Source organism: Ochotona princeps, chromosome X (genome assembly GCF_030435755.1).
Source record: "Ochotona princeps isolate mOchPri1 chromosome X, mOchPri1.hap1, whole genome shotgun sequence".
Classification (NCBI taxonomy): Eukaryota; Metazoa; Chordata; class Mammalia; order Lagomorpha; family Ochotonidae; genus Ochotona; species Ochotona princeps.
In genome coordinates, this window is record NC_080865.1 from 33,999,494 (window position 1) to 34,070,731 (window position 71,238).

The window sequence follows — 71,238 nt, forward strand, 5'->3', positions numbered from 1 at the left end:
GGGAACTTAAACTTAACAGGGCCAAAGAAGAGCTCTTGATCTCCAACATCTCTCCTCCAGCATTCCCTAGCTCAGTAAATGACATCACCACACACTCAGTTGTTCCGGCCCCAAACCTAGAAGTTACCCTTTAAATCTACCTTTCTCTTACCTCATGTGTCCAATACATCAACAAGTCCAGCTGCTCTGTCCCTGAATATCTTTTAATACATCTGCCTATTCTCTCACCACCCTGGTCCAAGCCACCATCTTCATCAGCATTATCAAAGAGATTTCCCAGCAGGCCTCTTCTCACTGCCCCTCCCCCCACCTTTGCCAAGTCTATTCTCAACACAAAGACCAGAGTGATTTTTTTTTTCTTCACAAAAAAATGCAAATCAGGTCCAATCACTCTCTTGTTTAAAATCTCCCCACTGGCTTATTGTCTCGTGTAGGATAAAGCCCGAGTCCTGCCTGTGGCCCTGGCCCTGCCTGCCTGCCTGCCTGCTTCTTGGCCCCTCCGCCCTAATAGATGTGAGGTGAACCTGAGTTCACCTGACTTCCTCAGCACCGGTGACATCCACCTGCTGCTTGCTGGGCTCTCAGGCACGCTGGTGCGCTTAGCCCCATGGTAAGACTTGGCTGTTGTTGGGTGCTAGGGAAACCCCCAGGAGCGTGGAGGCAGGCAGGGAGGGAACGGATGAGAGAAGAGGAGAAGGACTAAGAGGGGAGACTTCCGGGAACTCAGTCCCAGAAGCTGACTGTAAACCGCTGCTTCTGCCCTGGAGATCAGGGCAGCATCTGTGGACACAAAAAAAAGCTGCCTCTCCTTCATACTCCAGCCCTGCAAGCCCACCCGTGCTGTACACAGAGAGGGCCGAAGGGCGTGGGGATGGAAAGGCCAGCAGGGGAGAAGTTGGAACGGGAAGAGAAGGAATCAGAAGGGCAGTGTGGAGAGGTGGGAGCAGAAAGAGCAGAGAGGCGGGAACACAGCTCCGAAACAGCCCAGGAAGGCACAGCGTGCACGCAGAGGTTGGGCAAACACGTCCTAGGGCCAGGTGGGGGCTGTCAAGGCCTGGGGTGTCGGGGGAGTAGAGGGGAGGTGACCTTCAGTCACGCAGACATAGATGGTTTCCGCAGTGACAGCAGGGAGTGGGAGGCAGGCCAGCCAGGAGACAGCCAGCATAGAGAACTGTTTCAAGACGCTTGGCTGTGAGAGGGTAGGCAAGCAGGAGGCGGGAGCTCAAGGGGCCAACGGGGTGGAGGGGAGGATTTTTTTGAGATGGGAAAAACCGGAATGTATTTGCAGGCTGAGGGCAGGGAGCCAGCCGAGGGGAGATAATTGCTGGAGTGTGGGCCCCTGGGGGATGGGCTGCTTGGACTCCCGGAGAGAGGGAGGGAGGCAGAGGCCCACACTTTCCTCTGAAGAGGGTGTGGATTGTGAGGGAAGTAAAGGGAGGGGGCTCACGGCTGTGGCTAGTGGCCCTTACTGTGTGCCTGCATCCCCTGGCTCACCATGCTGTAGCCACGAGAGACTGGACGGGGTTGGGGGGAGGGGCAGCTGGGCTGCAGCTCTGCCCTGCGCATGGAAGGGATGACTCCAAGGAAGGCTGCAACCACCCCTTCCCCCTGCTGGGGCTTGGGTAACCTTTTTCACGTAAGCCTCCCGTGGCCGCAGACTCAGAGCTCATCCCTGATGTGGTCAGTCTTGCTCTCTCTCTCGCTCTTGCTCACTCCCTCACTCGAATTCCTTGAGACTCAAAGTGGCACCCGCAACAAGCACTCCCTTTGCCTAGCAGCTCAATTCCTACCCCACCCCCAGGGGCCTGGCATAGTCTGGGAGGTCATTGCTAACCCGAGATGAATAAGCTTTTTTTCTGGCTTGCATGTATTCCCCAAAGTGCACGTGCTGGAAACATACTGTTCAATGCAACAGTGTTGAGAGATAGGGTCTTGAAAAAATGATTGGGCTGTGAGGGTCCTAGTTATCATGGGAGAGGATTACTGATAAAACGATGACTTCAGCCCCCTCCCTCACTCCTTCTCACATGTTCTTTTGCTCTTTTGCCTTGTGCAGCAAGAGGGTCCTTTCCAAGATTCAGGGACCTAGAGCTGTGATCCAGAATGAATGCACTTGTGTCTTGGACAGACAGACAAAGAGGGAAACAGACACACACACACACACACACATCTTCCGTCTGCTGGTTCACTCCCTATATTGTTGCAACAACTTGGTTGGGCTGAGTCAGGCCAAAGCCAAGGAACCATTAACTCCATCCAGATCTTCCATGTGGGTGTTGGGAGGGAGCCGGATGGGAATCAAACTCGCAGTTATGCAGAGTAACAGGGACTCAAATCGGCATGCCAACATGGACAGAGGCATCACAAACACAAGCCATAATGCTGGCCCTAATATCCGTTCTTTATAGATTACCCAGTATTTGGTATTCTGTTATAGCAACGCAAACAAAGACAAGCCCCAGGCTGCCTGGGGCTCTGCTAGGACTTGTGCACACATGGGCACCCACAATTAATGTCCCCAAAGATCTTATGAGCAAGACTGAGTGGGGCAGGCCAAAACCAGGAGCCAGGGACTCTATCCTGGTCTCACATGTGGGTGCAAAAGTCCAAACCCGTGGACCACCTAACACTGCTTTCTCAAGTGCATTAATAGTGAACTGGATTGGAGGTGGAGCAGCCAGGACTCAAACCAGTGCTCATTTGTAATATCTGTGTTCCAGGCAGCAGCTTAACCTACTGCAACAAGCAGTTTTCTACACTTGATCTTAGCCAAAAGGCCGAGAAGCGATAACAAGCAGTTTTCTTACACCCTTTTTACAGCTGAGGAAACTGAACTTAGAGATGTTCTCAATTGCCCAGGGACAATGAAGGCCATTGGCCAAGCAAAAATTTCCCCCAGAGACTTTTAGTCCTGGATCATCTAGGGTGTCCAATGGTCACTGAAAAAGAAAAGCCTCTCCCCCAGCCTGAGCCCATCTTGTTGTAACCCCTCCCACTATACATGGCACAGCAGATAGGGCCTGACAAAGAGGGTAAATTGTGGACAGTTCCAGGTGAATGAAAGTTACGTTCTGAGTCTCCTCATTCCCTGGTCTATAGAACTACTATGTACCTTAGAGGAGAAGAAGAGCCAAGAATTCACTAAGCTCTGTGAGTTTGCAGAACATGGCTACATCCACCTGTTCCATGTGCTGATCATATTTTTCACACAAGAAGCAAGACTCATTAAAAGCATGTTGGATGGATGCACTGATGCATGGCTAAGGTGGATGTAGATTATTAGCAAAACTCAGAGGAAGGTTCATCCCTCACCAGATCTCTAGTCCTTTTCCAAAACCAGGAACTCCACCTCCCACCCCAGGTACCTGGAGGCTGGACCCTGGGAGACTAAGTCCCGCTACACACAGGGAGGGGTCAGGAGGAAAACTGGCAAAATTGGCCTGGGGCTTTGATGGATAACTGAACTCCCAAACTGGAAGAGGCACCATCACAGAGCTGTTTCACCTCCTCCTTAAGGATCCACTCCAGGAATATCTGCCCCCGCAACTCCACCCAAGTTCCCGTTGTTCCTGCTCATAGAGCAATCTCCATACAAACACATATATACTCTACTGCCCTTCTCCATCATGGGGGTTCATGGACCAAATTCCTCCTTAGCTTTGTGGTCATAGCTGGCATATCCAGCCATGTTTTCCGGGACCTAAGGCCAACTCAATTCTCAAGGGTCTTCCCTCCTTTTCACCCTCCCATTCACCTTGTCAATCCACCTAAGCCATCCCATGCTCACTTTGCATAGGGAAGGGCTGTCCAAAAACTGGGAGCAGGGTGAGCGTGGGATCACATACATGGGCAACAGCCCATATCCTGCCATCCTGCCACACTTAGTTACACACTTAGTTACAAACACACATGTATATGCCACTATACACACAAACACACATATACACACTGGCACATGTACACACCCATGCCCACAGATGTATCTGTGACAGATTTGAAAATCCACTTATCAGACCTCGAACTGGTCTCTGGGGTCTCTTTCAGGAGTGGATCTGCTTTGACTGGCGGAGGAAAGATAAAGCAGGGTAGAGACTGGGGAGGAGAATGAACATGCTTGTGTCCAAAGAACAGGAGCCACGGTTTGCACTTCGTTCCCCTTGGCTCCCTCAGGCCTCAGCCTCTCTGTTGGACATCTCCCCAAAGCTCAGCCCTCTGATCCACTGCCCAGCCTGGGGCTCTAGCCAGGGCTAGTCCCGAGTCTTCTGAGCGCCTAGCATGTGGCCAGATCTCAAGTGACAGAGCTGAGACGCTGCTCTGATACACAGGACAGTGTATCAGACCCCAGGACACGGGTCAGTCTAGTGCTTCCCTCTGCATCCCTAAGGGAATGCAACCAAGATTCTGTGAGGCCTTCCCTAGAAAGAAAAAATGAGGCTCCCTGCTAGACATCCATATTCCCCCACCTTACCAAGAAGGCCCAGCCTGCCTGGTCCCCTCTGGGATCACCAGAGCTGCATGTAAATATAAAACCCCCAAGCCCCCAGCCAGGAATTTCCCAGGACTCTTTCTCCCTGCTTTTCTCCCCCACCCTGCCTCTCCTCTCTTCACCATCTCTCTCCTGATCCTCTCATGAAAAATGGATGGAGCTTTTATTAAACTGTTTTCTCTTCAAAGGAGGTTTCAATTTTTAATGCCTTGCTAGGGTAGGGGGAGACAGAACTGCCCAGACAGATGCAAGGAGGGGGCACAGAAGAGGTCTGCCCTGAACTGGAGGAGTGGGCAGCCAGGGGGAAGAATGGGGGGATGCCTGATCTCGCTGGGGCTGGAAAATAGGAGAACAGATACCTGCCAAGAGAGGTCTGTAGATTTTACAGTAGAAATTATTTCCTGAGCTGGACACAGTTCCCTGCTCCCCCCCCCCCCATCTTCCTCTGCTCTTCCTCTTCGAGATCTTCAACGGGAGTACACCAGCTTGTGTTGAACAGCCACTGTGTGCAGAGCCCAGAAGCAGCCAGGTACATGCTGGACAGGTGCACCCATGGCTCAACCCCAATGAAAGGCCATACAGCGCATGATCAAGAGAAAAGTCTGCAGTCAAATTCTGACTTCTTGGGTTGCTTACCAGAGCACATTGGAAAATCATTTAATCCTTCCAAGCCACGGCTTTCCCATTCATCACACGGGTATGGTAGACCCACCTTGTGGGGTTGCTATGTAGGTACAACCCATCACAGTCTCAGTTACATTGCATGGTTTGGTTTCACATTGAGTATGTCAAGTGAATATACTCCTATGCTCCTGCCATGCAGTAAATCCTCAGCTGATACAGTGATGATGTGATAATCAATATCCACCACATCTAGATGATGATGCTGCCTCCAGGAAGTTAAAAGTTGAAGTTCAAAGACACACGGCCGCTGAACATTAGAGCTAGAATTTGGACTCATTCTTTTTGGCTTCAGGGCCTACACTTATGCCCCAAAAGCCCATTGCATCTCCCTACAGCTAGCACATTCTTGGCACTCAGACAACAAGTGCTGAAGAATTGCTCCTGCTGTCTTCATTTTTATTGTCCTATCCCAGCCTGCTCTCAACTGACTGTGTCCCCTTTAGACTCATCACTTCACTGTTTTGGTGATCCAGACTGGAGTGCCCCACTGCTGTGACTGGCTTTGTTGGCAGATGCAGCCAGTAGAGGAATAGTCCCTCAGTAGGATGAGACAGACCTCCACCGAACCAACCCCAAGCTGCCTGTCACAGTGTCAGCTACAGTATGTAGCTTGGTTCTGCATTTTTAGCATGTCCTCTCATAGTGTTTACTGTAGCATTTATGCTTGCTAATTACAAAAGTAATACAATCATGCCTCAGTATCCACGGGGCATTGTTTTCACAACCCCCTGTGGATAACAAAATCCTTGGATATTCAAATCCTTTGTATAAAATGGTGTAGTGTTGGCATGGAATTCACACACACATTCTGTCGTATATTTTAAATCATGTTTTAATGACTTAGAATAACTAATAAAATATAAGTGCAGTGTAAGTAGTTGTTACATTGTATTGTTTAGGGAATAACAACAAAACTATCTGTATATGTTCAGCACAGATCTAACTTTAAAAATATAATTGACTCATAGCTGCTTGAATCCAAAGTATGGAATCCACGAACATGGAGGGTCAATTGTACAAAGTAGTCATAGAAAACATGAAAAAAATATATATATATATGAAAAAGAGCAAGAAATCTGCTTTGGATCCATAACAGCAACAGTGTTGACTTGACCTTGAGTGGTCCAGTCCATATGCATCTCTTCTCTGAATTCTGAAGCCAAAGGCTCAAATTCAAGATGGGTGTTATGGTGCAGGCAGCATGAGGCCCAGCTAAATTAAATTCTAATACAGAGTGAGCAGTGGCCTAGGCACCTCTGGGGAGAATGAGATAAGGACCTTTGTTCCAATTGAACTGGTCTGGCTCCAAGTGAAATGATGAAAGAAGCGTTGCGTCTAAGTGGTACACTAGAGAAAAATTAATTCTCCGAGTCACTGGTGTTTTAGGGATTAGTGATTGTGATGTACCATGAGATGTTTTAGCCAATTTTTCATCAACTTTAAGCTTTCTTAGAGCGTTACGCATGTTGAGAGGAGGAGAATTTTTTTTAATTATTTCATTGGTTGGGGGAGGTACGTGTAATTGATTTAAACACCTTTTCTTCCTGTTGAGCTGGGTTTGAGGTGCTTATTTTGTGTTGGTGGAAAGATCCATGCATCCAACTCCAACTACTCCAGGTCCAGAATACAGATCACTGCCACACAGGAGAGAGACCCCAACCCTTTTTGGAGCTAGCAGGACCCTGGTCTTCCAGTCTTCTCTCTATTCTATGTTTGCTGGGAGGCTCTAAGCAAGCTCCTGACCCTCTCGGGGCCTTCTCCAGTTAAAACACAAAGGGTTGAACAAACTCGACACTCTTCAGGCTGGGGGACAGCACACACACTTTCCTTTCTAGGGCCACAATTCCAGCGGAACCACCCTCTGAGAGGTTCTCTGTGGTCAATTACAAGTCCCACCTCCAGAGCTGCATGTCCTCCCACTTGGGAAACATTTTTGGAGCTGAACACAGGCTATGAAAATGACTTTCAATTGTGAATTATAGCTGTCTTTGTAAGTGCAGGAAAAATTGTGTTTAGATTACCACTGAAACAACATGAAAAGTTAAGTTCTCAAAGAACTTGTGGCCCCTGAGAATACATCAACAGACGCACCCCCACCCCTACTGCACAAACCCCAGGTTGAGAATCATTGTACCAGATGTTTGCCAACATGCTTTGGACCACAGCCTACTTTCATGGGCCATTGATTGTGTGTATACCTTACATCCAGAGGGATTCAGATATCCCCCCCTTTCCTTGTCCCATCCTGTCACCCTCCAGCAATCCCTTCAGTTCCCTGCCAGGAACCCTAGGCAGGACTTGGCATGAGGCCCTGTCTTTCACTTCCACATGGGCTGGGGAACCTGTCCATTTCTCAGGTCTGGGAATTTCTCAGAAAATGACCATTGGCTCTCTAGAGCCCCGCCTCCTCCCTTGGGCATCTACTCTACTGCCTTGCCAGGTAAACTCACCTGGGGAAGAGAGAACTTGTTCTACAGGTGCCGTTGACAGCAGGGAGAGGCTATGGAGGGAGGGTGGGGGCAGGAGGCAGCCAAGGATGGGCGTCTCTGGAGAGACTGTTGTGTTGGGGTGGGAGAAAGGTGGCTCAGGTTTGCACAGGGATGGGGCAGAGATGGGGGAGTGGTAGAGAGGCTCTGCGTGCTGGCAAAAGACTGCCAGCCACCCTTGGCAGCTCTCAGGGTCTGACTGCTGCGTGACCTCACCTCTCAGGACAGTAGAGTGTAGTCACCGAGAAGTGGGCAGGGAGAAGCTTGCAAGAGGTGAAGGATGAGAAGGCCCTTTGGTGAATGAACACACAGATGAAAAATCTTTCTTTCTCCTTCTCTCTGTAAATCTGCCTTTCCAATAAAAACAAAAGTTAAAAGAAAGAAGGAAAGAAAGAAAGAAAGAAAGAAAGAAAGAAAGAAAGAAAGCAAGCTAAGCCCTGGAGCCAGCACTGTGGCCCAGCAGGTTAAGCTGGCACCAGCGATGTTGGCATCCCATAGGAACACAGATTTGAGTCCTGAATGTATCACTTTTGATCCAGTTTCCCTGCTAATGCACCTGGGAAGGCAGCATAGGATGGCCCAGGTGCTTGGGCCGCCGTACCCATGTGGGAAACCATGATGAAATTCCCAGATCCTGGCTACGACCCAGCGATTGTGGTCATCTGGAGAACGAACCAGCAGATAGAAGCATTCTCTCTCTCTCTCTCTCTCTCTCTCTCTCTCTCTCTCTCTCTCTCTCTCCTTTCAAGTAAACAATGAAAGCTAAGCCCTGTCCCTCAAGTAGCTCCTGTGCAAAGCAAGCGAGAGCAGTTGGGAGTTAGCCAGGACCCCCTACCACACATACACACACACACACACCTTCAGCCTGCCTTATTCACATAAGCACTCACACCTGTATAACTTAGTGGCTACATACAAAGACTCATGAGCAAGACTGCCAAGCTTCCCCTGTTTCCCAACATGGGGCCTTGGATGAATCCTGTAACCTCTCTGTGCTATAGTATCACTGTTGACGTAGACAGAGCTATTGTGGGCTGCACTTCCCCAGGTCTTGGAGAGTCTCAGTGAGACACCCAAAGGGAAAGCCTGTGGAGGAACACTGAGCAGGAGCCATTCTTGCAAGCTTACATGGCGGGCTCCAGACTCCCAAAGGAAGCTTCAGGAGGAAGAAGGGCTGCACCAGGGCATTGCGATGAATAAGCTTGCTTGACTCCAAACAGCTCTCCTGGCTCAACCAGCACCTACTTGGGAGGGTGATGATGCAGATCCCCCTACCAGATGTGTTTCCAACTCATTTGATGCATACCTTTGGGCCCAGTCTTTCTCTTTTTTGGGCCTCAGCAGCTGCATACCTGCTGGAGGGAATGAGCCGATGTGTTCAACAGAGTTTCCTGCCAGTTCTGCACCACTATGGTGAGTTCATGCCTGGTGGCACATGGCAGCAGCAACAACCACAAAGCCACAGGCCCAGCCTGGGGCCCAGTTTCATCCTTGCTGGAGCCGAGAAACCACAGCTCACCTTCCACAGAATCAGACACTCCCTACAACTCTTGCTACTTCTCTTCTGGCTCCTCAACCGTGAGCAGTCACAGGGCTGTCGCAGGGCCAGGGCACATGCACTACTACTCCCCCTGCCACTTCCAGGAACCACTTTGGATCAGGCTGTCTTTGGGGGCCTCACAACCCCAAATAGTGAGAGAGCATAGGAGAAGATGGGGGCTCCGAGAGGAAGTTTGACCACAGCACCTGGACTCAAACCCAGCACTGTAAGATCCTGAGTCTGCACCCTGGGCTAGGAAAATGTCCAGGAGTCACACTTGAGGAGAGCCCCGACCTTGTCTCTGCTTTCTATCTTCAAGTCCATCCTCAATAGCCCTTTCTTAATAAGGCCTCAACTCAGCTTTCCTTTCCCACCACCATCCCAATTTTCCTTGATATGCTCCATCCTGTCTTTTTCTGTCATTGGCATTGCATTGCAACTTGATTCACAGGTTATTTATGATATTGACTGTTTTTTTGTCATGCATTTCCTTACACTGGAATGTCAGCTCTCTGTGGGTAGAGAACTTTGCCATGATATTGATTGTGCTATCTGCAGGGCCCGGCACAGGGCCTAACAGCTGCTTGCTCTGGTGTGGTCCTTGTATAGAAAGAAAGAAAGAAAGAAAGAAAGAAAGAAAGAAAGAAAGAAAGAAAGAAAGAAAGAAAGAAAGAAAGAAAGAAAGAAAGAAAGAAAGAAAGAAAGAAAGAAAGAAAGAAAGAAAGAGAAAGAAAGAAAAAGAAAGAAAAGTAGAAAGAAGGAAAGAAAAGTAGAAAGAAAGAAAGAAAGTAGAAAGAAAGAAAAGAAGAAAGAAAAAGAAAGAAAAGAAGAAAGAAAGAAAGAAAGAAAGAAAGAAAGAAAGAAAGAAAGAAAGAAAGAATGAATTGAAATCCTAACTCCTAAGGTGGTGATATTAGGTGGCCAAAGAAGAAGCCTGAGACCTCTCACCCCTGCACCACCACAGCAGAACACAATGAGAAGCTGCCTGTGAACCAGGAAGGCAGCCCTCGGCTGACACTGAGCCTGCTGTGTTGCCTTGATGTTGAACTTCGCGGCCTCCAGGACTATGAGAAATAAACTCCTGTTGTTTAGAAGCCATCTGGTTTATGATCTTATATTGCAGCAGCCTGGACAGCCCCAAGACAACACACAATAGGTCCTTAAAGGAGTAACCCATATAGTAGTGGTGCAGATAGGGTGGTGACCTGATGGCAGATGCCTTTTAGCTGGCTGGTCTTCTCTCCGCCTTCCACACTGCTTCAGGGATATGGGTGACTTTGCAAAGTGTGAAGCTGACCAAGTTCCGTTCCCAGCCTCAAATCCTTCCAAGGCTTCTCTTTAGCCATGTGATGATAAGCTCCCAATCCCTCAATTTTTAATTTTTTGGAAGATCTATTTATTTCACTTGAAAGTCCAAGTTGCAGAGAGAGCGAGGCAAAGAAAACGAGATATTCCATTTGCTGGTTTACTTCTCAAATAGCTGCAACAGCCAGAGCTGAGGTAATCACCTTGCATGAGCCAGGATCCCATATGGGCTCCAGTTTGTATCCTGGCTACTCCCCTTCCCATCCAGCTCCCTCCCTGTGGCTTGGGAAAGCAGCAGAGGATGTCCCAAAGCTTTGGGACTCTGAATCTGCATGCCGATCCAGAAGAAGCTCCTGGGATCGACTCAGCTCCAGCTGTTGTGGCCACTTGGGAAGTGAACCAGCAGACAGAATACCTTTCTCTCTGCCCCTCCTTCTCTCCATATAAATCTGCCTTCCCAATAAAAATAAATGAATGGTAAGGGGGGAAAAAAGTAGAACAGCCAGGACGTGAACCGGCGCCCATATAGAATGCCAGCACCGACAGGTGGAGGATCAGTATCTACACTACCATGTCAGCCCCTAGACTTTTGATTGCCTTCCCAGCCTCACCTCCTAGGCCAGCAACAAGTCCTTTGTCTTTCAACCACAGAGGTTGCTTGAAGCTTCTCCAATGTTCCTGACTTTGTGCCTTTGCCCTGGCCAGGATTGGGGTGAGGTGTTGGGGGTGGTTTTTGTCTGCAGATCAGCAGACTGTTAATCATCATCTTCCCTTTTTGGAAGCTGCTACCAACAAGATGATGACTGGAAGCCCTTTCTGACTCTCTGACTTGCTCCCCGCCCCCTGACGGCCCTCTGCACTTCCCTCACTTCTAACACATGTGCATCATAACCTGGAGTCTTCAGGTGTCTCACTCTGTGAGTCAGGAGCCCCTTGAGGGCAGGCACCTACCTACCATGCCTGAGTCACGCCTGCGTCTCCAGGACCCAGCCACCTGGCAGATGCCTAGTGGACACACACGCACAGGAATGGGGGTCTACAGAGGCACCCCTGAGCAGCCATGGGGATCTCTGCTTTCTAAAGCCCCTATGAGAGAAGGAACATTGCCTTGTGGTAGGGACTGTGTGTGTGCTACGGCATCAAGTTTTTCTGCCTTTGGCTACAATTATGTCACCTTAATGAAACAAGCCTGGCTATCGTATGGGAAATCCAGTTGTATCTCTCATCTCAATGCCTATCAAGCTGGCCTCAATCTGTTTTTCTCATCTGTCATCCATGCACATGCACCCCTCTAGGTGCCTGCCTGTATACCCAGCTCCCATCGGAGGTCACAGGCAGCACAGGCGAAGGAGGCTATGGCTCAGGACTCCATGGGCAGATTCATTCTCACACAAGTTCCTCAGTCGTGGCAAGCCCAGGGGACAGTAAACATTCACTAAATGATGGTGGCTCTTCTCACAGTCATTTATATCGCATGTTATTCATCAAAGGATTTGGAACAACTGAACAAATACCATAAAATATGTACGATGATAAACTACATACTTGAGAGAGATCAAGATAAAGGAAAAGAAGGTTAGGAAAAAGAATAAATCTGGAGGTAAGATTGATATGCACCAACCGCCTTCTCTAAAGTTCTGTCCAGTCTCAAGAGCCAGCATTTGGCTCTCAGCTCCCCTGGTAGCCACATATAAGAAGAAGCATCATCAATTACTAGCTCCACAACATCAGAAACATAAAAATAAACCCAGCCTTCCAAGAAAGTGTGGCTTTCATGTGGCAGAAAAGGAGTACCATCTTTCCCTTCGCCCTCCCCCAAGATGACCTAGGGAGAAGTGACTACACAGGATCCTCACCAGCACACCCGTAGGGAGTGTGGGGTGAGGCTCACCAGCTGGATTTTCTCTAGCAACTCTACAAGACTAGCAATAATTAATCATCACCATTTACCATGTGCCAACCATTTGAGCCCCTCAAAGATGAGAACAACTGGTATTAGCCCACTTTACAGATGAGGAAACTGAGAGTCAGAAAAAATCGCATGCCCCAGGACACACAGACAGGAAGTGCCAGGGCTGGAGGCAGCATCAAGCCTGTCTATTACCACAGCCCAAATTCCTAACTGCTATGTTCTCCAGCCTCCTGAAAGGCAGTGGTGGCAGCAGTCCCAACACCCAGGCACCAAAGGAGCTGCCTTCTGCCAAGGCTAACTTGCAGGATTAGCCTGGCCAGCCTACCTATCAGCTAGTCCCTGCTCTGTCCCGCCCCATGCCGCCCAACCATGAGTGCTGTTTCTCCCAACGGAGTTATCAGCAAGGCTGGAGTTTCAAGGCTAAATTCTCTGGAGTCAGAAGGTCCTGGTTTGCCTCAGTGGTGGGTCATTGTTGCAGGCCAAAGCCCCAGACTCACAGAGAGTCCTGTGGAAGTGGATAATTAGCTGGACCCAGAAGGGATGGTCTCAGAGGACTCTGTGAGGTGGCCGGATCTGCAGGCAGTCTCATTCCCTGCAAATAGTTCTGCCGCCCTTGCAATGCACAAAGATCTTTGCCATGGAGCCAGGCCTATAGCCATTTCTGTCTGGAACACTTTCAAAGCAGGCGTTACCAATTGCCACTGTGGCCATTTAAAAACTCTCAATAAAACACCCCTAGAACATCTAATTTAGGCAATATAGCTTCCTGGTGAACCCTCCAAGATGAATTAGTTGCAAATTGCACCCGCAGGTAACTGAATGATTTGACCCGCTGTATTAAATTGTTGGAGAGAAACCCATTGAATGCTGGGGGCTGCCTGCCAACGCTGACAATCTGGGTTTTTGGGTAGCTGATCTTAAATCCCGCTTTCTGACAATGATTGGGCAGTAGGACCAATTGTCTGCAGCAGTCTGTCCTACAGCATGACAATGAAACCATATCAGCAGCCAAGAGAAAAATACTGATCTTTCTATTCCCACTCGAAGGTGGCCTAGTCCAGGTGTACAGTTTGCCCAGAAGTCACAGGCAGTGATTAAAATTCAAGTTCAAGAGAAACAAGGTCTAAGGAGGAGGCAAAATCCATAGACCTCTCAAATGTAGAAATTGATTGTCTAGAAGAGGACCCCTTCCTGCTCACCTTGCTTTTGGGGCTTCACTTTTTTTTTAAGAAGCAGTGTGGTAGATGAGTCCTTATAGAGCTTTTCTGGCAGGGCAGGCAGAGGAGAGCAGTGGGGAGAAACAACTTAGGAGGACAATGCCAGGCCTTCAAATGGTTAAGGACCCGTGCATAGCAAGGTGCTCACACAGAAAGTGATCCTCCTCACGTTGCCTTGCCAAGTTCCCATCCCTGTACTCACAGAGCACCTCTCTGGCGCCTGCATTCAGCTTTGGAGATGGATTCCAAATAAACTCCAGGAGAGGCAAGATCTATCTGTGTGTGAATTGGTTTTCTTTGGGGGAGGAGGTTATTGTTTCAAGAGGAGGGAACTGCCTAAGTAACAGCTGGGAAACAGACAAGTTTGGGTGTTCTAGAAACATTCCACTTCCAAGAACGATCAATAGGAGAGCCTTGAATGGCACCTTTAAGGAATGTTGACCTGATCCTATGGGTCTGAGACTGTTTCTAGGGGTGTGCAAAGTCACAGGAGTGGGGGAGGGACTAATTGGCCAAGTCTGGAGTCAGAGGACGTGGGTTCAAGTGCCAATGGCATCACATCACCGTGCCTCAGTGTAGCCAACAGTGGAATGGGAATAGAAGCACTAGAAACTTCTGACATGTAGAATTGTTGCAGAGCTTAGGACAAGTGCTGGCACGCAGGAACCACTCACTTGGAGTGAGTCTGTTCCACTAACCACCAGGGGACACGGTGACATCAGGCACTTACTCTCCTTTAGGCATACATCTAAAGCACAAGCACGGTGAGGGTGTGTTCTCAGTGAACCCTCTCCTCCCTGAGCTGAGTATGACGTTCAGCTTCATTTACAGGTGAGGTGGCTGAGACCCAAAGAGGGTGAGTCGCTGACCAGGACCTGGAGTTGCAGAGAGTCGATCTAGCGCCTACATTCAGCAAATGGAAGCTAGGATGGGACTGTGGCATGTGGGAGAGGTGGAGGCAGGGGTTGGAAGGCCTGGACAACAAAAGCAATGGTAAAGAGGAAGCTAGGTGGGCAGGGGGGTGGGGTGAGGATTCAAGGAGGGGAAGCGGCCTGGGCCTCTGTGCTCCCAGGTGGGGCCTGGCTAGGGGTCTCCATTAATCTGATAACTGTGTGGTTCCCCAGAAGCTACATGGTTCCCCTACGTGATGCAGAGGCTCTTAGGCCTTCTCAAGGAGCCAGATGTGAGCAAATCCAGGTTTGAACTCTTGGCGAGGACAATCCCAAGCAGCAGCAGCCACCACCCCTGTCCTTGCTGGTCCCACCAAAACCCAAGGCAGCAAGCACTTGGGAAAGCTGGAGCAAACACATGCAGCTGGGTCCTGTCATTGTTGTCGTCAGGGATGTCATGAATTAGGCTGGAGACAAGAGTGACTGGCTGTTGGTTGCAGGTGTGATGGCAAACCTCCCTCCAAGCTGTCTGCATGATGACAAATGGAAGGAACTGTTGTCTTCATATCAGAATATCTGGGGCTGAGTCCCATCTTTGCCAGCATTGCACTGACATGGGGAAAGTCTTTTTGCCTGTCTGGGTTTTGGGATCCTCTGAAAGGACTTCCACTCATGCTTGCCTAAAAACTCCTCTGTAAACCAACCCAGGCCTGCAAGTCTAGATCTGCATCCTATCAGTGGGTCTTTATACAAGCATCTGGGAACTGAGGCCATCCTGGGCAGATCCTTGTAGGGTGGCAGGGGAAAAGAGAAGCCCCAGAAGCAGAAAGTCCCGAGTGTGAAACTCCAGGTGAGCCACTGAAAGCCCGTGCGAAGCTGGGCCAGTCCCATGCACAGTGCCCCATCAATACACAGGGCAAACACTGTGCTGCTCTCTCGTAGGAGGATTGCAGAAAGTGCCACACAGCTGGCTCCAGTGGCACTCAAGACCTGCCGTCACTGCTCAGCTTCCAAGACCCTCAATTGTGTCCCATCCTAGATGCTCCCACATCTAGGAACCCAAGTGATCAAGAAGGGGTCACTAAACATGAGCGATCAGACGAAAGCTGGAGAAGTGGCTTCCATGCCAACCGCGGGCAGGGTGTGAGGCAGGGAGCTTAGACAGGGGATGGGGTGGGGAGCCAGAAGGAGGGCTAGGGAGGGGGCACTGGGAGAAAAGTGGACCTCAGGATGGAAAGGAAGGGAAAGGAGGGGCAGGAGAAAGGAAGTTTATTATTCTTCCTACAGACCAATCACGGGGCTCCTGAAGTGTCGAATTCCAGCTCCTGCAGCCAGATGTGACCTGTTCCTGTTATCATGGAATATTAATCAGAGGGGCCCTTGGGTAATTGGGGAGTTTTGATTAGAGAAATAGCCCTTACAATAATAAGCAGGCAGGGGCCTAGGGAAACCCACCCCCACCCTGGCCGCCCACCTCCTCGGTTTCACACTCCTGCAGCTTAGACTCCCGGACTGAGGAGCTTGGAGAGCATGGTGAGGGGGCATGATTCCATTGGACCCGGTGGGGACCCAGGGCTGGCCTTGGGGACAGCAGGGATAGGTAGATGGCTAAGATGTGGGGCAGAAGAGCAGGGATTCTGAGGGTCTGAACTGGCCTGGCTTCACTCACTTCCCCATCAATCATCACATTAGCTGTTCCCAGGCTTCCACCCTCTCCAGGCCTCCCTCCCAGGCAACCCTTTGCTGGCCCTGCTGCCTCAGGCTCTGGCCCTGCTGGGACCCTAGCCCTGTTGCAGGCTGCACATGGCCCCTGGGTTCTGTATATTTAGACGGTTAATGAATCTTCCTGTTTGACTGGAGCCCATGAAGGAGGGAATGAAGGCAAGAATTGGGGGCCGGGGGTGGGCGTGAGTAGCGGTGGTCAGCACAACTTCCTCAGCCCCAGGGACTTTCTGATCTTGGAGAGCTAACACCCAAAGCCAGAAAAGAGCCCCAGGGGTTCCACAGTTCAAGGACCCATAACCCAAGTTCTAGTCCTGATTCCTGACTTGTCTTTTCTTGGACCTCAGTTCCCTCTTTTCTGTAATGAGGGCACTGGACTGAATTCATTCTTTCCCCGAACTCACTCGGTACGCCAAGCTCTGTACAGGGCACTGGAGAGAGAGAGAGAAAGAGAGAGACTGTGTCCCTCATCTTGGAGAGGATATGGCCTAATATCAGAAACAGACATAGAGCTGCCTCACATTGAAATAGCAACAGTAATCATCATAGGGGCAGACGCCAGGGCTCAACTAACTAATCCTCCACTTGCGGTGCTGACATTCCACACGAGCACTAGTTTGGGTCCTGGTTGTTCCACCGTCAGTCCAACTCCCTGCCTGTGGCCTGGGAAAGCAGTAGAAGATGGCTCAAGTCCTTGGGCCACTGTACCCATGTGGGAGACCTGGAAGAAGCACCTAGTTCCTGGCTTTGGATTGGCTCAGCTCCTGCCACTATAGCCATTTCCTGGATAGTGAACCAGCAGAAGATTCATCTTGCAATGCCAACATCCCATATGGGTGCTGGTTGTAGTCCCAGCTGCTCCAGTTCCTAGCCAGCTCCCTGCTTATGGATTTGGAACAGTACAGGATGGTTCAAGTCCTTGGGCTCCTGCACCCACATGAGAGACCCAGAGGAAGCTCTGGCTCCTGCTTCTGATCAGCTTAACTTTGACCATTGGGGCCATGTGCCGAATGAACCAGTTGGGTCGGTCTCTCTCTCTCTCTCTCCTCTCTCTCTCTCAATTTCTCCTTCTATCTGTAACTGACTTTCCAATAGAAATAAAGTCCTAAAAAATAGTAATCATAATAAAATTGATTGCATCATTGTGACATACCTGGCAATCTACTAACATTTCCCATATATTACCCACCAGCATCTTCGCAACAACCCAATCCACAGGTGCTACCAGCATCCCCATGGTGGATGAGGAGGTTGCACTGCTAAGGAAGCCTGAGTTACAGTGCAATGCTCTGGAGTCAATGTGGTCTACATCAACAAACTCTTATTGTCACCGATTTGTTTGCATATGGGAGAACTGCAAAATGCTTGTGGGAAAATCCAAGTAAAGATAAGTTTATGTCCTGCAAAAAACGAAATCATACATCGTTTTTTTAGACTATGTCTGATTTTTCCATGTACTTTTTAAAGACTTCGTGTGTGTGTGTATGTGTGTATTTCAAACTTCATATGCCAAAATAAATTTATCCTTTAATTCTGTTCTCCATGGACTTCTTTGAAGTACCAATTTGTGTGTGTGCTGTGAAAACTGCTCAGTTCTTATTTTTTGATATCAGAAAACCAACTGTGAATGTATAAGCTTTGTGATGAAAATTCCTTACACAGGGCGTTTGTCGGCATTCAAATTACTAGGGCAGAGGAAGTGTGCTTTTGAGGTTTTCATTGTGCATTCCTATCTGAGTGGCTTCCAGAAAGACTGTAGCACTTTAGACTTCCCCCCATCATAATAGCGTGTAGGAAGGAGCCAGTTAATGTAGCAGCCTGCATTGCAATAGGACCTGGAGCTCAGGCTACCCTACTGAAGCCTGGAACAAACTAGGCCCTGCATCTCCCGCTGTGGTCTAAGGGCTTTTCCTGAACACAGCAAAAGATCATTCTTGCTTTTGTTGATTGTTGTTTTGTTGTTGTTGTTCAGGTTTTTTGTTTGTTTTATGTTTTTTTTTTTAAGATTTATTTATTGGGCCCAGCACGATAGTTCAGTGGCTAAATTCTCACCTTGCATCCCTTGGGATTCGATATGAGTGCTGGTTCGTATCCCAGATGTTCCACCTCCCATCCAGTTCCCTGCTTGTGGCCTGGGAACGCAGTTGAGGACAGCCCAAGGCCTTGGGACTTGGTATCCATGTGGGAGACCTGAAAGAGGCTCCTGGCTTCTGGCTTTGGAGGTGTGACCAAGATGGTTGGGGCTAGGCAGGGATTAACCCATGTAACTCAAACTCCATCCAAGTCTTCCATGTACACGTAGGCACCTAAATATTGGTGCCACTGTTTGCTGTCTTCCCAGGCACATTACCAGGGAACAGGATCAAAAGCGAAACAGCCAGGACTCAAATCAACACTCCTATTTGGGAATCCAGTGTAGCAGGTGGCAGCTTTGCACACTATGACACAATGTTTATGCCCCGCAGAACCTTTTTTTTTTTTCTTTTTTAACTTTTCAGAAGCATTCCAAGACCCTGTTTGTCCCTGCTTTGGAATTGGATCTCTGGCTGCTGCAGAAGTCTGACTATGGAGGAACACAGATTCTGGGTGGGAGAATCATTATTTATGGGCTCTTTCCTGAGACACAAGTTCGCAGCCCACAAAGAGAGAACATTCTTATGGGAAATGCTGGCTACATGGGAGTACACTTGCTGCTCTTTACAAAGTGGTTCCGCTGACATCCTCCCATTTACACGCCACCAGTGGAGACTAACGTAGGGCTCCGAGAAAAGACATCTTCATGTACTTGTGGCATAGTCGGGCCCCAGACACCAGCCTCCAGACCCTGACTCTCAATTCCTTGGAGGGCGCACAGCTGCCAGGGAGTTTCCACATTTGCGCCAGCTGAGATCCAAGGCTGGGGCCCGGGGGGTATTTTGTAACATTCAAGCTGAAGCTGAGGCCGAGGCCAAGGCCAAGTTCGGGGAATGTGGTTGTGGAACCTCCCCCCTTCGAGTGGCCAAGGAGAGACTGTAGTCAGGAGAGGCCTTGGGCTGCCTGAAGCTGACTGACAGGAGCTGAAGGCTGCCCGGGATCTCCAAGGGCAATGAATGACATTTACTGAGCAAATTAGCAGGGTGGGCTCCGGTTCTAAAAGCTTGATGTGTGTTCATTCACTTAGTCCTCCGTGGAGTCTCGTGAGATGGTTGCTACTCTCTACTACCATCTTTGGTACGGAAACCCAGCAGCACAAAGCAGCTAAGGGACCTGCTTGAGGTTTCCTAAGGAAGCCAAGATGTGAACTCTGGCAGGCTGACCCCAGATTCTGGGTCTTAGCTACCATGCCAAGGCATCTTGCAAGCTTTACATCCAGCATCAGGTGTGGGTCCTAGAGCCTTCCTGTGTTGCCTCCGCAAGTGGACACTACAGCTTGGCCTCACTGGTATGATCAAGTATTACCAGCATTTTTACTCTGCATTCTGCCTTGTTGGGTTCAAATCCCTGCTGTACTGCTTCCTCACCATGTGTCTTCCCTCTCTGAGCCTGCCCTTCCTCACATGTTACAAGTGAAGAGAATCAAAGTCCTCACCCAGACAGGGAGCTGGCAAGACACGTCCCTGGGACAGCAGGTGTCAATGATGTAATGCCCACAAAGTGTTGATCAGGGTGGCAGACCCATAATGAGTCCTCAGTAAATGTCAGCATTTATTGTAGGATAATATAACAAGACGGCTCTCGTGACTGGCTGAAGAGCCAAGGCGTGCGGCAGAGGGCATGGCTAGAGCCCTGGCAGGACTGTCCCAACCCGGCCAAGCCCAATACATTTGAGTTAACATTTCAAAGGTTTATTGACATTTCTTTGGTGCTAAGCTCCATGCTGCACATTCCTATAGGAAAGACACTGAGACCCAGTCCCTGCCCACTAGAAGCTTGTAGTTGGGACAGTACAGGTTTAAAAAAAAAAAAAATAGGTTAGAAGAACCAGCGCCTTAAAAGCAGGGCTAAGGAGCAATGGGCAAATTTCAAAAGCAAAGGTGACGTGATCAAGACCGAATTTTGGAAGGATGACCCTGCACACCAAGCTCCATGAGTGGGAGCCCTGATGGGAGCAGGGACACAGATTAGGACGACATTGTCATCCTCCAGGCAAGAGGTGACCGTGGCTTGCACCAGGGTGGTTGGTGTCCAAGGGAGTAATCAGAAATGGGCCAAACCAAGTGCTTTCTTCTTTCTCAAGGTAGAACTGCAGGCAGACTTGAGGTTAAAAGCTGGTCGTTTCTGGCCTGTGCCCATCTGAAGCGAGTCCTTGGCTGAGCTGGGAAGCAGAGACCTGTGCCCTGTGATTTTGTGTCTTTCCCCCCACCTTGCTGTTTATTTTCATTTCCTTTAATTTTCTCATGAAGTTCTTGTCAGAACCAGCCCCCAACCCTTTTCTTTTGGCTCCAGGGATGGTAGGCTTTCCATACTCTACTGGGACTAGGCTTCCAGGGCTACCTGAGGGCTATGGCTCTACTGTTGGCCACCACAGCCAAGTAACGCCTGTGCAACCTGCAGAGGCCAGGGCCCAGGAGGTGGTTTTGGCAGGGTTTGGCGGGCCTGCTGGGGGTGGTGGCAGAGTAGCTGGGACAGGAGCAGGGAAGGACAGGGGAGAGGAAGGGACTGGAGGAGGATGGGGGGGCGGTGACAGGGAAAGGGAAGAAGCAAGCAAAATGATCATGTCTGTCGACTGTTTCAGAGGAGAATGGCTCCCTTGCCTGGACAGTGGCTCTAAGTCATAGACACTTCTGGCCTTTTCTTCTCTGGATTTCACACTCCCAGGCCCCTCAGAGGGGTGCTTGCTATGAGCATCTGTGCCAGAGGGAGGGGACGCTCTGTGGGGGTGTAAAGAGGCAAATGGGCTGGAAGTCAGAAGACCTGGGTGAGGGCCAGTGCCAGTGAACTCTCCGCCCGATGTGGGCAGTTCCAGCTTCCCCTCCCTGCACCTCAGTTTTCCCATCCATCCAACAAGGGGGCTGGACTGGAAGGTCTCTAAACACCCTAACAGCTTGAAAGATTCCATTCTCTTCTCTGAATCTGCCCAGGGGGAGGCCTGGGGGGCTGGGGCACCGGCAGGGGCTGAGAATTCCATAGCAATTTGCATGTGAAAGCATGTTACTGCCATGGCTATTAGGGTGTGCTGGGCGGCTAAAGACAGGGCAAGGACAGCGAAAGTGTCAGGCTGGCCAGAAAGGCCCAGGCAGCCTCAGGGTGGGAGTTGGGGGGAGGGAAGGGGGTGTCCTGAGGTGTGCATGGGAGGTAGACAGTGAGCTCCACATCTGGAAGGTTCCATCCAACCTTGACGAGTCTCCTTCTGGTCTGGGCCACCAATCGGGGGTCTGGTCCTTAGGGATGCCTCCAATCTGTTGTGTCCATGAGTGACTTCAGGAGCCATGTGAGGGGCCATGGAAGAGGTGGGCTCCCCTGGGAGTAGGGGCAGGCAGCTTGTGCATTTTCAAGGTCTGTCCCAAATCAGAACTAAACTTCCCAAGGACCATATTTTCCTCCGGGTTATAATGTGTCTGTTTGGTAAGTCAATTCATGTAAACTTGTACCATTTGTCAATATAAATATTGTACATATATAGGTTTGTTTGGTTCATTTATACACACACCCCCCCCCCACATACATATTCTCTCTCTCCCCCTCAGTCCCCAAAGTTAGTGTGCAAAAAGGGCAGCAGCTCTGGCCTGTAAGGCAACAAACATGGTTCCTAGGCCTGACTCTGCCAAGCCTTCTCTGTGTGCTCTTGGGCCTCAGTTTCCTCATAGGGGTTGCAGAGGTGGGGTCTGGTCTAAGAAAGAGCTCACATTTGAAAGAGGCCTGGCTTGGCTACTTCCTGTCCTCCAACTGCACAGATTCAACCCCAGCTGGAGCTGTCAGTCAACCAGTAACCCCCACCCACCCCTGACCCAGAGCAAGGACCCAGTCCAGTGGGATCCAGGCTGTGTGAAGACTCTGCTACAAGGTTGCTTTCTGGAATCTCCCTGGCTTTCGCCTGATGACCTGGAACTGGAAGAACCACACAGAGCCTACCCCTAAGAATCTGGCCAAGGAAAGAAGGGTGGGTAGAAGAATTCTTGCTGAAGCCAGATCTACCCACTCCCACTCCCACCAGCCTTTAGGGTGGCTGTGAGAGATCAGCCATGAGGCCACAGGGCCAGGCAAGGGCCAAGGATCTGTCATGAGGTGTAGGCAGCTCCCTCCTGTGAGTCTGTCTTGCCCAGGTATCCAGAGCTGGAAGTTGGAGGAGGCAGGTATTAGAAAAGTAGGGTGACTTCTTATGAGGATATTTAGGAATGAGCCAAAGGCCAGCTGTGAGCAGTCCACTCTCAAAGCAGACAGAGTACCCAGGAAGCTCTGCTCTAGAGCCAAACTTATTCACTTAATATTTCAAGGGAAAAACAACACCTTACTTAAAAACAATTAAAGTACTTACTGTGGGCCAGTTAACATTTGTTGAAAAAAACAATGAATGAAACTCATGTTAGAACCCAAGATTCACAATCTGCATGTCCTCCATCCTGCCTCTAACACCCCCAACTCCCAGTTTGCTATGCAAGCAGCGGCAAGAGTCAATCAAGCATGTGAAGACTTTTCTAGAATGTGACGACTCTGGGAGCAGGGACCTTATCCATTCCTGTGCTATCACTGTACTCTGATGCCCAAACTAGCACAGAAGTTGGGAATTATTTCCCAAATGAGTTGATTTCGTGCAATATTACCCTGCCTGCCCCCATCCATAACATAACAGTGTCATAGTAGAGCAGCCACAGGCCCTTCTGGATGAAAAGGTCCCTGGTGGCCAACTCCTCCCACCTCCCTATACCCCTTCACAAGTTCCCTGTGCTCCCAACCCCCAGCTTTGTTTCTTGCCTTTCTCTTCACCAGCTGCATAATTGATAATTAACCATTGGAAACAGAACTTAGAATTACTATTTCCCACATGCCTTTAAATTGCTTTCATTTTGGGCTCTGGGGCCCCTGTCCTGGGTGGGGGTTGGTGTTCTCAGCCGACTCCCAAAGCGTGTATGTGGGGAAAAGGGAGGGAGGTCAATGGGAGGGGGTGGGGCGAACAGCCACCTACCAAGCACCAGCTGGGGCCTCAGCCCCCCCAGATCCGACAGCCAGCTGTACAGGAGGCCGCAGCAGATGGGCGAGGAGGGTCCCTAGGCAGTCTGGGGCTGACTCAGCTGGGATGACAGTGAGGCTGTGACGTGCCCAGGCAGGACAGGAGGCCAGGCAGGCAGGCGGGCCGGATTTCCAAGAATGATTGATGCCAGGTGGCCAGAGGGCCACTTGCTCAGCAGGGCCCAGCCTAGGATGGCCCCCATTGGGCCTGGGTCTCCCCTTGGGTTCTGTGGCTCACTTTCTGGCCTGTGCCCTGAGCGTGCTAGGTCATTCACATCCCTGTTGGTTCTTTGAGCTGCGGGGGAGAGGGGGCGGGCCCTCACGGGAATAAAACATGGAGCAGTGCAAATAAATCACGAGAGCCTTGGCCTTCTAGCTCTGTTAAGGCCTAACTTTTTAGAGAAACTGAGACCTGGTGAGTACCTGCCTAGTTTGTCTTTATTTGGGGGAACTGGGCTCAGCCTGCAGAGGAAATCAGGCAGCCCCACCTTCACCTGGGAAGCAGCCTCTCACTGACTCACCAGGAGCTTGGGCCCAGCTGCGACAGGAAGGAGAGGCAAGGGTGGGGCAGGTCTGAGGCCCTACCACTGAGGCGCACGGCTGCCTCTGGCCAGCTAGATCCCTCCCTGACCCAAACCGAAGGGAAGGGACGGGAGCAGTTGGGAAGGAGGACTCCTGTCCTTCAACATCCCCCAGGGAAGAAGCAGGCTTGCTTAGTCTCATCTGAGAGGCGACAGTGGGGAGGGAGGACAGGTACGATGGGGTGGGAAGAGGGGAGGCACACCCTTCCCTTGCTCTCAAGGAACTTCCCCTGACTGGCTGCTGGGCTAAGAAAGGCCTAGGTGTACACCCTGGGGCTCCCAATGGCCTGATGCGTATTCTTGGGCAAGTCATTTTGGAGGTGAATCATTGCCCACCTGGCCACCCTCAGTCGAGCAGATTCAGTGAGTTTAATCTGTAAAGGTGTCTTGAGGGAATAAAATGTAGCAGGTGCTGGTTAGGTGAAGGACGCTGGGCCAGGAAGAGCTACTAAACTTTGATGTGCGGATGAGCAGGGTGTGGACGACAAGCTCCAAGCAGCAGCCGCCATGGCACTCATGCCAGGGCAAGCTACGATAGGAGGCAGGAACGTGGGCTGCCTGACAAGCTGCCCCATCATTTTCCTGGCTTTGGCCCTCTGATTTTACTTTACACTCACAGCTCATTCCCATCACTCCCCCTTCCCCCTCCAGGAACTCCAGCCCCCCATCTGCAGGTATCCTGGGCTTGGTGTGGGGCAGGGGGTCCCTTTCTCCATCCCATCCCCAGAAAGACCCCTCCCCATCAGAGAACTGCTGGAACGGCTCAGGCCATACCCTAGGGAAACACACCAATGTGGCCTGAGCCAGCCCTGATTGGAGACCCCCTAGTCTGGATGGGGTGTAGGGGGGCACTCTGGGCAGGCATTCAAGCAGCGGAGGCCCCATCTGATGCAGGCACTTCCTTTGGTTAATGAGAAACCAAATAAACAGCCTCTGCCCCAGCTGGCTCCGGGAGCACCCCAGGCCAGCCCAACCCTGCTCTCGCCCAACCTCCCTTTCCTCCGCCCCACTGGGGCCACGGCTCTCCTTCCCCTTCCTTCTCCACGAACTCTCCACTTTCCTCTGAGATACAGAGAGAGAGAGAGAGCGCGAGCCATGCCTGCTCCTTGGCTGGTTAACTGGGGCTTCCTGCTCTAGATCACTGGCTTGCCCTTCCCTTCCTTCCTCCTCTATTGCCTTCTTACCCATTTTTAGCTGCTGGGATCTCACTTGTCCTCCTCCTCTGACATCTGTCTTTGACATCTCTGCAGGGAGTTCCCCCTGCCTCTCCCGCCCGCGCCCCCCCCCCCCACCAAGACCCACAGGAGCAGAGTCCCCAGGGGCTGCTGGTATGTATCTCTGCCCAAGGAATCAAGGCCAACCCCTCTCTAGGGTCCTCAGCACTCTCCGTGACCCCAGCAAGTTTCTCATCAGCCTGGGGGAGGGAGACCAGGTGGCTCTGGACTGCCACTGCCCACCAGAAGCCCCCAAGTAGGCCACACTGGTGGCTCTGATGTGAGCCAGCTTTGAAGACAAGAGAAGGTGGTCTTCTGGCTCCCAAGTGCACCGGGCCGCCCGCAGCCACCCCACTAGCCAGTGGGCCACAGCTGCAGCTCAAGCCTTGGGAAGTTATTTCTGCCCACCTGCAGGCATCCTTAGGCAGGGCAGGGCAGGGCCAGGCCTGCCAGCAGGTCCCAGCCCTAGCGCCAGCCAGGTGGTGGCAGTAGTTGCAGACACACCCAAGTCCCCATGGAAACACCCCTTCCCCCATCAATCCTCTGGAGCTGAGTGAGACTGGTGCCAGACTATGCTGATGCCAGCGGCCTATGCGACACAGGTTACTGGTTGATCGGGGGATACAGTCCCAGAATCCATGACAACAAAATGAGAAAACGGAGAAGCGTGGCCAGGGAACTGGAGGGATGCGTTGCTCCACGGGGACCCCGACCCTCCCTCCTCCCACATCTGCCCTCAGCACCTTCGGTTTGGGTGCTGGAAATCTCTCACATGTACACGTTTGCACACATGCACACATACACATATGCATGTACACACTCTCACATGCCATCCCCCAACATCATGACACCATTTTACACTCATTTCTCCATGTGGTTATTTTTTTTTTTTAGTTCTCATTTTTTTTTCTAAGAAAAAAGCAACAAGAAAATAATTCAGAGTTTATACAAAACATCTTTACATTATTTTTTTTCCAAAAAGACTAGTATTTACACAAATGGCAACAGAAACAAAAACAAAAACAAAATACCCTTCCAACTGCCACCTGGAAGGGGCTGGCTGTTCTGCTCCCTCTCCCACCTGGCACTGGGGTGGGCACCTGGCCAGGAGACAGTGTGGAGGTGGATGGTGTGAGGCCCAGCTCCTTCCCTGGCTGCTCGGAGAGTGCCCACAAGTGCAGTCAAGTGGCAGTCTGTTAGCAGCCCTGCTGGCAAGGAGCTGGGGTCAAAGTGCACAGCGGGCTGACCCAGCCCTGGGCAGCCTGTTCCTCTTTTCCAGGCCCCAGCCCAAGACTAGGAGGCCAGCAGGAGCTGGGTGGGGTGCAGAGTGCCCACCTGTGCTAAAGCCCAGAAAAGGAGCAGGCCACCTGGCCTCATACCCGCTTCCGTCTCCACCCTGGGCCTCTCTGCCTCCCCGCCAGACCACATGATGCCAAAGGTGGGGAGAGCACAGGGCCAGGGGGTGGGGGTGGGGGAGGAACTCCCAGCTCTGCAGGGCAAGTAGCCACCTGGGCACCTCACCTCCCTCCACCCCCCATGAGGTCATCTGCCTGCAGCAGCTCTCCGGTTCCCCAGGCAACAGCCAATTAAGACATTAATTACCGTGAGAGTGAGGGAGGCAGGAGATGCCCAAGAATCCCACAAGGAAGGGATTTTTTTTTTTTTTTTGGTGGAAGGGTGGCAGCCACGGCCTGATTGGCAGGATCAGCTTTGTAGAAGGAGGTTCAGGAGGGGAGGGTGGGCCTCCTCGCCCAATGGCACTCTCTGTTTCCTTCATGGGCAGGGAACAGTCCTGGCCCGCCCTCCACTCCCAACATTGAAATACCAAGAAGTCTATAAAAGAAATGCCATCCTGTGCTTCCGGCTGGCCACATCCTGCCCCAAGCCTTCTTATACTGGGTCAGGTCAGCCTCTGAAAGCCTGGGGAGGGGCTGCCTGCCTCTTACAGTTTTCCATTTTTCTTTAAAAAAAAAAAAGATGAAAATGAGTTGACAGCTTAAAAAAAAACATAAAAGCATTAAAAACAGTGATGATAGCGCACGGACCAGCAGTCCTGGGAAAAGGGAGAGGGAGTGAGAGAGGGGCAGGGCCAGGGGGCCATCTCCCTGCCTGCTGTCCATTAGTGTCGAACCCTGCCTCCAAAAAAGGGGCGCCCCCGTAGAGCCCAGAGGCCTGGCCAGAGGGGGAAGGCACAAAAGCGTGGAGGGAGTTGGGGGTACAAGCACCCCCCCTCCAAAGCCCAGGGGGCAGGGGAAAAGAGGGGAAATATAAAAGCCAAGAAACTACAAAAAAAACTAAATAGAAAGGTGGGCACAGTTGGCAAGGGGAGAGGGACACAGGAGAGAAAGGAGAGGTCCGGTCCAGGCCGACTTGTCCCTCCAGGGTGGGGGCCCAAGGCCGCACGGGGCCCTCAGACCTTGTAGTAGATGTTTGCCGGGCTCTGTGGAGGCATCTCCTGGACGATGTAGACGGGGTGCCCGTAGTCCCCACTCACCTTCTCGTAGTGGGGACAGTAGTTGTTCTCTGTAGTCCGTAAGGGGATGATGATGTCGCTGGGCTCAGTGCCTGCCGTGCCGCTGCCCCCCTTGGGGCTGGCCAGGGTGCTGAGCGAGAGCGCGGCTGCCCGCTGCTGTGTGTGCTTGCGGTGCCGTTTCCTCAACTTCAGTAGCAGAACCGTGAGGAAGATGATGATGAGCAGGAAGATGACGCAGCCCGCTCCAACAGCCGCAAACAGAGCCACCTTGGAGTTGAAGAAGCTGTCGGGGTCGTTACTTCCACCACTGCCTCCAGCACCTGGACCACTCTTCTCTTCCTGGTTCACAGTCTCTACAGAAGGGGAAGGTGAGGGAAGGAAGGAAGGCACAATGAATGAGACAGGGGAAGAAGGCCAGCCAAAGTTAAGGTCACAGAAAACGAACACCACCTTGGAGTGTGAGACGCCGGTATGGCTGCCCCTCTTGCTGTCCCAACTAACCAGGGCCAGATGGCTGATCTGAGGCCCAGCGTGTATTTCTATAGTTGAGTGGGCGGGGGGAGGGGGAGAGCGGCTGAGAGGGTGACCAAACAATGGCTTCCACCCTCTGAGAAACACATCAACACTCACCGTGCTTGGCGTCCGAGTCGCCCAGCGGGCCCCGACCAGGGACCTGTGTAGCTGTCTTCACGGTGTTGTCTGACTCCTTGCTCGGTCGGCTAGTGGTCAACTGCTCAGGCGTCACAGCGTTGGGATCTGAGAGCAGAGTTAGATGGCTGAGACGGAGGGCCCCTGCCAGCCTGGGTGCCCACAACCACACAGGCTAGGCCAAGAACAACCCAGATGCTGGCCCTCCCACCTCACCCCCACTCCCCGAGGCTAGCATCCGGAGGCCCTGAGACTGGACACTCACCTTGCCCAACTTTCATGACGATCTTCATGGTGCGGGTACGGCACACACCTCCCTCCCGGTTCTCTAACCCCTCCAGGCTCCCGTTGGATGTTGCTGTAGGAAGAGGCCCAGGAAGTTTAGGGGGAGTCAGAAAGACAACAGGTATGTCAGTATTACCCAGAAACCCCAGTGCCCTTCAAGGAGAGACAAAACTGGGAGGTAGAAGAGGCAGGCAGCCCCCAGCTCTCCGGGAACCTTCCTACTTCCCTCCACCCTGCTGGTAAAAGAAGCCAGCCGAGCCCAAGTCCCTTCCTTGGGGACACTGTCCATCTCTTGGGATAGTGCCAGGGTCCCTCTTTCTTCTCAGAGGTAACCAAAAAGGCACAGCAGCCATCTCATTGGCAGACAGTACTCAGAGGCAAAGAAATGGAAACGCATCATGTGGGAGGTCCCCATACCCACCCCACACATGCCCAGGCTGGAAGAAATTCTGGAATCAGGGTCAGGAGACCTGGGCTGGAGTCCCAGTCCTGTCCCTGACTCCCTGTGTGATCTAGGTCCGAGATGCTCCTTCACTCTCGGGGCCTCAGTTTCCCATGCAGAAAGACTGAACAGCTGGCTGATCCCGAAGGGCTCTGCCAACTGCCAGGGCCAAGATTAGATCTTGAGTGAGCAAAGAAAAGAGGAGCAAAAGCAACATGAATTGGAGGCCTCTCCCACCCAACCCTTGCAGCCAAGGCGAGCTGGCAGCAGGCTGTCTGATGGATGCCGGGGCCAGGATTTCAAGGCCAGCCTGGGAGGGGAGCGTGCCAGTCTTCCAAGAGGATCAAATCAGGTGGGCCTGGACTGTGTGCGCTTGGGCTACACAGCCTTTTGAAGCTGCTAGGGCTTGAGCTAAACCCCTGGGGTAGGAGCCCAGGGCAGGCAGGAACTTACAGGTAATGTAGTAATCATGGTGCTTCTTGAACTCCAGGCCCATGTAATTGGGGCTGAACTCCTGGAACTTGATGGTAAAGCGGATTTCCTGCTCTGGCCTGTTGCAAGTGACCAGGACATTGGGGTCTAGCACAGTGCTGCAGGCCGCCGCCTGCTCGGGCCGTACCAGGTAGAGCTTATAGTACTCGTAGGGCCGCCCTGCTTCCGCTCGAGGGCAGATGATGTCCAGCTTATCACCAATCTTCGGGTAGATCACCAGGCCCTTCCCACTCAGGAACCTGGCCAGAAAGGAAGAGATGGTCAGCCTCGCACTGGGGTGGGGCGGCCATGGGGAGGAAGAGGGGGGAGGAATCCCAGAACCAGGGAAGTGCACAGTGCGGGCTAGGATAGGCCGCCTACATGCAGATATCGACACTAGGCCCTTGTGCCCTGCCACCATGCTCAGGCTGGGGGTAGGGAAAGTGCCACCCTGCCAGCAGGGTGTGGAAGGGGTGGCCCATGGGCAAGGCTGCCAGGCTTTGACTGCTCGACAGGGTGGGGCACTGCCTGGCTGCGGGAGAGCCCTTTGTCCTAATGTGGCATTTCCGCAGGGGGCTGACGTGGTCAATGGGGCTGGGGGATGAAGGTGCCAGGGCCAGGCTGCTTGGAAATGGTGGTCCTGTACCTCCACCCCCTCCCAACACATTCAGATTCCTGCACGGCTGCTGCTACTTTCTCCCCTACACACACACACACACACACACACACACACACACACAGAGAGAGAGAGAGAGAGAGAGACAGGGCGAGAGCAAGTCCACACCTGCCTTAGCCACCACCCCACAGCTCTCAGTCAAAGGCCAGGGGAGCTCAACCCATCTGGGACCCATGCCTTCTCCTTCATCCGTGCAAATCTTGGGTATGATGGGGAGATAGAACAGGCATTTGCTGGATTCAAGGGATGATGGTCATGGTCTCTGGCCAGGTGCAGTGTCCTACTGCTGACCCATCCCACCCCTATACAGCAAGAGTTGGAATCTCCCAACTTGACCAGTCTCACTCCCAAGAACACAGAGAGCAGGGGAGGGGTTTCGTCAGGGACAACCAGAAAATACATGACAGGGTCCCAGAAACCATCAGCTCTTTAAGAGTACTTCAAAACGACAGCATTAAATGGACATGAAAGACAAGTTCTTTTCAGTATAACAAGCGTTTCTGAAATCTATGCGTAGTTTTTCATAACGGACATGTTTCCATGACCTTAGCAAAGGCTCCTTGTATTCTTACCCCTCTCTTGCACATATGACTCCCACTCCAGAGCCCCAGAGAGATGGACAAATGCCTTTTGAGCCAGATTTATTTTGTAACGTAGCAGCCCAGACACTGGGGGATAGCAGAGGAGGTCAGCTGCCCAAGGCCACCTAGTCACATGACTGTTCTTGCCTAAAAGCTTTGAGTAAGCAAGCTGTGCTCGGTCGGCCATTTCTGAGCTGGGCAGGTTGCTAGCTGAGAGAGAGGCAGTTCCACTTGGAGACAAAGAACACAAACTTCACGAGGAAGAGTCTAAGGCTAGGTCTGTACTTGCTCTTGGACCTTGGAAGAGCTACCTGGTCTCACTGAACTTCCATTTGCTCACTTCTAAATAAACCAGCAGTGTAAACAGCCCCCCTCCCTCCAAGAGTTAAGGAGACATGCAGTAACACATGGAGAGTGCCGACTACCCAGGACATTCAATTGCCTTGCCAAAGCAACCTTTCTGGTGGCAGGAGATCAGGCACTAACATCAAGTGTTAGGAACCCAGTGTGGTTTCTTTGAGGACAAATACAAAGGGAAGATAGGACACTCCCCCCCACGGTTACACACTTTACTGGCTAGTTTGGGTCAGGAAGGCAGAGAGCCCACACTCCAGCGACAGACCGCTCCAGGCTATGTGTAGGATGCGTATGAGCACAGTGATGGAAACAGTGAGTGAGTGACAGGGAGGAGATGGCATCCCACAAGTGGTAGGGTGAAAGTGGGTCCTGGGTGAGGAACCAGAAGTCAACACATGGCAAGAGATGACAGTGGTGGCTGGGAATAAACAAGAGTGGAAGACTGGGGGCGGGGGTGGGGAGAGGAGGAGAGACCGGGAATGGGGTGGAAAAAGACCCGTGGGGATCAGATTGAAAGAGCAGTCGCCTGGAGAAGAATGGCTTGCATGCCACTGGTGACAGATCCTCCAGCAGGAAAGATGATCAGCAGCTGAAGGCAATGCTTAGAGGAGGAAGCGACACTCTGGTTCACGGGCAACTATAATCATTTGGGAAGAGAGCGGCTCTACTTCCTGAGGGTTCATTATAAGGTGGGGACAATAAGTAAGCAATGATGGCCTTCACACCTGTCAACCCAGCAGGTAAAGGAAAAGAGCCCCCAGTCCACACCCAAAGAGACTCGGCCAAGCTGGAGGCTGCCATCTTAATGCGGGAAGGGGAAATCTAGAATGAGATGGCCTTCCCCTGAGCACCTACCTTCACAGATGTATAGAGCTGTAAGGCCACAGAACAGAGGAAAGGCTCCCCTCCCCGTGTGCCACACAAAGCCAAGGAGTTTCATTGGAGAATTTTTTACTTTCTAATGGTTGAGTCCAGATCCCAGGGTTAGAGAGCTTCTAGCATCTTGGAGCCTGAAGGAACTTTTTTTTTTTTAAGATTTTTTTTTTTATTGGAAAGTCAGATATACAGAGAGGAGGAGAGACAGAGAGGAAAATCTTCCATCCTATGGTTCACTCCCCAAGCAGCCGCAATGGCTGGAGCTAAGCCAATCCGAAGGCAGGAGCCAGGAGCCTCTTCTGGGTCTCCCACGCAGGTGAAAGGTCCCAAGGCTTTGGGCCATCCTCAACTACTTTCCCAGGCCACAAGTAGGGAACTGGATGGGAAGTGGGACCGCTAGGATTAGATCCGGCGCCCATATGGGATCCAGGTGCGTTCAAGGTGAGGACTGCTATGCTATCGCGCCGGGCCCTGGAACTTCTGAGACCTATTTAGTTCAGGGCGTAAGGGCGACAGAATGAGTGATCCAATGGACGTTTCCATTGAAGACAAGTTCTCAAACACAATTCAAGAACCTAAAACCTCCCAAGCTGCTAACTCCCAGGGCTTTTACCAGTTTTAGAACAATGGCTGAATCCTTCCATGGTTGTACCTCCACAAGACATGAAGGCAGCTACACAGGGGGTGCGGACAGGAGGACAGGCCAGCTCACTGTTTGAACTACTTGGGCCCTGGCTTACTCACCAGGGAGCTGAGTCTTATCCTGAGTACAACATTAACTACTCAGGCGCCAGAGGCCTGGGATTGGAATTGGTTTTCGGGCCACTTGAGGTTCTACACTGAGGAAACGCTTGTCAATGTGGTGGGGGAGGGGGCAAGAAAGGAGGACTATTGCACCAACATCCCTCAGCTTCTCTTCAACCTCAGTGAACAGGCTTCATAAATATGCATTAGCTCATTTGCATAGCAGCTGGCAGAGGGAAACTCACCTTCCCCTAAAGTGTAGAAGGGAGAAGAGCCTCGCCTGACCTGCCCTTGATCCCCTCTATCACCCACCTCACCAGGCAAAGTTTGTCTTGAGCTGTGAAGCCCAAGAAAGGGCAAGTGGCACATGGTCCATGAGAATGAAGCTTAAAACCAGGTACATCATTTAAGTACACTTTACAGGAAACCCTCTGGGTCTCCCCTTTCAATCCCCAAGTTGAAGTTAGGAATAAGAGGGAAGGGTGAAGAGATCAGCTCCCCTCAAATTAAAGTCTTTAACCCCTACCTTTCAAAAACTACCACTTTTCCCCCCTCCCAATATCAAGCCAAGCTTTCCTGTCTGGGGCCACCCTCAGACAAAGCGCTTTTCTGGAAAATAAGGGGATTGACATGGCCCAGCAGGAAGGCCGAAGCAGGTCGCCATGGTAACTCCTGAGGCCTTCCCTCCTTTAGCCTTGGATAGCCTCGGGACCCCAGGAGCCACCCCAGGAATGGGGAGGGTAGCCCAAGTCAGCTATCCCAGCTCCCATCCTGTGGCCTCCTTCCCCTCCACCCTAGCTCAAGGCCCTTAGTCCATCTATGGTACACTTGGAAGGATGACCATGACTGCTCAAACAAATCCTGAGACTGAAAAATTCAGAAGAGTCTGGAAACAGTAGCCCCCCAAGCCTTGAACTCACTAGAAGCCGAATGAGCCCACACCCCACTGACTCACAACTTCTGCTGCCCTGATGAGCTCTTTTTCATCCATGTACATGGACTCTACAAGAGAGGGGAACTTAGCTGGAGCCAGCAGGTGCTGAGAGCTGGCTGCACCCCACCAGTTCTACACCTCCTTCCCTCTTACCCTTTCCTCAGACTCTAGCAACTTGTGGTCAGAAAGTTAGCCAAAGGGGACAGCCTGGTCCCAGGCCACCCAAGTCCGAGTCCAGGAGAAGACTCTAGCCATGTTCTTGATTCAGTGATGCCCCCCGCTCCCCACCTACATCCCTGGGTCTACACTTTCAACAGTGGCCAGCCCCATGGAGGATAGGCCCCCCTAAAGCCAAAGCTCAAGTCTGCTCTCATCCCAGCTAGGGTGGGGAGCCCCCAAATTAAAGGCTCCTCTTTCACTCCCCCAGCTCCACCCAGCCCCTGAGGCAGCAGGAGCAGGCCTGGCATGTCCTATCAGTGCCCGCCCAGGCGTGGGTGGGCAGGCACAGCAGCTGGGTCCTGGCACACACACAGCTCTGCTGGGGGCAGGGAAACCATGAGAATCCTAGGGGAAGTCACCCTTCCCACTTATACTGAACGATGCCCTCCCCTCTGCCCGACCTGGCCAAAGCTAATATCCAGGGGGGTATGGATGTGGGGAGTGGGCAGTACAGTTAACACCCTCTTCCTCTTGTCTGTTTTCTGACGAGTTAGTGAGAGGAAGAGAGTCTAGGCCCGGAAGGGACTAAAGGTGCTACTCCGAGCTCAGGGTTTTGTGTGGAAGGTGGGGAATACCAGGCCACAAGCTGTCTGTCTCGTTCGGCTCACCCCAGCAGGCTGCTGGTCCTAAGAGACCTAACAACATCAAACAAGGGAGCCAGAGCACTTTTGAGCCTGAGTCACCAGTACAGAGGCATGCACACCTGTGAGGTGAGAGGGGCAGCAAGGGGCAAGGGGCCAGCACGTCTGGCCAACCCCAGGTCCAATTAGTGCCTCTCCTGGATTTCCAAGTCAGCAAGATGGAGTGCATAGAACAGAAGAGGGCACAGCTCTGCCTCTGGGTCAAAGTCACTTTTCTTTTCTGGGTATGTGCGTCCCTCATCTGGAAAATGGGGCCAATACCTACATTGCAGGGCTGCTGGAAGCATCTGATGAGCTCATATGGGAGAGTGCGACGTGAGCAGAAGGTGCTGCCTATTAGTGAGCATGCCAAAGAGAAGGGAAAAGGTACTTGAAGGCGCTCACACTCCTGGCTGCTGGCATCCCTGAGCCAAAACAACTACCACACAAACACACTCACCAGGGGCTGCTGTGGTCCGCAGGGCCAGGAGCCCAGCATGTGGCTAGGAGACAGCCCCCCTCCACTTCCCACCAGCTCCCCTAATCACCACAGGGTAGACCCTCTCCCAAACCTGGGGTTACCATGGCAACCAGCAGCCTCCTGGCTGGCCCACTCTCAGCACGGTGCTAAGCGCAGACAACAGTGACACCCAGGAGTAGCCAGGCCCACCCAGCCCCATTAACCTGCAGCTGATGAGGCACCCAAGCGTCTGAGGGAAGAAAGGAAACCCTCCATTCACTCATACTCCACTCTAACCCCACAGGCCCTACCTGCCCATGCCTGACTGCCCTGGGTCGCTGCGTTCACGGACGCGTTAGGGGTGGGGGGATCGGAAGAGACACAGGCAAGCAGGGAACTTCAGGAGTTGCAGGGTTCCCTGTACCATCGGGGGGGGGCCTCCACCTGTGGCCAATCAGCCACAGCCTAGAAGAGGTCAGGTCCTTTGCCTCCCCAAGACCAAAGTGAGCTGGAACAGCTGTGGTGGTGGTGGTGGGGGAAACCACTTGGGCCTGTCGCTGGTAAGCAGGGGTTGGGGTCTGCAGCTGCCCCCACCCAGGCTGGAGTCAAGGGTCCTGGATGCCAAGCGGAACCTCTCACCCCCACAGCCCCCTGCCACCAGCCCCCTCAGAGGGAAGGTTTGTAATGTGAGCCCAGGCACATTCCCCATCCCTGGAGGTGGAGGAACCTGAGTGGGGGGCAGCAAGGGGTCACAACAGGCCTCAGAGACTGAACTGTGGCAGCTGGACCTGGCTGAGGCCTCAAGTGTGATGCCTGCTGGCTTCTCAGGGCTCCCTGGGCCGGGGGCCGCCCTGGGGACTATTTTAATCACTCTTGCTCTCTCAAACACATGCACACTGCTTCTCACTCAACTCTGGCAGGACAAACTCAGCTCTTCCACCTTCAAGCTAGTGGGACACATGTGAAAAGACAGGCTAAAGGGGCAGCAACTCCTGCCACCCAGGGGACTAGCACCCCAAAAGGCCCCAGGGAACCCATGTGGGCAAGAGGCTGGGAGTCTAGAGGGTGTCCTCTCAGCTCCCCTCCCCTCCCCAGGCAAGGCTGGGCTGCACCCTGGAACCTGCAAGCCCCCAGCCCTTCTTTATTTTGATTCTTTTTTTCCAAAGGAGGAAGTAATTAAGTGGGGGGTTTATAGGCGCAGGGAGTTTTTTTTTTTTTTTTTTTTTTTCTGGTGGTGGTGGTAGGGGGTACTGCCAGCTCCTGACCGGGCCTGGCTGAGGAGACAGACCAAAAGCCAGGGAGAGGGAAATGAGAAAATGAGCGTGCAAGCGAAAGCACGGGCATGTGCGAGAAACAAAAGGACTTGAGAAAAAGAGGCCGAGAGTGAGAGTGACGGAAGAGTTAGGGAGTGTGAGAGAGACGCAGAGCAGGCGAGCCTTGCTGGAGAGGGGAGGTGAGCTCTGCTCGCCCAGGGTGTGAGGGGGGACGACCCAGAGCGGAAAGTGAGAGACACACACACAGAGAACTGTTTATTTGAAAGACTGTGGCAGCCTGAGGCTTGGGCGCGGTGGCAGCAGAGGCAGCCCCCAAAGCTTGGGGAGAGCTGGGGCAGTGCCGTTCTTTTACCCCCCCCCCACCTCCCTACGCTGACACACACAAGCACACACACACACACAGAGGCGGCAGTGGCTGCATTCCAGCCCCCTGAGCAAGAGTGCCCCAGGATCCCTTCCAGTTCATCTCCAGGATCTGCCCCACTGCATGGTGGCATTTAGGCAGGTTCCACTTCTCAGTCACCATCTTCACCTGTCTCCGCCGCCGGCCAGCCCAGGACATCCGCCTCCGGCTTGGGGTCTGCGGGGAGCAGGGGTCAGAAGGCAAGGCAAGCTCGCAGAACCTGCAAGCTGGATCCTGAGCGCTCAAGGCTCAGCACACAAAAAGGGGGCAGCTTGGACAGATCTGGTTTCTCAGCAGTCGGTCCTCCTCCCCGCACCCCACCCCCTGCAGGAGGGCTCCCTTCCAGCTGTGAAGCTGCCTGCTATCTCTGGTTAGAGACCCGGGAGAGCAATTAGGTCACTCCCATGAGCCCCTGTGAAGGGCTACCCCAGGCGGATTGCAACTCCACTGGCTCCAGAAAAAGCTATGTAGCCTCCACCCCCACCCCCAACACCGTGGGGAATTGCACACTTCACAACCTTGTCTCCCCAACACCCCCGGGGGGGGGCTCCTAGCCTAGGGTCTCCCTAGGCCATTTTAAGTCCCTGCTGTTAGCACACTCCTGAGCCCCCCACTCCCCCCCCCGCAAGTTTCGCTTTTAAGTAGGGTCAGAATTCTTTCCCATTCCCTTTGCTTAACTCAAGCACAGAGCTCCATCTTGACCCTACTTAAGCCATCCTCCTGATCAGTAACAGGACCCCCTACGTTTATCTAAGAAGAATCAAACTAAAGAAACTACCTTCTCCCACTCTAGGGCTGAGAAATCCAAAGCCCCTGGCCCCTGGGAGGCCGAGGCGGTCAGGAGCCTGGAAAGTTAGTGGAGAAGTGCTTAGAAAGAGATCAAAGATTCAGGAATAGGGGAGGTACCAACGCAGCAGGTCAAACCTCCCCCCCACCCCACGCCTGCAAATTGGGCTTGGGAGCACACCGCCACCGCGTCCAGAAGATAGGGAAGAAGGAGAGATTTTGACCCTGAGTTCCAACCCCTGGCTTGAATGCCAAAAGCGAAAAAGGTCCAGAGGTCAACACCACAGCCCCTGAGAGTCTGGGAACAGGCCAGGAACCACCGCCCTGAAAGGTGTGTGCCGTGTGTTGTGTGTGTGTGTGTGTGTGTGCGCGCGCGCGCGGGAGGGGGAGTAGACTTGGAGAGGGGAAGGAGAAATAAAAGAATCTGCTTTATATAACTGCCCCCCCAAACATTCGGGGAAAGCTAAGCACAACTCCCCCAATCTTGGGGATACAGAACGGTGATGGTGGTGTGCGTGCGGGGGGAGGGGGCAGGGACAACGGACCTGCCTGGACAGGAATCACTCCTTTCCCACCCACCTCCCTCCCACCTCCCTTGCTCGCCCGCCCGCCCGCCCGCTCTGCCGCCACTCTCCGCCCGGCGATCCCCTCTGGAAGCTGTTGCTGCCCGCTCCATTGGACCCCCGACGGGTGTTGGATCGAACCCGCCCCCCCACACACACACACACAACCCCTCTTCCACTCCGCCCCTCTCCACCCGCCGCCTTTGTGAGCCTGGGATCTACGCCCGCCTTTCTACCGCCCCGGCAGGGAGAAAGGGGAGGGGGTGGCAAGAAGAGACGGCAAAGCGAAAAGGCAGGAGGTAAAACGGGGAAGAAAGAGAAATGAAAATGGGAGAAACCCAAGTGGGGACGCGGGCGCTGCCCCCCGCCCAGCGCGCTGGGTCCCGTGCCGTGCTACCCCCACACCTAATCAAATGAGGAGGAGCCCGTGTTCCGGCCTCATCCCCCGCCTCGGTATGGCTCGCTCCCTGAGCGGCACAAGGCACTCCATACATTCCCAGGGGCCCCTGAGAGGGCTGCGTTCTCGCCCCCCACCCAGCTCTTGGGTGCGCTTGGGCTCCCCAGCTCCACCCGCTGCGACCATCTCCACTGGATCCCGGACGTGAGGAGGTGAACACCGGGAAAGACATGGGGTCACAATCGGGCCGAGAGCCCCCCCTAGAACCTCCCACTGCACCCCACCCCACCTCGCCGCACCCGGCCCCACCCGCCCGCAGGAAAACACACTCGAAAAAAGCCAGAGACAAAATGGGGCGCCGCTCCTCCTCCGGACACCTCCCCGCACGCACTTGGAGGCGCGCGGCCTCACCCCGAAGGAGTGCCTCCCACCCTCCCCTGGGACTAGAGCAGCGAAGTTAACTCACTTGGGGTTGAGAGAGCTCCAAGACACGGGCTCCAGGTTCTTGGCCAGCGGCGTGGCGAGCCGGCACAGCGCCAGCACGACCATCGCCACAAGCCACTTGCCGAGCCAACGCTGCCCAGGCCGGGCCATCTTCCTGGGGGCAGGCTGCACTTCGGGCTCCGCTGGCGCCTCCTTAGGAAAGCTCGCCTCGCCTTGCGGTGCCGCGCTGCGCTCCGAAGCGCTCAGGCGCCCATTCTCCGCAGTCGCCGGCCTTGAAGTGCTCCCCTGCCGCCGGCTTCGCTGTCGCTCTTCTCCTCCCCGCCGGCCAGGAGGACTCACTGGGCAGACGCCCCCAACCCGGGCATGGGCTGCGGCCTCGGAGGGCTCGCTCCCCTGGCCTCTCCGCCGCACGAGGTGCGACGGGGGCTCTGCGCCCCCGGGTGATCCCGCTCGATTCCACTCGGCTCCCCAAGAAGCTTCGGGACTGCGCGCCCTTTCGCCGACGGCGCTTCCCCGCCGAGGACTCGGTAGCCGCTCCGATGCCTCGAGCGGTCTGGGTTCCGTGCCCCTGGGAAGAGAGGGGGATCTTCCCACAACACGAGCTCGGTCCCCAGGCTCCCGATTGGGTTGCCCCGGCACGGACTCCGTTCCTCCGGGCCACACTGGGACTCCGGGCTGTGCGCCCCCTCGACAGCGTCTATCTATCTACTTCAGCGCGGGCCCCCGCTCGCGGTACTTAGAAGAGCGGGGAGAAGCTGGCGAGCGAGCCAGTCCCATGAGTTGGCGCCTTGGAAGCCTCGGCTCGGTGGCCCGGCAGCCCGGTCGCCTAGTGCTTGCTCTCGGCGGTTGCGCCCGAGCCTGTGCGGCCGCGGGGAGAATCACACACCTCCCACTGCTGTCCAGCGCGCATCGACTCCCTCCGCCGCCGCCGCCGCCGAGCTGTCTACTCCCCTGCTCAGGCGAACGCAAGGCCAACCCTACTTGCTTGTAGCCAATCGCAAACGCCGGGACGGGGTCCTTGGCCCATGCCACGCCCCTGGAGCAGGAAGGGGGTGGGGCCTGAGAGAGCTCTTAAGGACGCCGCGTCGCCGATGGCACCAATGTTCAGTGTGCGGCTCCTGCGGTTAGGGTTGGGTCCCTCTTAGTCCTGTTCCCAGAACGCTCAGCCCGTGGGAAGTTGGCGCTTCACTCGAGCTGCCGGCCTGCTTTGCTCCCCGCTCGTCCATTGATCTGGACCATACACGCCGTGTCCCACGGACCTATAAAATAACAATCCTTGCATCGTGGTTTTGCACACACGACTCCGAATTCCTACTCTGTGCCCATCTCTATGGCGAAAACAGCCTGTCTGCTCTCCATCCCGTCTCTATTTGGGTTCTCAATGGGCTTTCCTCCTTTTGCCCTACAGAATGCGCTGGCACTTGCACTTCGACGCACAGTGCCCAGCGTACAAGTGGTTAGCCATGGGTGGTGGCGCCTCGGGGGATCAGGCTTTCCAAATTTCAGCCTTAAAGGTGAGCTCGTGGGATCCCTGGAGTCCAAATATACGGTTCTGTCCTGTGTGGAGACATGGGCAAGGCCCTGGGCTAGGCAAACGGGGAACACAGCGTCCCTCATCAAGGGCTAAAAGGAAAAGGCCAAGAGCCCATATCCTGGCCCGGAGACTCCCGACTCCAGCCTGTCTCGGCTTCGCCATCGGGGTCTTTGTCTCCCATCCTCGGCCCATTCTCCCCGCCCCTCCTTGCCTCTTTGCTTATAACTTGGCTCAGTCCCATAGCTCAGACCCTCCCGGTCGGACCCACTCTCCTAGGTCGCCTCGCCGCAGGCCTACTCGTGTGCTAATGTCTCCCCCTGCTGGTCTTCTATCACATTGCGGGCAATTCGCGGACGCTGTAGAACACCAGACCTAGGACAAGCCAGGAGCCTACACCCAGACCGGCCCCCCAGCACGGAGAGGAAAGACTAGGAGAGCTGTCTGGATTTGGGCTTGGTTTGCAAACTGCCCATGCTCAAAAGTCTCCATGCTGTTTTTTTCTGGGGATAACTTGGTGAGCAACATTCCCCAAGTGGTCTGCCACTTAACATGTCGTCTCACCTCCAGTAATTCACTTAGTAGGAGAGACAGCTATTGCATCTTTGGACGATTTCTGTGATTCTAGGGTGGATGTGTAGTCTGCAGAGAATGACGAGGGAAAAGCTGACCACCTCCTGCCCTCACGGACAGGACCTTGAGGGTGAGACACCTCTGGGAAGCCAGGGAGCTCCCAGCTCCCAGCTTGGTCTTGCATTGTGGTGTCAACAAACAAATGAACAGAACTAGAGGCCAAGGATCCAGCACTGGTCTAGCCAGGACATCAAAGCCTGAATAAAGAAAAACTGCCGTTGTTGGGATTGGTGTAGCCATTGAGGCCACCACCTGTGCCATTAGCATCCCAAATGGGCACAGGTTCATGTCTGGGTGCTCCACTTCCAATCCAGGTCTTTGCTAACGGCCTGGGAAAGCAACGGAGGATGGCCCAAGTGTTTGGGTCCCTGTGCCCATGTAGGAGACTGGGAAAAAGTTGCTGGCTCCTGGCTCCAGCCTGGTTTAGTGCTGGTTGTTGCAGCCATATTGGAAGTCAACCAGCAGATGGAAGATGTCTCTCCTATCTCTCCCTGTATCTCTATGTAACTCTGACTTTCAAACAAATACAGATTTTAAAAAATATGTTTATTTTGATACACAAAGTTTTCCCCATAGGGAAACCCTCCCAACTTGACTAGCAATCACTACCCCTCCCCTAAGCCTCCCAGGCCATGGTGTATGTAACCTGCATGTGTCAGGCGGGGGAAAGAGGAAGGGTCAAGTGCACTGATGTTCCCAAAGTGAGCATCCTCTCTGTTCCAAATCCAGAGCTGGGCCAACCCCTAAGAGGAGCCACAGAAAGTGCTGCCCACCAGGAATGCCCCCCCCAAAAAAAAACCCCACCAAAGTCAGGATGTGGAGGCTCCTGGGCTGAGGGCTACAGAATGGCTAGCCACAGACATACGGTACAGCCTCTGGAGCTCAGCTTGGCATGCCTGCAGGAGGCGGAGTGGGTGGAGCTGTAGAACCACACAGGTCCCTGGGGGTCACCTGGCTGTGCTTCTGTGGTTCCTGGTAAGCAGGAAGCAGCCTCGCTGCCTGCCCAAGCTGCTGGGGAGGGGAGAATGAGATATGCCAAAGGGCTCATCAGCACACCCAGCCCACCGTGGGGCTTATGGAATGGAAACTCTTACTCTCACAGTGCCTCCTAGGCAATCACCCTCGCTCCCCTCATGGACACACATTGTCATCCATTAACAAAGGCTTGGCATGCCCCATGTAGAGTCTGTAGCACCTGTCGCGGGTCTCACACTGCACACACTCACGCATGCCCTCATGCACCAACTTCCATTCTTTCTCCCCCATCCATTCTTTTAGCATTCGGGCACCTGCCCTCATGTTCACTGGCATCATTAAACTTGACCTCTCCGTGCCGGCTTTGCACTCTAAGACACAGACAGGTAATTCATCCAAAGATAACACAGCCAGAGGGTGGCCAAGTCAGGATGGGAACCTCTTAGGTCATTCTCAGCTCAGTCATGACTTTGACAGTGATATCGCACGGCTCTAAGAAAGGAGTGTATATGCCAATATTGTGGGCCTGGGGGAGCTGCCAGGTACAGCCACAGTGGATCAAGGGTTGTGGGGTAGAAACCCCTCCCCTCGCCCATGCACAGTCATCTCTGGCCCACCCCTTACCTCCTGTCTGTCCCCCAGCAGATTAACTGCTTGTGCATGTACACACACATACACACTGGTATTGCTCACAGAGTGAGGGAGTGCTGCCATTTGCCCAGTGCCCAGGGCAGACATTTGATTTCGCCTCCTAACACCCTCCTCTCCACACCCCTCTGAAAGTTATTGGGAGAGACCTGTTTCAGAGCTGAGAAGGCTGAAGCACCAGGCTCAGTCTGGCCATACGCCCTGTCCCCACCAGCCCTTGGCTTTGCAAAGCCCTCCTTGCTTGGCCAGCTGGACACCCCCATCCAGGCCTGACCCCTATTCAGGCTCCCTGGTCATCCCTCTACTTGCATTTGCCTCCTAGCTGAGCCCGGCTTTGGAGGTTGGGGGGCACATAGAGGAGGGCTTGTGTTGGGCCCAGATTGCCCTCCTGTCGCCATGAACACCTTGCTTTGTCCAAGTCACTCTAGCTGCAGGTCAGTCTGAGGGCAAGCCCGGAGTGGGACCGAACCCTCCCACTCTTGTTCCTTCCCGCCTCTGGGCTGGCTGCACCACACACCTGGGGCGGAGGGCGCTAGCTGAAGACAAATTCCAGATGGGTGAGCTCAGGCAGCCTGGCTTTGCTACAGCCCTGGCGATTTCCTGTGGCTGACACTGAGAGAGGGTGGTCAACAGCCAGCCACAGGTTCTACCCCAGCCCTTCCCCATCTCTGCCTCAGCTGCAAGCTCAGTGTGGGGGTGTTTGTATGAAGGTCACCTTGATCTGCCAGGTGTCTGCACTGGGAATTGAAGGAGCCTATCCCTCTCTGACATGACCCTGTCCCATCTTCTCACTTTATCCCTTCCTCATAGCAATCTAGTCCTACCCCTGGCCTCCTGCAGAACTGTCCCCAGGCTTCTTGTCCCACACAAGCAAATGGCCCACCTCTGTCTGCCCCCAGCCAAGAGTCCAGAAGAACACAGGTGAGAGCCAGAGCAGGGCTCAGTGTGCCTGGCAGGTGGGTGAGGCTGCAAACTACAGCGGGGACCCTGGGTTCCTCAGAAGCTGCGCATTCGGTCATCCTCTACCCTCTCATGTCCTCCAGGTCTCTGCCAGGCTTCCCCCTGGCACTCCCCTCACCCTCTGTACTCCATGAAGAGACACCCTCAGTCTGTAGGGAGTGAGCCTGCAGCACCCTGATCCAGTGCACCTGTCATTGCTTCGCTCTCGTTACCTGGGGAATGTGCAAGAAGGTGGGGGGAGGCTGGGCCATTCATCACTGTCAGGCTCAGGAATTCTGCCAAGGGGAGGAAACAGCTGTCCCCACCTGTCACTGACCCCAAGCAGCCCAGTTTTCCATCCCAAGTAGTCTTGGGAGAGAGAGGGTGACGCTAGCCCGGTCTTACTGCGGGTTGTATAGGAACCACCGAGGACACAGCAGACCCATAGTCTCAAGGAATAAAGCCCCTGGGGAGAAGGAGCACTCAAGTTGAGCAGGCATTGGGATAACTTGAGAAGCAGAGGAAAGGGGAAGCTGCTCCCTCATCTCCCAAGCCCTATGACCCCACAGGGGTAGAGGGTACAGCGGGGGTGGGGCTGAGCTAACTTCTTCCCTGTCACCTTACCGGGAAGGCTAAAGGTTCCATTCCTGGACTTTCCTGACTGATAACCCCAGGCCTACCAGAAGCATGCTGAGGTCTTGTGAGCCCTTGAGGACATCTGGAGAACAGATAAGGGACCAGGCCCAGTAGGCTAGATAGTCCATGGCTGTGCCCCCCACCCTCTACCACCAGCTGAACCATGCACCCCAGGTCTCTGACTTTAGAACCCCTCATCCCCACTTGCCATTTGAGCCAGCTTGTTCTAGAGTCTTTCTATGCTCAATCAGGATAGCACCTGGGCTCAGGATACCCACCCTCCTCTCCCCAATACCTACCTGGGATGCCTCCCCCACAACCCCATTTCTTTCTAGGACTTGAGTCTCTCCCCTCCAAGCCTCCCCTTCATTCGTATGATGAGACCTTCAGTTCCTCCAGGGCTGTCCAAGCTGGGGTTGGGGTGACAGACCTCCATGGATAAGCCACCCAACATCTTCCTGGCTGGGAAGCCAGTTCTTGAGAGGAACATCAATCTTGCCAGTCTGGCTTGTTTTTATCCTTCACAGTCCCTCTTAATGACACAAATCTGGGCCACAGTTGGAAAGCCTGGGGCATAGAGAGCAAGAATGTTTCTGCTTGCCATTGGGGTTTGGGCCAGAAGGACAAGAAGCTGGATGTTAGGAGAGTTTTTGAGCTAAGATCACCTGATAGGATTAGAACTCCAAGGCCTGGCGTGGGGGCAGTTTGGGATCCCAGAGGTTGGAGAACTGGAGACCTAGGCAATTTGATTGTTGGATCAAAAGGGTGGAATGCCCAAAGAAGAGGTTCCTTGCCCTACAACCTCTCTATTCCTCAAACTCTGTCGACCTCCAGTGGCCATCTCAGGACTTGCAGCTGAAAAACTGACCCTCCCCAGGAGTCTCACCCACTACAACAATCCAGCAACAAGCAGATGCTATCCTGAGCTGAGCTAAGCCAGAAATACCTTCTTCACCTGCTCCCATCCTATCTCCTGAAGTTGCAAATGCAATCTAGCCAAGCCTTCCTTCACACCCACCTCCTCTGGGCAGCCTTCCGGGCGACCCTAGCCCTAAGGATCTTTCCCTCCTTTGAGCCCCACATGCTGCATATGATCACTACTCCAATTTCAACTATTTGGACATCTCAGTTCTGCTACTAGATGCTTGTCTGGGGCAAACTACTGACTGCTTCTCCTCCATCTTCCGCATCAAGACCAAGCAGAGGGTAATCAGAGTGGTTGTGCTCATCGTGACAGTTACCATTTATGCCTCATCCAGATTCCAAAATGCAAAACGTTTTGACTCCCAACACGTGGCCACAAGTGGAAAATTCCACACCTGACCTCATTTGGTTGGTAGCAGTCCAAATGCAGGTGTACTAAAAATTTTGTATAATATTACCTTCAGGCTACATGCATAAAAGGTACATGAAACATAAATGGATTTCTTGCTTAGACTTGGATCTGGTCCCCCAAGATACCTCATTTTATATATGCAAATATTCCAGAATCGGACAAGGCCCAAATCTCAAGTACTTTTAGTCCCAACCATTTTGGATAAGGGATGCCAAAGCTACATTGTAGCTATTGTCTCATGCAAAATTCATCCTGTTTAAGACAAGAAAACTGGTGCAGTCAAAATTCAAGTAACTTTCAAACAATGCCTTCCTCAGAAGTGAAGCGTCTCACACTGAGCAAAGAGCAGAGCCTAAGGTTTGCTGCAAATCTATCTGGCCCCAGGTTAGAAGGATCTCCACCTCCTACGTGCCTAAACATACCTTTATCCCTGGATGGGGACACAGGGGTGACTGTGACTTGGTCCTCAGTGAGCCTAGCACAATGTAAGCCACAGCAGTGGAATCGGAATGGCCTAACGCTCTCCTCATCTCCACATATGCCCTCTCTAGTGAGGCCACAAAGACAGATTCCCCAGCTCAGATGACCAGACGTCTAGATCTCATTGCCCAAGGACCTGGTTGTGGCCAAACTAGGACACTTCTACAGACAAGAGACGCCTAAACAGCCAAGAGCTCCAGGGCCCAAGGGAGAGATTCCATCAGAGACTTTTAGCACTTTCTCTCCTGGAATCCTCTTGGGTTAGTTCAGTTCACAAACCCTGCTGGGCCCGCCCTGGGAGTCTGGCAGGTACTTCTAGTTAAGGTCATTCAAACCCCTTTCTGCTTCCCTTCCCAGCCTCTGCACTCAGATCTAACCATTTCTGTAATGTAGGCAGCCCACTTGGTTTCCCTTGAGGAACTCAGTGCAAGTAGAGGAGCTTGTAGGTTTCATGCCAGACTTTCCACCAACTGCTTTACCCGGGGTTGATGGCAGAATGCACAACTGCAATACCTGCTTTGAAAAAGGTATAGGCTGAAATGACCATAGCCAGGCGCTAAGGCCCTGGACCCAAGAGACCTGTAATTACCAGCACCACTGGCTTCTGGCAGGAAATCTCTCAGCCCTGCCAGCAGGGCCTCCCAGGGAGGGCTCCCTGATGGGCCAAAGTGCTGCAGACTTCCTCCTAGGAGTGCGCCTGCCCTTGCCCGTGTACAACTCCCTTCCCCCCTCTCTCCCAGCCCTGCTCCTCTCCCAAGCCCCACAAGCCTAGCTGATTGCTAAAGCTTCTCAGCTCGCACGCAGCCAGCCACAGGGAATATGCACACTGCAGGAGCTCATCAGGGCAAATGGGCTCCCATACCGGTCCCTCCTCCCCCAGCATACAGCCAAACTCACATTTCCAAAAACGAATGTCTCCCGCAGCCTGGCCTGAAGGCGTGCAGTGGCCAAAGGAGCTCTCCTGACACTCTAAGGGACCTCTTGGGTGAAGGCATAACCAGACAACATCATGGGGGCACGCACCCCGCCCTACCGCAGTCAGCCAAGAGCCACAAGTGGGGCAGGATAACCAGAATCCTGCGTGGCCTATAATGTCCCTGGTGACAGGCTCAAAGCCCATTCTGGAGGGTCATTGCGAGGGTTAAATGGAGCTAATCCATAGGAAGCACTTAGTGCCACGGAAGGGGAAGCTTTGATGAGCTGCCTTTTTGACCTCTTGGAATATTTATTAGCCATTTGGATCTCAGCTCTGCTTTGCATATTCATCTCCTTTGCCTCTGAGTGTATACATTTTTTCCCTTATTATCTTGTAAGGACCCTGTATGAATTAGAACTGTTAATTGGCTTTTGGAGCACAACTTTATTATGCTACCTTTTGTCCAGGTTATTTCCCATTTCTAACACTTCTACAAAGATATGATTTACATAGGCTGGCATCTCCTAATAGGTACAGGTTCAGTCCCTGGCTACTCCACTTCCAATCCTGTCCCTGCTGATATGCCTGGGGAAGCAGTAGAAGATGGGCCAAGTGCTTGAATCCCTGCATCCACATGAAGACCCAGATGCAATTTCTGGCTCCTGGCTTCAGACTGGCCTAGCCTAAACAGTTATGTCTTTGGGGGGGGGGGTGTGAACCAGTAAATGGAAGTTTCTCCCTCTCCTTTCTTCCTCTTTTGTGTAAGTTTGCCTTGCAAGTAAATAAATTTTTAAAAAATGCAATTGGTACACCATAAAACTTGCCACTTCAAGATCTGTAGGTTCGGGTGCACTTGTTTGACCGAGTGCGTTGTGTGATCATTATCGTTATACACACATTCGTGTCAACATCACTAGTTGAGGACCTGTCACCACCGTCCCCAGAGCCATATCCATTAGTAATCACTCTCCACTCTTGTTCCTCCCTCTGTCCAGCCTCGGGCAACTGCTAATCTACTTTATGTCTCAATGCACTTGCCGATTCTGTACACTTCGTGTGAATGGAATCATACTGTATAGGGTGGCTTCTTTTGTGAGCGGTATATGTCTCACCTAACAATTTATTGCCACATAATATTCCCTTATATGAACATGCCATGTGATTTGCAGGCATTCATCACTTACTAGGAGTGATGCTGCCGGGAACATTCACCTGCAGGCTTTTGTGTGGATGTGGGTACCTGGCTCATGGCTCCACACCTGGGAGTGGAATTTCTGAGTCATAGGCTAGCTCTACATTTCATTTTTTGTGGGACTGCAAAAGGAAAACTGTCTTGCAGAGTGGCTATGCTCATTTATGTTCCCACCAGCAATGCGCAAGGGTTTTCAATTCCTCCACATTCTCTCAAATGGGTCTTGTTTTCTACCTCTTTGATTGTAGTTAGCCTAGTGCTTATCAATGGTATCTGTGCTTTGGGCTTGCGTTTCCTGGTAATGAATGATGTTGAGAATGTTTTTATGCGCCTGTTGCCCATGTGTATATTTTCCATGGAGAAATGTCTATTCAGATGGTTTATGCACTTTTGGTTAGTTTTAATGGGGTTCCTTTTATATTCATTTATTGTTTTATATTTTAATTGGATTATTTTAGATTGTTATCAGTGTGCTTAACATGTTTTGACTGCAAGTCCCTTATCAGGCATAAGATTTGCAAATATTTTGTTCCCATTCTGTGGATCATCATTTTCACTTTCTTAATGTTTTCCTTTTAAAGCAGAGAGGATCTTGATTTGATTTTGATTTCTGTGTGGTTCCATGTGCTTTGGTGTTCCACTGAAAAATTCGCAGGCTAAATCCAAGGCCATGCCAATGTATTCTCATGTTTTCTTCAAAGGTCATGGTTTTACTCTCAAATTTGGGACTTTGGTCAAGTTTTAGTTAAATTTTGCGTATGATATGAGATAAAGAGCCCACTTTTTATTTTACATGTGGATATGTAGATGTTCCAGCAGCTTTCTGGAACAGATCTTTCTTTTCTTCTGTGACTTATCTTGGCATTCTTGTTGAAAAATCAATTTGCTCATAAATATGGAAGTTTGGTTCTGGACTCTCAGTTGTATTCCGTTGAACTGTACATCTATCCTCATGCCCGCATCAAGCTGTCTTGATTACTGTGGCTTTGCAGAAAAATGTTGCAGGCTTTTCATTCTCAAGATCATTTTTACTTATTTGGGCCCTTTGCATGCCTTGTGAATTTTTGCTTATTGAATCTACAAAATTAAAAAATAAAGTAAAATCCATCTGGGATCTTGATGAGAAATGCATTAAATCAAATCCTATTACGTTTAAAAGGCCCCACCTCTAAACATCATAAGCGTATGAAATTCTCCCCCCACAACCTCGGTAACATTAATATCAGACTTTGGGGGACAATCCTTTAACATGCTAGAGACACTCAACTCCAAACCATGGAAAGCAGCAGTCACATTATGGAAGGAGGTCAGCTTTACTCCATCTACCGAGTTAAATGTTCAGCTCACCTCCATGCAGCCTCACAGAGACAACTCACAAATCTTTTCAATTTTTCATTTTTAAAGATTATTATTATTACTATCATTATTGGAAATCAGAGACAGAGAGAGATTCCATCCATTGGCTCACTCTGCAAATGACCTCCAAGGCTGGGATGGAGCCAAGTTTAAGGCAGGAGGAACTTCTTGGTAGGATGCCAACCACTTGCCCTTAGCTTTGGCTTCTTGACTCCTTAGAGGCATTAGCAGAGAATTCGACCGGAAGTGGAGCCTTCAATACTTGAACAAGTGATGCCTTAGACTAGTTCACCACAATGTCAGTGCCAATATCTGGACAGCCAATGACCCAATCAAGTTGACACATAAAATTACCATCAGAAGTCCTCCTTTTGTCAACACGTACCAATGCATGTACTTAAATTGCACTTAATCCCCAGATAAAGACAATACTAAGGTCGTGATTTTGCACGCCCTCCATCTCAAGCCTCATTAACTTCTTCCCCAGGACAGAAAAATCAAGTTTTTGAGAGAGGACATTGACTTTTCCCTGATGTCATCGAATTAGTGTGTGATGTGAAATTGACCATGCAGATTGTATGACATGCAAATCTCCCTCTGTTTCTCTTTTGTAAAAACCCTTGTCATTGGATTTCGGATTCATGCAGATAATCCAGGATGATCTCCTTCTCTCAGGATCATTACGGTAATCACAACTGCACAATTTACCTTCTCTGAACAAGATAGTAGCCAATAGGTTCCAGGGTTTTGATCACAGACACATTTATTTGGTGGCTACCCATCAGCTCACTTGAAGCAGAGAAATGGATGAAGTGAGATGAGGCACACGGAACAGACGCAGCACTGTCCTGATGTGCTTGTCTCAGGCTCCATCTCATAGACGACCTTAATGTGTGCCATGCCCCACCCCCAACTGCCGCCACTAGCTAAGCCCGGTTGGCACTTTAAAGTAGCCCAACCCTCTGCATTGTTACTGTTAAAATCAGCACTTTCTAATGAGGGGAAGCATTGCAATGGCTACATAAATAGCCACATTCACTAGCTAGGTGGTGATGCTCCTTAAAAGCAAGTTTTCCAAGTGTGCCCATGGAGGTGTTAGGAACCCAAGCTCTGAGGTTACACTGAATTGGATCTCGGTTCTTATGACCTGTGTGACTTTCCTGAGCTTCTGCTTGCCCCAGGATGAATGATGAACTGGGGAGGAAGTATTCATTCATTTATTCATTCACCAAGTGACACCTGTCAGAAGGCTGGGGGGCAGGGGCGGCGCGGTAGCTAAAGTCCTCGCCTCCCACTTGCTGGGATCCCATATGGGCACTGTTTCTGGTCCTGGCAGCTCCACTTCTCATCCAGCTCCCTGCTTTTGGCCTGGGAAAGCAATCAAGGGACGGCCCAAAGCCTTGGGACCCTGCACCCGCGTGGGAGACCTGGAACAGCTTCTGGCTCCTGGCTTCGGATCGACACAGTACCTACCGTTGCGGTCACTTGGGGAGTAAACCATCAGACAGAAGATCTTTCTCTCTGTCTCCTCCTCCTCCCTGTATATCTGACTTTGTGATAAAAATAAAATAAATCTTTTAAAAAAAGAAGAAGGCTGTGTGGATTTTTTTTAAGGTTTATTTAATGACTTAAAAGGCAAAGTGACTGAGAATATATCTCTTTCTCATACACACACACACACACACACACAGAAATAGCTTCTGTCTGCTGGACCAGTCCCCTAATGGCTGCAATGGCTCAGGCTGGGTCAGGCTGAAGCCAGGAGATTCATCCAGGTCTCCCATGTAACTGGCAGGGGCCAAAAACCTGGCCCATCTTCTGCTGCTTTCATTAACGGGAAGCTGGATCAGAAGTGGAGCAGTCAGTACTCAACCATGCTCTCATAATGGGAGACTGGTGTTACAGGTAATGGGGCAGCTTAATGCACTTTGCCAGAGCTCCAACCCCTGCTATGTAGATTGAATGAGCTAGTGTATGCATACAAATTTCTTGACATGTGTTGCATGCTTGACAAAGCAGTTATTACTGTTGCGTAGTTGCAGGAAGGCGGGAAGGCGGAAGGGGGGTGGTAAATAATCAGGAAGCATTACATTTGGAGTGAGGTCAAGGTGAACTTCCAAACCCCTAGAGTGATTCAAATGTCAGACAGGTGATGGCATAGACAAGGCAAAGAAAGGGGCTGAGCACGGTAGCCTAGTGGCTAAAGTCCTTGCTTTGCCTGTGCCAGGATCCCATATGGGTAGCGGTTCATATCCCGGCTGCTCCACTTCCCTTCCAGCTCCCTGCTTGTAGCCTGGAAAAGCAGTGGAGAATAGCCCAAGGCCTTAGGACCCTGCACCTGCAGGGGAGACCTGGGAGAGGCTCCTGGGATCCGTTCAGCTCTGGCTGTTATGGCCACTTGGAGAGTGAGCCAGCAGATAAAATATATTTCTCCCTGTCTTTCCTTCTCTCTATAGCTCTGACTTTCCAATAATAAATAAATAAATAAATAAATAAATAAATAAATAAATAAGGCCTGGCAGCATGGCCTAGCGGCTTAAGTCCTCTTCTTGAACGCACAGGGATCTCATATGGGCGCCGGTTCGAATCCCGGCAGCTCCACTTTCCATTCAACTCCCTGCTTGTGGCCTGGGCAAGCAGTTAAGGACGGCCCAAAGCCTTAGGAACCTGCACCCACGTGGGAAACCTGGAGGAAGTTCCTGGTTCCCGGCTTCGGATCAGCTCAGCACCGGCCGTTGCGGCTCACTTGGGGAGTGAATCATCGGACGGAAGATCTTCCTCTCTGTCTCTCCTCCTCTCTGTATATCTGCCTTTGTAATAAAAAGAAATCTTTTTAAAAAATTAATTAATTAATTAAAATAAGTAAATAAATAAATAATTTTTAAAAAGGCAAAGAAAGGCCAAGAATCCAACCGCAGGCATAGGCTCTTTCCCCAACCTGAATTTACAGAAGACGAACACACGAGGGCGTGCGCCCCTCACAACAGGGGGCCTCAGTGATGCTCTACAGGTCCTTGCTCTCCTGTTTTGTAACTCCTGGTAAAGGTCCTATGACCCTGAAGGAGGCTGAGGGAAGGAAGAGGAATATATCAACAGAATCCCTTTTGGCATCCAGAAGAGCAGGTACCAGACATCAATCCAAAGGAGACAGTGAAATGATGCTTGAATAACTTTAGCAAATTTCAGGTAAATAGGGGAAGGACAAAGTCGCATTATAAGTGACTGAAATGACCTTTCAGCCTGGGGACCAAATATACAGCGTGAGTCTATTACACATGCACGTGTGCGTGCACAAATAAGGTGGAGTAAGCTGTGGCAGTATCCAGTCATGGGCATTTGGGGTCTCCTGATCATTTGGGGTCTCCTGATCATTTGGGGTCTCCTGATCGTGATCACGGAAAATGGAGACAGCTAACTCTGTCTCTCCATAGGGTCACTCTGGCAAAAGCTGAGTTGATTGCTCTTGTGAGAAAGGCCTAAGGAAATCAAGCCTTCCTAATCTAAGATTAAGCAGCTCAAAGAGCTTCTGAAATGAACCAAAAAGGTGGTTTCAAGTTTGGGATTAAGCGAGAAAGACTGGCAACAAGGTACAGCAGCTTTGGAGTCAGGTGTAATTTTTATGCACATGCCACCAGTGTGGTCTTGGGCAGTCTGTCTTTGCTTCATCTTTCATATGGGTCAAACAGTGGAACTAGCAGGGAAGGGTTCAGTAAGAGAGTGGGCATGGAAATGGCTGGTGCATAGCAAGGGCCTGGGAAATGCAGCTCCCCCTAGGGTTCTTGAAATTCTCCCTCAGTGAGAACCATTGAGAACCTCGACTTGGGCCACTGTGTAAGGATTTAAGCCACAGAGAATTGGACTTGCATTTGGGGCACTTGTGAGGAAACTTGAAAAATTCTACAATCAGCCATTCAACAAAGCGATAGTATGGCTCACAGACTATTTGCAGAGCCTTGTAGGACACACGAAAAGATAGAGCCCCGTCCTTTAAGTCTCACTTCAACTGTCAGGGAAGTGTTTCTAGTCAGGCAGGCTAAACTAGTGCCTCTTCCCCAAATCCTAGGCATCATTTGGGCCATTTTCTGGTTTCATTTGCTTCGTCATACTTCACACAGTCTAAGATTGTCATTTGCTTTACTTATGCGCACGCATGCGTGCACACACACACACACACACACACACTTCACAGTGAAGTGTTGGCATGGACCCTGGTATCAAAGAGCTTGTCACCCAATTGGAGATGTGAGATAGGTGTGGCAGTAGTTGAGGACTCCCGTGACCGGGTCAGGAACTTTCTACCACGTGCTTCTAGGAGTTGCTGGCTCCAGAGGGAAGCGTGGAAAGCTGAGATGCATCTGAGAAAGAGAAGTGAGGGGAGGAGAGTGGCTGACCTGCAGCAGCAGGGAGCATTCTCATTGTTTGAATTCGACAGGTTGCTAGACCTGTTTGTCAGCCTCCTGCTTCAGATGCTGCAGTCAGCAGTCAGAGTCTGGCCTTGCCATGGCACCCACAGCCCAGCAAGAGGAGAGAAGGAATGAGTCGGGATTGAGGACACTTTGGGAGAGTAATGCATGCCATGCACAGGATAGCATAGGGCAATGGAACAGGAAGGGATGGAGACAGAAGTACACACATTTCCTTAGAAAAACATGGAGGGGTGCCTTTGAAATGACCAAATCTGAGCTGAATTCAGAATGATGAAAAGCAGGCAGCCCCCGTAGCCAGTCCAGGCTTCCACAGCACCGGGCTGATTCCACTAGCCTCTAGCCCCTGTGCCCTCCTGTCGTGGCCAGCTGAGCCGGTAACGTGGACATGGCTTAGGTCCGGGGATCAAGCACCGACATGGAGACCAGGGATGGTGGAAGTATCTCTCAAGCCTCTCTTTATTACTCCTTATATACTCTTTCCCTCAAGCCCTTTAACAGAACAACAGGATGCCAATGAGTCTGATTAGACCAGGTGCTTTTAGCCGCAGGCCCAAATCCTCAGAGCTCAGCTTAACGAATATTAATCAACTCCTTAGCCCACAACACCCTCCTCTCTTTCTCTTGCCTCCTGTGATCCTTTCCCGGTTCCTGCTTTTTCTCCCTCTGCTGGCTCCCGACTCATTTTCTGGTAAATCACTGCAGGCTTTCACATTCCCTTTAGTCATTGTGGTTTTGACATATCTGAAGGCCCCTCATGGAGCCAGGAAATACAAGAAGCTGCTCAGAAGGGCAACGATGGGTCCTCAAATCTCACGTCTCCGAGTCACACTGGTAAAGTTGGAGTATCAACAGTCTCCTGGCAGGAATGCTGTGGCGATCAGCCTATGACCACGATGTGCATGGACCCTTTGAAGCTCGGGGTGAAATTTAATTGCCACTGAAACAGTATTAAGAGGTGGATCCTTTGATGGGTGAGTGCTCGTGGATAGATGAGCTTCATGCGTTGTGGGGGTGGGTGAGTTTCCCTGGGAGTGGCTGTGGGGTAAGCTCAGGCACCTCCTCCCCTCTCTGATATGCATGTACTAGCTTGCCCTTCCATGAAAGCATGATGCACTAAGAGAGGTCATCATCACCCAATGTACTACCTTAGCCTTGGACATCCCAGCCTCTAGAAACATGAGCTGAACACACCTCTGTTGCTTACAATATACCCAGTCTGTAGTATTTGACTGTAGCCAAAGGAAATAGAGAAAAAAAGCTAGTACGTAGTTGGTGCACAGAAGGTGTCAAGTCTCCTCTCCATCCTCTCCATAATCACTCAAAAAAAAAATCCCAAGTGTCTGTTTTTATTAATGCACATTCATCGTAGAATGAATGGAAGCACTGTGAAGTAGAAGAAAATAACAAGCACTGTCATAAAATCCCCCACCTGAACAGCCCGGAACAGGCCATGGAAAGTTTCCCACTGGCATACATTTGGCATGGGTCGGGGGCAGACCAGGCTGAATCAGTTCACGTCATCCACTGGCAAATCCGGGCACCAGAACAGAATGTGGGTCGAGCCTGGTTCGGTCGCAACAAAAGCAGTACACAACACAGAATGCCAAGGTGAGGATACCTGTACTGGATGTGGCTGCAGTGCTCAACAAGCACACGTGAGAACCAGGAAGGGAGGAGGGGCAGAGCCGGCAGGGGGAAAAGGGGGGGTTCCCTTGCTGGACAGCTACTTCCACTGGAGAGCATGAGCTGGGATGGGGGCAGACCAGACTAAGCGGGGCTACAACACCTGGGAGCCTCATGTGGACTAGATCAGGGAAAAGCCAGGCTGGGCTGATTATTCCTACTGGTGCAAACAAAAATTAGAGTGAGTGAGGGTTGGTTGGGCTTAGCTACAGCATCAGCTGGCAGAAGCTGGCACTGGGGGCTATTCTGTCAAGTTAAACCACAGAACCACCTGGAGAGTGCATAATCTGGGAGTGGGAGTGGCCTGGGAGGGAAATATGGGCTCCTCCCTCTTGGGTTACCACTCCCACTAGAGGGCACGAAAACTAGGACAGGGGCTGGGCAGAATCAGGCTGGACTGCAACACCCATTGGTTCTAGTGGAAGTCAGGGCTGGAAACATAATCAACCCAGCAATTGCAACCACCAACTGATTGGGGCGATGGACTGTGCCGGGCCCTGTACTTGCTGGTACATACAAGAATCTGGCCTGGGAACACCTCAGACAAAGTTTCTTTGGGGATCTCCCCAATTGAATTGCCGGATTCAGAACCCTAACCATGAAAAGACAGAGGACAGAACAAGTTAATCAACCACCTCAGCTATAGGTTGCCAGTGAAAAACTGGGCAAACAGAGACTCTAAGATGGACTATGTCAATCAGTAGATTCTTCAAAGACCTCATTGTGCTTTGAGTGGTGAGATTGGCAGCAATTCATAACTGTTGAACTATCAAAACCACTTGAGCAAGTATGTTGGAGCATGCCCCACATCAGGGACCTGGGGTGGGTGGGAGACTGGGTGGGGCTTCTCCCTCAATATCCCCCTTTACTTCAGATACATGAAGGAAACAATGTGGAAATAATAGTCTTATCCACTTTCCTGTAGCCCTTGAACCTTTTTACCCTAATTAACTATGTAAAGAATGTCAAAAATATAATAAAAAATGGAAAAAGTTTTTAAAAATAAAAAAATTAATAAAAATAAATTGACCAAGCAAAAAAAAAAAAAAAAAAAAAAAAACCACAAATCCCCCACCTGGAGCCAGCACCATGGGTCAACAGGCTAATCCTCTACCTACAAAAGCCAACATCCATGGGTACTGGTTGGTTTATGTCCTGGCTGCTCCACTTCCCATCCAGCTCCCTGCTTGTGGCCTGGGAAAGCATTCAAAGATGGTCCAAATCCTTGGGATCCTGCACCCATGTGGGAGATGTGGAGGAGGCTCCTGGTTCCTGACTTGGAATCAGCTCAGCTCCACCTGTCACAACCATTTGAGGAGTGAACCAGTGGATGGAAGGTATAGATAGATAGATAGATAGATAGATAGATAGATAGATAGATAGAAAGAATTCTGCTTTTCTTAAAACAAAAACAGCCTAAAGTTAACCACTGTCACTGTTTTGACATATTTCCTTGTAGGCTTTCTTCTAAGCAAAATTTGGGGAAAACAGTTTGAGATAGAATGTAAAAAACAAAGAAACAGACAAACCAAAAAAACCCCTAAAGTTCACCCTTTTTAAACTGCATAATACAGTCATTTTCGTTGGTTCACAAAGTTATATGATTCCCATCACAACTTAATTTGAGAACATTTCATCACCTCCAAATGTGAAACGCCTCTCTGCAGTCACTCCCATTTGTCCCACTGCTTCTCCAGCCATGAGTAAGCATTAATCTGCTTTCTGTTTCAATAGACTGGCCTATTCCGGACATTCAGTAACAATGGCGTCCTGGGGCTGTTTTGTGTCTGGCTTTCTTTATCATGATTTCAGGGTTCATCCGCATTGTATGGATCAGTATTTCACTCCTTTTCATGGCTGATTTCATTGTGTCACTATGCCATACGTTGTTTATCCAGTCTTCAGTTGATCGCTTTCTGGTTTGACCCTTTTGGATATGATGACTAATCCTGTTATGAGCGTATGTGTAGGAGTTTTTGTGTAGATACATATTTTCATTTCTCTGGGGTATATGTCTTGGAGTGGAATGGCTAGGTCAGAGGATAATTTTATCGTTAGCATTTGGAAGAACAGCCAAACTATCAACATTTCTTTATAGTTATGGTGATGTTGTAATGCAATCAGTTTACCGGCTGTTCAAGACTTGTTTATTTGCTTTTTCCCAGTTTCCCACTTAAAACAAATTAAGATCATTTCAATATAGTATGGGCTTAAGATCTGGCCATATTGTCACAAATACAAGCTGGTCGCTGCCATCCGGGAACCCATAATCCATGAAAGGATAACAAAACAAAAAAAATTAAACTCCATGCGCTCTGAACTACAGCTGAGAGGTGTATTAAGTGCTAAGAGAGAAAGGAGAGCAAAGCTCTGCTTCAGGGGCGCTCGGGAAAATTTCCTGGGTGGGTGACATTTGTAGAGTCTGAAAAGATGAGTGTGCATTCATCAGGGAGCTAAGAGGTGAAGGAGGCAACAAAATATGCAAAAGCATGAAAGGTGAAAGAGAATGGCACCCCTAACATACGGCAAAGAGATTAGTGTGGCCAGAGTCCCAGGTACTTAAAGGAAATGGGAAGTTAGGATGCTGGTAGTGTAGTGTCAGATGAAAATTTGAAGGGCTTTAAATGACACATAGCAATTCCTAATCTACCCTGTATCATTGAAGAGCCGTAGATGGATTTAAGGTCAAGAGTGAACGTGGTTAGAATGACAGGGTTTAATAAGCATGTGCGAAACTGATAATACACATATTTGTACCTGTAGACTGTCTCCTGAGTTCCTCTTCTCTGCTCCTCTCTCTCGTTATATAGCCCATCTTCTGTCACCATAACCAATCATTTCTTAACGTTTATTTTCATCTGTTTGAAAGGCAGAGTGAATTTTCTCTCTGATGCTTCATTTCCCAAGTACCTGAAATAGGGTGGGGCCAGGCAGAAATCAGGTGCCAGGACCTCCACCCATGGGTGACAGGGGTCCAAGCGCTTGAGTCCTGACCTGCCGCTTCCCAAAATACATGAGCAAGAAACAGGATCAAAAGGCGAATGGCCAACACTCAAACTGGCACCAAACTGGCACATGGGTATGCAAGCATTAGAAGCGAGGACTTTACCCAGTGTGTCACAACACCCACTCCTTGTATTATTGATTTTACATAGTCAGGATTAACAATGTTTTTATAAGTGTAACAAAATATCCCATGATTTCTTTCCAATTTTAGTAGCTGTGCTGCCCAAATGAGCACCCATAATTTCTTTATAAATTGACTTTAAAAGTTCGGAATAAACCATGTGTGCACTACTTTGGCTATGTGAATTGTGTTCCTGTCAAAATTGAGTAGTTTATCATGCAGCAATGTCCCTTTATTTACACAGCTTCTTGTTTTCTTGGAAATTTTCTTTTTTAAAAAAAATAGGCAAATGCATATAGCATACATTTACCACTTTAATCATTTTTGTCCAATTAAAAGTAAGATTTCTGGGGTCAGCATTGAGCACAATGGATTAAGGTGCCACCTGCAATTCCCAAAACGTATGTGGACACTGGTTCTAGCCCTGCTGTTCTGCTTCCAATCCAGCTCCCTACTAATGTACTTGAGAAGGCAGTAGAAGACAGCCCATGTATTTGGGTCCCTGCACACATGCATGCAGGGGCCCAAGAAATTGACCCATCTTCTGCGGCTTTTCCAAGTGCCTTAGCAGGAAACTAGGTAGGAATGCGATGCATCACAATACTACCCAAATCTATTTTCTTTGAATGTCACTGTTTGTCTTCACTGCACGAGTTACAAAGTATCCCCTTAATTCATGCTTTGTAGGAGATTTCGAGAAAAAATTTGTGTTAATTTCTTTTAAAATATTTGATAGAATTAATCAATGAAGTCAGTTAGTGCCAGGCTGTCCTGGGAAGTATTTGATTACTGATTTAATTTAACTTCTTATAGGACTATTTATATTTTCATGAAAATATAATTATGAACCTATACGTACCCGCCTAGAGGCACTCAAATATAAGAAGCAAAAATGGACAGAAATGAAGGAAGAAATACAGTCTTACAATAATAGGCATATGCTCAAATATACCACTTTCAGTAGTGGCTGGAACAAGCAGACTGGAAGATCAGTAAGAAAATGGAGGACCTAATGTGTAGACTGCTTAGATCTAACAGGCTCCAATAAGTTCATCAAAAATATGTGTTTTAAAAAGCTATGCATGGTTTTCAATTTTTCTGTATTAAAATAAACTTATCTTTTAATTTCAGTTTTCCATGAACTTCTGAAGCACCCTCATAGATAGAATCCTCTGTGCTACAGCATCAGAATATGATTTTTCAAGTACAGATGGAACACTCTCCTTGACAGGCCATCTGTTAAGCCACAAAAAAAGAGTGTCAAACTTATAAAGATTGAATTCACACAAAGAAATTTTCCGAGCCCAAATAGAACTAGAAATCAATAATTAAAAGAAAAGAATGGAATTCCCCCATATAGGGAAATTAAACACTACGCTTTAAACAAATGATGAAGGAAACACACAGAAAAAAAAAATCACACGAGAAATTAGAAAATACCCTAAGTCAAGGGAAAATGAAACCACAACGCATCAAATCATGTAGGATACAGTGAAAACAATGCTAGAAAGAATTTTATAGTTATAAATACCTACATTAAAAAAGAAGAGAGCTCTCAAACATTATAACATTACACTTCAGGGAGTTAAAAAAAGAATAGCAAAAATAAGCCCAAACTACCAGAGGGAAACCAAAAATATTTAGAGCCAAGACAAATGAAATAGGGAAGAAAATCGCAATAGTGATCCTCAATGAAACAAACAAACAAACAAACAAAAGCTTGACACTATTTACACTATGAACAAACCTTCCACTAGGCCTGCCAAGAAAAAAATATGTAACTCAGATACTAAAATAATAAATGAAAATGGGAACATTGTTACTTCTTATATACAAGTAAGGATTACAAGGAAGTACTATGAAAAGTTGTGTGCCAACAAATTGGTCTAAATAGAAAGAGAAAATTGCTAGATATACAGACAGCTAAAACTTATTCACAAAAAGATAGCAAATCACTATCTTAAATTTGTACCAGTCTGCTTTGAATTAATATCATCTTAGCTTCAATAGTGTCCAAAATGCTGCTATCAAACAGCTCTATGTCATCCCTCTTATATCATTTTCACAAATCATATTTTATATATTGTACCCATTAGCATGTCTTTATTACGATTTTGCAAATTGGAATTCTTGTTACTTTTTCTACTTTTAATATTTATTTACTTATTTATTTGAAGATCAGAGTTACAGAGACTCTTCTATCTATTAGCACATTTCCTAAACAGCAGCAATGGCTAAATGAAGAGGCTAGAATTCCATCCAGGTCTCTCACAAGGGTGACAGGGGCCAAAGCACTTGGGCCTTCCTCTTCTTTCCCAGTAGCATTGTCAGGGAGCGAGATCAGAAGTGGAGCAGCTGGGACTTGATTCCTTTACCTTTAAAAAATTTCTTCATAAATCTATGACTTCCCATCCAATAATCTTTTATTTTAGCTTGCAATATCTCCCTTGGGATTTCTTGCTAGATAGGCCTATTAGTGGTAAATTACCTGTTTTGTTTTAAATCTGGAAATGTCTTAATTGCTCCTTAATTTAAAAAGTTATCTTACTGTTTGAGGTATTACATTTAAGCTTATCTAAATTGATCTAAAGCTTAAACACGAACCTTATCAAACTCCCCATTGTTTCATAAAAGCTGACAAGCTGATCATAATATTCATATGAAAATACATGTTCTCCACAGTAGCCAAAACAATCTTGAGAAAGAAGAGAGATGTTAGAAAACTCACATTTCTGGATTTCCAAACTTATTTCAAAGCCTCAACAGTAAAAACATGTTACCGATAAAAGGTTACACATATAGATCAACAGAACAGATTTGAGAGTACAGATACAAATTCATGTGTTTTGGGGTCAACAGGTTTTCAACAAGGGTTCAATCTTTTCAACAAATTGTTCCATGACTTTCATAGCCCTAATCAAACAAATAAAATTGGACCCTTGGCTTCCTTCATACCAAAATTAATTCCAAATAGATTAAAGACCTAAATGTAAGGGCTCAAATCATGAATTTCTTAGGATAAAATATAGAAATAAGTCCCAATGACCTTAGATTCAGCAATGGGTTTTTATACATAATACAAAATTGTAAGAAACAATGCAAAAAAGCAGACAAGCAAGATTTCATCAGGATTATAAGCTTCTAATTTCATAAAGGACACTCAAGAAAGTGTGGAGTGGGAGACCTGGATTGAGTGGCCAGCTTCCAGCTTCACCCTGGCCCAGCTTTGGCCATTATGGTGATTTTGGGAAACGAATCAGCATACTGGAGCTTTGTCCATACGTCTCTCTGTTTCTTTCACATAAATACACAAATAATTTCTAAAAAGAAAATGTAAAGACCATCTCCAGAAAAGAGGAAATAGTTCTAAATCATACTGAACTTGCACCTAGTATATACAAATCACTAGGAAAACTCAAAAAGTAGACAAACAGTCCAATGAAGAGCAGATGTAGTAGCCAGATAAGTATTTGTCAAAAGATAAGACATTGATCAATTAGCACATTCAGCATTCGCAAAATCGTGAGTCATCAAAGACATGCAATCAAATCCACAATGAGATACCACTTCATACCCACTTGTCTGGCTCTAACCAGAAAGTCAAAAACAGGCATTGTTGAGAAAGTACAGAAATCAGTACCGTCAAATGTTGCTAGAGAGAAGACAGAATGGACAGAACAATGATTTCAGCAAGTAGTCATAGTAGTAACTACTACATGACCCAGCAATTCCACTGCTAAGTATACACTCAGCAGAAATGAGTATGTATGTTTACACCAAAATGGGTAGTTTTCATTCATTCTTCATGAACCTTTGTAGCAACACGAATGATATTTTAAAGGTGGAAACAATTCCAATACACATGAACTAATAAATAAACTAAATGATCTATATTTATACAGTGAAAAGTTATGACACATTTTCCTCATCAGTATTTTGGAAATGACAATGTTATCTACTCAACAGAATTGGTGTGAAGAGGGGATGAACGGATACCTGGAAAATGCCAGTGACTTCCACATGGGAAGCTCTAAGTTAACGCTATCAACCTTTGCCCTTAGTGTCACCATAGTGTCTGACAATGCCCCAGATGCCCTGAGAGAAGCAGAAAGGTCTTGGCCGAGTTTCTGGGACAGAGACATGTCCACTAACTGGTCAGAACCCAAGAGGCTTGGAGTTCTCTGATAGTGTGTCTCAGAGTGCTATGGAGCCAAGGAAGAAAAGTCAGTGGAACTGATGGGGTGAGGCAGGGATGCTTCAAGAGGCAGAGAAAGTCTCCTTTACTGGGCAGGATGTGCAAGGCCTCCCCTAGGCATACGGCACCTTTGGTCAGGCTGCTAACTCTTTAGGAGTCCTTTGTCAGGGCAGGAGGCAGGTTCAGGTTGTGAACATCCTCCCTCGACAACCCTTTCCCAGCCTAGTTCCTCATCTCCAAGCCTCAGTGTTCAGTGAAAGCCATGGTTGGACTTAGACCATGAAAGTAATGCTGTATCACTTAGCATTTATTAACAGACAGCACAAATGACTCTAGCTGCTTCGCGAAGAAAGGGGGTTTCTTATCAGTGTGGATAGTTTTCACAATCCTGGGAATGGCTGGAGGAAGAGCAGGTTCAAGACTGAACTCTCAGGCCCTGCGCGGTGGCCTAGCCTAGTGGCTAAAGTCCTCACCTTGCACGTGCCGGGATCCCATATGGGCACCGGTTCTAATCCCAGAAACCCTACTTCCCATCCAGCTCCCTGCTTGTGGCCTGGGAAAGCAGTCAAGGACGGCCCAAAGCTTTGGGACCCTGCACCCGCGTGGGAGACCTGGAAGAAGTCCCTGGCCTCTGGCTTCGGATTGGCGCAGCACCAGCCATTGCAGCCACTTGAGGAGTGAATCACTGGATGGGAGATCTTCCTCTCTGTCTCTCCTCCTCTCTGTATATCTAACTTTGCAATAAAAATAAATACGTCTAAAAAAAAAAAAAAAAGACTGAGCCCCCAACAGCAGCTTCTAGTCTATACAACTGCACCATCTCCTCCACCATCATTGCCATCAGCAAAACTCAGTCCCATGGTCAATTGCATTCAGCACATGATCACATCTGGAATCCCAGCTGTAAGAGAATCTGAAGAAGAGAGATTTTTAGCTATTCATTATGCAACGGTGTAAAGCACCGAAAAAAAAAAAAGATGCTGAGAAGGAATGGAGCACATATGTCTGTTCTTGGGAATGAGTAAGGTACAGAGTGAAAGGAATCGGGGTGGAAGTAGTGGCATATCAAGCTAATCCTCTGCCTGCAGTGCCAGCATCCCATATGGGCACCTGTTTGAATCCTGGCTGTTTCACCTCCCTATTCAGCTCACTGCTTATGGCCCGGGAAAGCAGTGGAGGATGGTCCAAATCCTTGGGACCCCGCACCTACATGAGAAACCCAGAAGAAGCTCCAAGCTCCTTGCTTCAGACCTGCTCAGCTCCAGGCATTGTGGCCATTTGGGGAGTGACCCAACAGATGGAAGACCTTTCTCTGTGTGTCTCCCCTCTCTCTGTAACTACGGAAATCTTTAAAAAAAAGTGACGAGACAGTAATCACCAATGCCACCACCGTATGAAGACAAGCACTGGTTAATATTTTGCATGTTCCTTCTCAGAAGTGCGCTCCCTCCTTGCTCTCAGGAGCAGTGCTGGACATCAGGTTCAATGGCCCCTTCTTTCTGCCCCGCTCTGTGGTCCTTAAGGTGGACATATGTACCTGGAAGGCATCCACAGCAGTACCTTCTCCTCTGGGTCCCCCAGTTCTGGTCCTCGCAGCATTCACTTCCTGTTGTCTCCATTCCAGGAGTGCTTACTGTTCCCTCCTCCCTTCGTCCCTGCAGGCCTTCCTATACCCTCTCCCATGAGTCACTATCCCCTGACCACCTCTTTGCAAGAAGTCCCTTTATTCCACCCTCTTGAGAACAGCCGATTCGAGTGAGCCATGTCCGCGTGTACAAACGCCCATTTCCATCTCCAGAGGTTCTCCAAGAAGCAGTGCTCTCCGTTGGCCCAAGCAAACATCCCAGCTCCTCTGAGGACCCAGGCTGGCAGAATGCTTACCCTCGCTCTGACAGGCACTGAGCACCCGGGGTTCTGGGATGATCCATCTTTGCGGGAGCTGACCCTGCTCACCTCTTAGATCCCACAGAGCAAACTCCCAATGTGCCAGATGGGGGGTGGGCAGAAATGGACAAGCACTGGCATGGCATCTCAGGAGCAGCGCAGTCTCCAGGGTGCTGGCTTAGGTTGCAGGAGTCTCTCTGAAGCCTTTCTGGCCAAGACAGTCCTCTCTGTGTCACCCTGCATGGGAGATGCTTCTGATGTTACCTTTCTAACAAGAGATTCTCTCATCTTCCTTACCCATAATGGAAGCTCACCCCATCCCAGTACTGCCTTAGCTCCCTTCCCTATGGAATCTTTTTCTAACTCCCACCACCACCCGTCATTGTACAGAATATATTTGTCTTTGGACTGTCTGCCTCCCTTGGTGAGAAAGTGAAGCCCATGTGGAGCTTTATACTTTTTCTGTTTTTTATTAGAAAGATTTACACAGAGAGAGAAGAGATACAGAAGAAAGTCTTCCATCCACTGGGTCACTCCTCACATGGTCACAATGGCTGAAGCCAAGTTGATCTGAAGCCAGGAAACTGGAGCTTCTTTCCGGGTTTTCTACATAGGTACGGGGGCCAAGGACTTGGGTCAGCCTTTGCAGCTTTCCAAGGCCGTAAGCTGTAAGCTGAATCAGAACTGGAGCAGTTGAAACTTTAAGGTTGAAGTTTAGGCTGTTGATCCACAACACTGGCCAGTTTTTTTTTTTTTTTTAAGATTTGTTTATTTACATTTTGGAGAGTCAAATATACAGAGAGGAGGATCTTCCATCTGATGATTCACTCCCCAAGTGACCACAACGGCCGGTGCTGCGCCGATCCAAAGCCAGGAGCCTCTCCCAGTCCCAAGGCTTTGCGCCATCCTTGACTGCTTTCCCAGGCCACAAGCAGGGAACTGGATGGGAAGTAGGGTTTCTGGGATTAGAAACGGTGCCCATATGGGATCCCAGCACGTGGGAGGTGAGGACTTTAGCCACTAGGCTACTGCGCCAGGTGCGCTGAGCCAGTTTTATACCTTTTCATCTTTCATACTTACTGCTGTGTCTCTCACCATCCAGACCACTGTCTGACACACAGCGTGATGGCTGCTCAGCAAATGCTTGTGGTGTATATAGAATCTCACCGTTAGACTCTCCCTGTGCCAGCCCCATCAGGGTGCACAAACTACACACAGACACACACACACACCAACACACACACACACAGAGTTAACCTAAGACAGATCATGGTGGGCAAGTGGAAAGCATGGTTGTAGAGAACTACCTGGTCCATCCTGGCACTGAGGCTTGTGTCAGTCCTCAGGGTCCCCTGTCACTGCATGCATCCCTACTCACCTCTCCAAGTCAGACAGGCTTTCCTTCCTCCCAACTCATTTGGTGTTTCTAAACCAAACCTTGACGGTCCAGCTGAAACTGGACCCCATACACTTAGACTCCCTCCCCAAAATATTCATTATTGGATATTCATTCCAATAAGCATGAGCTTGTTGTGTGTAAGGTCCAAGGCTGTTTCCAGAACATTCAGCACACAACTATTAAGCATCTACGATGTGCAATGTAGGGACAGAGAAGGCACAATTATTGACACCCCACCTCTCAGGAGCACAGGAGCCTGAGATCTGGTGTATTATTCAGTTGTGTGTGTGGTGAGGGTGAGAGGCTGGACTGGGAAATGGAGAGAAATGGGACTGCAGCTGAGATGAAATTCCCAGGTCTGCCCAGTTCATTGAGGAAGTGTATAATACTAACCAATGTGATTAGTTCCATAGCAGAGATAAGTACAGGGGTCGTGGGAACCGATCCCCAACCCAAACCAGCTCCCAGAAAGGAAATGAATTGGAAATCCGACTCTTGAAGAACGAGAAAAGGTTTATCGAGTGATGAAGTAGGAGGAAGGGCAGGGGATTTAGGCAGAGGAGGCAGTGTGTGCCAAAGTCTAGCAATGAGCAAACCATTTCGCGAGACACACAAGGAGTAGGACAGGGGATGAAGCCGGGAGTCAGGCTACCTAGAACCTAGGAAACCACCGGAAGTTTGGATGTTATCTGAGCAGTAACAGGAAGCGTCTGAAAGGTATTTCTGTGGTATGGAGTGTGGGGGGACAAACACGAATGAGCTCAGGGGAAGCAGTTGCGAGGCATAATGGCAGACTAGGTGAGTGAGGAAGGCTGACCATGGCCTGCTGCTGGCATTACAGAAGTGGAAGAGGAGGCAAACTTTAGAGGAAGGAAGGAGAGAAAAGCCACTGGACTTGGGGACCCATTGACTGAGGCAGTAGAGGAAAGACGCCGAGATGGATTAGGACCATGATGGCTTTGAAGTGATGATGGGACAACGAGCAGAGGGATTCCTGAGTGCTAACATATCCATGTTATCCAGTCATGTGCAGCTCTGAATTCTTGCTTCTCTTCATCATTCCCACATCCTGCCTCTTTCCCTCTTTTCGCTCAGAGCTCTGTTCCCCTCTTCTTTCTGGGACCACTAGTTTGTCTGCCTATCTCCTTCTCATGATGTTATTCTCTGGGCCACCACAACTGAATATCCCTAAGCACATTGAAGTACAACTGCATACAGGTGTTCCTCAACTTACAATGGTGTTGGTATTCACTGAAAATGCATTTAATACTCCTATCCATGAATATCATGGTTTAGCTACACCTAACCTTAAATGTGCTCACAACACTTACATTAGCTCACAGTTGGGCAAAATCAAGTGTAATTCACATAATTCATCGAGTTCTGCACTGAAAATGAGGAAGAGCACCATTGTATCCATGTTGCTTTCCTACTATTGCGAAGAGGGAAGATTTTAAATCAAATCATAGTAAGTTGCAGGTAGCTTGTATGAAGATACTTGAAAAATGGCATGGAAAATGGAATTTTAAAATAAGTGTAGTTTGATGCAAAGATGTTTCAATCCATGCATAGTTGTTTCTTTTTGTAACGGATATTCTCGTGAACCTTTGGAAGACCCCTCTGCTTTCCAATTAACATGCTGTTCTCTTTCCTAGCAGTTGATTTCTTCCCCATGATGATTTCCGCTCTTCAGATGTGTGCCTGGAGTCTTCGCACAGCAGCATCTGATCAGAGGTTTTTGGCGCTTGCAGGTAGAAGGGTCTTTAGAAGATCAGAGAAGGCAGGCAAGGTGCTGCCAAGGTCACACCATGAGTCAATAGCTGAAAGAGGACTGAATCTGATTTTCTGTACCCTAGGCTGGTTCTCAAGTACATCAGTGGGCTCTCTGTAGCCAAATAAAAAGTAAGGGGGAAGGGTGTTTGAGATATTAGCAGAGAGATGGGCTGACACTGTGCAGATACGGAAAGGAGCCGTGGGATCTCCATCTGCCCACTCCTTCGGTGAAGAATCCCTGCCTTTCCTACTTAACCATCCCCGTTGTACTAGGCTGGCCTCTGCCCCCCTGCCAAAGCTCACTGGGATACGGATCAGCTCACTGCTGAGAAGTCAGCCAGACGCCCACCTCTCCTGAGAGTACTGGGATCACAGGCCATGGGAGGACAGGGTTTTCCACTTTAACAATCTCCCAGTCCAGCCTTAACAGCCAGTCCAGAGATCATTCCAGTTGTATGCCTTGTTTAAACAGTGGCCGCTGAGAGTTCTGAGTCCAGGGGAGAGCACTGAAGGCTAATTACCAACCAAGAACGGGGTCCATCTCCTCTAGACCCTCCCAAGGAGCACGATGAGAGTGACGAATTGGAAGGGGGAGGGGACTGGACTCTGTCTCCTCCCCCTCTTTGAGAGTTGGACCCTGATACCAACTTACCCATAATTATCACAGGGACAGAGAACCTGGAGCTAAATCTTTCCTCCACTATCTAGTTGCTGTGTGATCCCGGGAAAATTACTTAACCTCTCTGAGCCCTGATTTTTCAATTTTGTGAAAATAAAAATAACTGCCAAGTGCTTTGGGCTTCAAGAAGAGTGTGAATAGGAAAGAGCTGTATAAAATACAGCTAGCAACAAAATGGAAGCATTGTTGTTAGGAAGTCTTTCTACTGCATCCACTAGTTTTTTTGCCTAAAAATAGGGATTCCAAGGGACATAATTTCTGCCTTGAGGCCCTTCACCGAGGAGCTGAGGAGTAAGGACTTGCACTTTTTTCCCCTTCCCCCAGCAGCCCATCTGCCAATAACAGACAATCAGCTGCATGAAGCCACTTCAGAAATCTGCATTTGAACTTGCCCTCTGCATGATTCCGGTGAGTTCTCAGACAGGCCTTTGAGAACAACCAGACTACAGTAGGCTGCCTGTGTTCTTCACAGTTTAGCACAAGACAACATCTTGTCCTGATTGGTGGGAGTGGGAGTGACAGGCTAGAGAGATATTTGAGATCCAACCTCTCCGCCTCTCAGATGGCACCTTCTGTATGTGACCACAGGGGTCTCCAAGGTGCAAATCCCCTTCCATCTGCTAACATTTGAGCCAAGTGAGTTTCCTTTGCCCATAGCCTCTGCGAGGATCCTGCCTTGAGCTGTAGGAGGCGGGGGGAGGTGTGGTCACCATGGGATGTACAGATGATGGAGAGGCAAGGAGCCAATTTTCAGGAGTCTGAGAGGAACACATGGTGGTTTGGTGGAGGAAGGCAGTGGGGAGCACCTTCGAGAAGGAATGTAGAAGGAAAGGAGGTGGAACAATAAGGAGAGGTGACCAGAGGGGCTCTGAGGTCAGAAAATAAATTCAAGTAGGCCTCTTTCAGGAGAGCCTGACAGGAGAAGCGGGCGGAGGGCTTATGGGGTAGGCCATCATAGGATTGCCAAGTGGCTTGAGGGCAAGGTCATTCAGTCCTTTCATGCAATGAATATGTGAATGACAACAGAAGCTAGTACCCTGCATGGTGTCACTGGCACCAGAAATTATACCAGGCAAAGAGGCAGGAATCTCGAATTCTATGTTTTGAATATTTGTCTCCCTAAACTCAGGAATTTGGGCCCCACTGTCTTCTGTTAATGGTATTGGCAGAGTGGAAAGTTAATCCAATTATGGCATTTAGAGGTGAGGGCTCTGAGGAGTGATTAGACTAAATGACACTGTTGGGGTGGGGCCCATGATTGAATCCTGGTGGCCTTCTAAGGAAAGATACAGACACATCTTGTTCTGTGATGCACTGTGCCACCGCCAGACTCAGCCAGCAAGAATGCCATCACCACCGGTGGAACTCATGGAGCCAACTTGACCTTCAACCTTGAACCTCCAAAATTGTGAGCTACAATAAAAAAACACGAAGTTAGCTTGCCTCAAGAATGTCAGTATAGCTAAAAGAACAGAAGGTTAGCTGATACAGCTAGGATAGTGTGTATCCTAGCATTATAGGAAGAGAGAAGGCTCCGATGCCTGTCATAGCTCTGTGTTTGGAACCAGTGCTGAAACCACCAGAAGTGCCAGATATCAGTTTGGACCACAAAGTCCAAACACAAAATGAATGTGGAACTCTAGGACTTAAAAGTCCCTCTCATTTCTAAGTGTCTGAAGTGTCTATTTTTTTTAAATCACTCTGGTTAATCCCATCAGATTTAAGGAGAAAAAGGAGATAGATGAGATAATAATGGTAATAACAAATGTGCCCTTGACTGAATGATTTATTGTAGTCACAGAGTAAGAGGGAACAGAGATGAGACCTTGACGGTAAAGCCTGGAAGGTCTTAGAACATAATGACAAACATGGCTTCAGGTTCAGCGCGGCATTTCAGTCTCTATTTCACTGAATCTCTGGGTGACCCTGGCCAAGCAGCTGGATTTGCTGAGTTTCAGCTGCCTCATCTGTAAAAGAGGGCGAAGACAGAAACTGCCTCACTGAGTTGTCAGGCAAGGCAAATGGAGCCACTTCAGTGAAGCACCTGGGGTGTGGAGTCACTGCCCCATGTGTGCCCTCCCTCCCCTCTGCCTTCTCGCCAGTCTGTCGTGTTATTACCAATAGCAAGCCAGGTAACTTGTACATCTTCTTTAACAGTTCTTGAAGAAAGGATTGTAGTATTCTAGGACAAAGAGCTCTAGGATCCTTTACAGGTAACACAGAGGTTACCTTATAGGTATATAGGGACCAGCATGATGGCTCAATTGGCTAATTCTCCCCCTGCATGCTCTGCCGTCCAATACAGGCACCAGTTGGCGTACAGGCTTCTCCACTTCCCATCCAGTACCCTGCCAGTAGCCTGGGAAAGCAGTAGAGGGCGGCTCAAAGACTTGGGACCCTGCATCTGTGGACACCTGGAAGAGACTCCGGACTCCTGGCTTCAGATCAGCTCAGCTCTGGCTGAGCTGGATGGATGGGAAGTGGAGTTGGATGGGAAGTGGGAAGGAGGCTGTCGGGACCAGAACCGGCACCCATACGGGATCCCAGTGCATGCAAGGCAAGGACTTTAGCCACTGAGCTACTGCACAGGGCC

At 50.2% G+C, this 71,238-nt stretch overlaps 1 protein-coding gene across 1 annotated transcript; it reads right to left on the reverse strand.

The window, feature by feature from the left end:
* Positions 1-26,118: 26,118 nt before the first annotated feature.
* On the reverse strand, positions 26,119-39,790 carry EFNB1 (ephrin B1). The gene is made up of 5 exons (XM_004595209.3): positions 38,859-39,790; positions 29,485-29,762; positions 28,570-28,662; positions 28,287-28,412; positions 26,119-28,009 (listed from the first exon to the last, which is right to left on the reverse strand). Exons 1-5 carry the CDS (start codon positions 38,984-38,986, stop codon positions 27,594-27,596), a joined length of 1,041 nt encoding a protein of 346 aa, XP_004595266.1. The 5' UTR covers positions 38,987-39,790; the 3' UTR covers positions 26,119-27,593.
* Positions 39,791-71,238: the final 31,448 nt, after the last annotated feature.

What these genes read in the sequence shown, in the direction of transcription:
- EFNB1 (XM_004595209.3), bottom strand. Translation starts at nt 38,986, where the DNA reads ATGGCCCGGCCTGGGCAGCGTTGGCTCGGCAAGTGGCTTGTGGCGATG. An exon ending in CGTCATGAAAGTTGGGCAAG is followed by an intron (nt 28,413 to 28,569) that starts GTGAGTGTCCAG and finishes CTCTGCTCTCAG; the next exon opens with ATCCCAACGCTGTGACGCCT. An exon ending in CGACTCGGACGCCAAGCACG is followed by an intron (nt 28,010 to 28,286) that starts GTGAGTGTTGAT and finishes CCCCTTCTGTAG; the next exon opens with AGACTGTGAACCAGGAAGAG.